At 40.3% G+C, this 66,742-nt stretch overlaps 1 protein-coding gene across 17 annotated transcripts; it reads left to right on the forward strand.

Annotated features, from left to right (window-relative positions):
* Window positions 1-13,193: 13,193 nt before the first annotated feature.
* On the forward strand, window positions 13,194-49,326 carry FMR1 (fragile X messenger ribonucleoprotein 1). 17 transcript variants are annotated; one of them, XM_061177725.1, is made up of 17 exons: window positions 13,195-13,498; window positions 22,939-22,991; window positions 26,481-26,574; window positions 29,184-29,255; window positions 29,528-29,676; window positions 30,753-30,846; window positions 30,932-31,048; window positions 33,342-33,512; window positions 33,610-33,688; window positions 37,058-37,167; window positions 37,738-37,872; window positions 38,379-38,441; window positions 40,755-40,841; window positions 43,360-43,555; window positions 45,141-45,287; window positions 45,779-45,861; window positions 47,932-49,326. In XM_061177725.1, the coding sequence occupies exons 1-17, from the start codon at window positions 13,448-13,450 to the stop codon at window positions 48,091-48,093; spliced, it is 1,863 nt and encodes a 620-aa protein (XP_061033708.1). In that variant the 5' UTR covers window positions 13,195-13,447; the 3' UTR covers window positions 48,094-49,326. The 17 variants fall into 17 exon arrangements, with proteins under 17 accessions (XP_061033720.1, XP_061033724.1, XP_061033708.1 ...); XM_061177729.1 differs by having other exon boundaries at window positions 47,983-49,326; XM_061177731.1 differs by having other exon boundaries at window positions 45,180-45,287; window positions 47,983-49,326.
* The last annotated feature ends 17,416 nt before the right edge of the window (window positions 49,327-66,742 follow it).

Below are 66,742 nucleotides of genomic sequence, written 5' to 3' on the forward strand. Positions count from 1 at the left end.
CCTATGTTCTGCTCTTGAATCTCCTCAAATGCTCTTGCTATTTTCTATTCAAGTTGTCCTGTTTCCTCCAGCAGGTCTTTTACTGGGATGTGTCCTGATGGATCTTCCTCTCTGGCTGCTAGGCCCCTGGGCTGGTAGTTATTTTATTGTTGTTGTCCCCTCTCTGGGGCTCAGTTCTAGATTCTAGAGAGCCTTAAATTGAAGCAGTCCTCCGGGTGGAGGCAGGTGAGAAAGACGCAGCCTCCCAGGTCAAGAATTCGGAAGCAGACAGATTGCCAGTGCCCTGCGAGCAGCCACTGAAGATTTCTGCCTTTGGCTCTGACCACCAAGCTTCTCCCAGGATGCACAGTGTCCTCCCCCTCAGCCCACGGCTCCTGGACGCTGGTCTCTAGGCATTTCTGCAGCCCGTGGAGGGGAAAGTCCTATACCAGTTCTCTCCACTGGAGCTCCCACAGAGCCCAAATCTTCACTTGCACCCAAGAGCTGGTGGTCTCAGCATCTGTTTACCTCAAGAGAAGTAGAGAGACATATGATCCAGCAATCTCACTCCTGGGCATATATCTGGAGAAAACCATAATTCGAAAAGATGCATGCACCCCAATGTTCACTGCAGCACTATTTACAATAGCCAAGACATGGAAGCAACCTAAATGTCCATGGAAGAGGAATGGATAAAGAAGATGGGGTACGTATATACAATGGAATATTACTCAGCCATTAAAAAGAATGAAATAATGCCATTTGCAGCAACATGGGTGGACCTAGGGGTTATCATTTTAAGTGAAGTAAGTCAGACAAAAACAAATATCATATGATATCACTTATACGTGGAGTCTAAAAAAATGATACAAATGAACTTATTTACAAAACAGAAACAGACTCACAGACTTAGAAGACAAACTTATGATTACCAAAGGGGGAAGGTGGCGGGGAGGGATAAATTAGGAGTTTGGGATTAGCAGATACACACTACTGTATATAAAATAGATAATCAACAAGGACCTACTACATAGCACAGGGAACTCTAAAAACACTCTGTAATAACCTACATGGGGAAAGAAACTGAAAAAGAATGGATATATGTATATGTATAACTGAATCACTTTGCTGTACACCTGAAACTAACACAACATTGTAAATCAACTATACTCCCATATAAAATAAAAATTAAATTTAAAAAAAAAAAGAGAGAAGTAGAGAGATAGGAATTGGGACCTATATTCCAAAGTCTCCCTCTCCACTCCCAGGACTTTGTAACTCCACTAATATTAGGGAATGTGTTATTTCAAGCTATAAACTGACTTTCAATTTGAAAACTCTGTCCAATTTTCTGCTAGGTTTAGTGCAAGCATTTTCAGAAATTCATTATGGTAAAGAAGCCTCTGATTTTAAAAACTACAAGATTTGTAACATTTTTGGTGCTCTTCACAGTCTTATCACAAGTCCTGTCAGTGATCAGGTTTACACCAGCCCCAAACCCTAGTGCTGAAGAATTAATTTCTCCTGAATAATTAATTGGTCAGTTTCCATGAATAATAATAGTGTGCTTAAAATGTAGCTTGTTATTTTCTTTCTTACAAGACAAGATCACCATTTACTTGGAGAAAGTAGCATTTTCAAATACACATCTTTCAAGCCAAACTGATTTTCATTTCCTTTTTTAATCATATTGTATTTTGGTCAGCATCCATAAATCAGATTTCATGTACTAAAAGAACCCAGCAAATAGCAATCAGTTCTACAGTAAGGCCTTACAAACTGCATTCTCATATAAACTGTGATTCTCAGGTCACATCAACCTAGATGTAAAAAGAGAATCACAATGGCAGTTGCATATTAGCGTTTCTCTGACCAGGCTCCTGTACAATTATGAGAAAATGGTGGCCTCTTCAGCTTCTCAAAAATACTTCTGGTGAGTACCCTGGCTGTGCCTCCTGTGTTCTCTTAGAACTAGCCTTCTTGGCTCCTGAGGCATTTTATATTTCCTTCTCCTGTACTTATATCTCCTATCACTAAAACTATGCTACCACTGCCAACTGGAAACATTACTGCTAATATCTCTGCCTTCCCATTAGGCCAGTGATGCTCGGGCCCATTGCTAAAGGTCCTGTGACAAGCGAACTGAAGACGTGACTCCCATCACTGCTAAAACAGCCAGTGTTATGTCCATCGCTTGAAAAAATCTTGGGCTCAATGCAGTTGACAGCTTTCATCCTCAGTAGTCCAGCTTTATGAGCTCTTTTACTGCTTCTCTTATATCTAGAATTCTGGCATGATGCCCAGGGTGCTAGAGCCAGGAAACAATCTGAGTTACTAATACCGCACTAAGAATCAGTCCTGTCCCATGGTGGCCTCAGTCCTTGGACCACATTTGCTTGATCTCTCTACTCCAACTCTTTAAGTTTTTCCTAATAGGCTTCGCATCTCTCATGAAAAACAGACTAACGGTGGGCCTTCCTCCCATCAGTTTTCTGGACGTGCCTCAATTCCAGCTGTGAAAATACCTTAGACTCATACCAGTGCATCTGGATCCCACTCATTGAATAATTACAGCTGCTACTAATGAAATGTAAATACTTTGTCATGTAACAATTTTTTCCTCCAACGTTCCCTTAATTTTTCAATGAGTTTTTTTTTTTAATTTATTTTATTTATTTTTACTTTTGGCTGCGTTGGGTCTTCGTTGCGGTGCGCGGGCTTCTCACTGCAGTGGCTCCTCCTACTGCGAAGCACGGCGCGCGGGCTTCAGGAGTTACTAGTGGCGCACGGGCTTAGTTGCTCCGCGGCATGTGGGATCTGCCCGGGCCAGGGCTCGAACCTGTGTCCCCTGCATCGGCAGGCGGATTCTTAACCACTGCGCCACCAGGGAAGCCCTCAATGAGTTTTTAATGTTGGGATAATTTTCAATTCACAGAAAAGTTACCAAGCTAATACAGAGTTCTCATATACCCTAGGGTGCCAAGTTCCCCTAGGGTATCACAGTACCTTGTTACATTTGTCACAAGTAACAAACCAACTTCTGCACGTAATTATTAACTCAACTACAAACTTTATTCAGATTCCACTAGTTTTCCCACTCTACCTCCCTTTTTCTCTCCCAGGAGCCAATCCAGAATACCACATGGCATTTTGTCATCATGTCTTTTTAATCTCCTTTTGTCTGTTAACATCCCTCAGTCTTTCCTTGTCCCTTTAATTTTTAAATGGTTGAAATATTTTCATGTCAGTTCTACGAAGAGTCTGAGCCCTGCTCTGCCTAGATACTAAAGGTTATGGAAAATATTTCTTCCCATTAATTCTGAAAAGGCAGGTCTGTCAAAAAGAAAGGAGCAAGAAAGCTCTAGAGTGTTGCTTTATAATATAACAATCACAGATTATATTTCTGAGGTTGGGCTTTCCTCTACTCCTTCAAAACAGGCAACCTTTTCATGGAGGCCAGGAACAAAAATCTCTACACTTTACACACACCCTCTGCTTGGTTGACTAGTTTGCAACTGTGAGCCAGGGTTTCCCCAGCTATTACTGTTCCACCGTCAACACTGTGGACGCCAAGTGCGGCACTCGCTGCTAGCTACATACCCAACACCACTCACATCTTCCTCTTCCAAAAGAAACCCAGTTTTGTTTACCGCAGCAATGTGTCTGGCTAAAAAAATGGCAAGCTTCAGGCTTCCTTGCAGCTCTGTGTGGCCAGGCAACATCATGCTGGCCAATGAGATGTAAGCAGAAGTGTACTAGATGGGGTTTCTGAGAAAGCTATTATTTTTCTTATTTTTTAAAAAAAGGAAAAAAACGAGCAGCTGGCATATGCCTCGTGCCCTCTATTCTTCTCTCTTTTCCCTGCATAAAATGTGATCTCAAGGCCTGGAGGAGGAGCAGTCAACTTGCAAGCATGGGGACATCAAGGACAGTAAGGGGGAAGCAGAAAGAGCTCCTGTATCAGTTCCACACGGCCTGTCTCCAGACTTTTTATTACATGTGATAATAAATAAAATAAAAATAAAACCCTTTAATTAGGTCAATATTTGTCAGGTTTAAGTGATATGTAATCTAATGTAATCATACTGATAAACAAAGCCACACTTGCAACACGCACTGACCCAGTACTGCAGTAGACAGTGACCCTCAGTCACCACTTTAAATCATCTCTGAGAAATCAAGAGGATGAGAAAAATACCAGGAGATTTGAGACAGACAATATTCCACATTTCAAAAAGGACATATGAACCTCCAAACTTAGTCAGTTCCCGGCAGGACTCTAAACACGACTCTTACTAAACAAATTCACACTTCTGAAGGACTTTGCTTACTGCCTTTCAGGTGAAAGTTCACTTGACTTTGGCAGCTCATCGAGCCCAAATGAATGATCAAACCAAGGTCCACTGTAGCTCAGAAACATTTCTCTGCCCTAGTATTAAAAGCCCTTCTTGGAGTGCTCTGTTGATGTCAGGAGGATAAGCCAGTCGTGTATGCTGCTCTGCAGAGTGAGGCGGAGTTTGTTAGTCTGTGGCTGGCGATGGCAAAAGCAAGCAGAGACCCACAATCCAGTCTTAACATCGTTGATACAACACGTTGTCTGTCGACACTGGTTAAACTCTTTACACAGATTATCTCATTTGATGCTCACAATGCCCCAATGAGCTGCATTCTATTTATTATCCCCATTTTACAAAAGGAAACTGAACAGAGATCAAGTAACTTGCCCAAGAAGACTGGCTAACAAAGAGCCTCTTCTTTGGAATTCAGAAAACTTGAGCAATCTGTCCTTTGATTGGTTCCCTGTGTGCAGCACTGGGACACTGCTACAACCCCCCCACCCCATGAAGATTGCCTTCTTCTCCTGCTACTGGTCACTGGCACTGAACTCACACAGAATCAACCTTCCCCCCACAACTCATGTAACGTATGTATATGACAAATGGCAATCAGCAAAGCTCTAGTCCTCAGTATTTCAACATTAAGACTAATCCTTCCTTTCATTCTTTGAACAGGGTAGGTGTCAGCATCACTCTTTCATTGGAGCCAAACTTACTCCTGCTTTTCCTAGCGGTTACCTATTAGACTGATTTCTTGGTTTTGTACCTCAGATTCCATATAGGTTAGGTGCTCCATCAGTTAGAAGTGCATATGGCTGCAGGTTATAGAAAAGCCACCTTAGGAAAGCTTAATCGAATAGAGGTTTCTTTTTCTCACACAAGAAGTCTGGTGGTAGGTGGCTGCTGGCAATGGTTCACTGATACCACTGTGATTCTCTTGGCTAGCCCCTCATGGTTTCCCTAGGTTTCCCTAGGCATCACATCCACAATCAAGGCAGGCATTACAGAGGAGGAGGCAACATCAGCCAAATTTGTCCCCCTTTCTCAAAAAAGCAAAAGCTTCCCCAGAAACTTCCCAAAAAACTTATGTTTACATCTTATTTGCAAAGAAATATGTCATGTGGCCACTCTAGCTGCAGGGGGGCTGGAAACGTGCACATTTAGGTTTTCCAGCCTCTAGGGTAGAGGCAGGCAGGGGAGAATGAGGCTGGGAATGGAAGTAGAGTTAACCAACCCAGTGTCTGCCACAGATCGCATGCTTATTGTTCTTAAAGGATAAAGAGAAAATAATGTGATTATCTCATAATGAAGTAGATACTTGAACTGACCTTGAGCATTAGTACTTCCACTTGTGCAGGCTTATTGATGATGTTTCGGCTATGAACACGAGTCCAGACACTGAACCCCAAGCTACAAGAGAAATTCTAACCCAAACGTTTAACATCAAGCTCTGAAGTGCAGAGAGTTTAGAAGTTATCACTCCCAGCCTTACAACCAGAAAAACATTGAGCCAACAGAAAAGCAATGACTTTTCTTAGACCCAGAGAACGGAGGTCACAGGGCAAACTGCCAGCCCCAAATGTGGAGAGAGGTGAATACAGATAATCACAACAGAGATCTGATTACCTGAGGCAGAAGCCACTGGAGCCAATTATTGGTAGGAATACTTAAATGCTGGTTCTGATCAATTGCTTGAGGCTGAGTGTGGACTAGCTGAAGAGTTGAAAACTCCTGGGGGATGAATCTTGGGGGAAGGCCTACATTTTCATGGGTTTTGCCTCCAGGTACCACCCCCCCTCCAGGTTCTCAGAGTGAAGTTCAGAGAAAAATTCCCTGTTGTGTGCAGGAGGATGGAAAGCACAACCATTTTGAAATACACCCAGTGTTCTCCATAACAAAGGCCTGCCCTCCAAGGGAAATTACCTTACCAGAGCCCTTTCCTAACCTGGGGGAGGAGCTATGAGCCAGTGTAGTCCCCTCTAACCTTTCTGTGTCACCTAAAGGGAGAAAAAAAAAAGCTAAGAAGTGCTTCTGAAGATCATAGCCCAGGGACTCATGAGAAACCACACAAGCAAGAAGAATGAAGCAAAATATTTACAGTGTTGAAAGAGGGGGGAAAAACTAGTATCCTGGATCCAGTGAAATTATCCTTCAAAGGTGATGAAGAAATAAAGACCTTTTCAGCCAAAGATTGAGAGAAATGTTTAAAAAAAAAGTTACAAGTTCTTCAGACAGAAGGAAAATGACACAGGTCAGAAACTCAAATCTCCATAAAGAAGGAAGAGTTTTGGGAAGGGATAAATGAAGATAAAATAAACTTTTATTTTTTCTTAATCTTAATTGATCTAAGAGACCTATCTTTTCAAATCACTAATAGCAACAATGCATTGGTGATTATGGTATATGGATAAGTGAAATTAAATGGCAGGAGAGACAGAAGTGAATGGGAATACTCTTTAATAAGGTACCTGCACTACACATAAAGCAGTATAGTGTTATTTGAAAGTAAACTTAAATTAGCTGTAAATATATATTGCAAATTCTAGGGAAACCACTAAAATTTTTTAAAAGAAGTATAACTGATATCCTAAGAGAGGAGAAAACATACAATCATATAAATTGCTCAATTAAAGCCAGAGAAGACAGAAAAAGAGAGGAAGATTAAAAAAGAACAAGTGCAGTGAATAGAAGAGTTACAAAATGGTATATTAATGCAACTATATGAATAATCACTTTAAATGTGAATGGTCTAAATACATGAGTTAAAAGATGGAGACTAACAAAGTAGATTTAAAAAGAAGATACAACTATACATTGTTTAAAAAAAACTCACTTTAAATATAATGACACAGCTAGGGGGACTTCCCTGGTGGTCCAGTGGTTAAGAATCCGCCTTCCAATGCAGGGGACACGGGTTTGAGCCCTGGTCGGGGAACTAAGATCCCACATGCCACGGGGCAACTAAGCCCACGTGCCGCAACTACTGAGCATGCATGCCACAACTAGAGAGCCCATGAGCCACAACTACTGAACCCATGCGCTCTGGAGCCCACGCGCCACAACTAGAGAGAAGCCCGTGCACCGCAACAAAGAGCCCATGCGCCACAACGAAAAGATCCCGCGTGCTGCAACTAACACCCAACACAGCCAAAAATAAATAAATAAATAAATTAAAAAAAGACACAACTAGATTAAAAGTAAAGGGGTGAAGAGATATATACCATGCTAACACGAATCAAAGGAAAGCTGGATTATCTATGTTAATTTCAGATAAAGCAGGCTTCAGAGCAAGGAACATTATCAGAGATAAAGAAGAGCATTACATTATGATAAAGAAGTCAATTCTCCAAGAAGACATAAAATTTCTTAATGTATATGCAGCCAACAAGAGTGTCAACATATGTGAGGCAAAAGCTGACAGATCTACAAGGAGAAATAGATCCACTGTTATATTAGGAGATTTCAACACCCTTCTGTCAGTAACTGATAGATTGAGCAGGCAGAAAATCAGTAAGGATATAGTTGAACTGAACAGATCCATCAATCTACTTGATCTAATTGACAGCTATAGACTATTTCAGCCAACAATAGGATACACATTCTTCTCAAGTTCACATGGAACATTCACCAAGAATGGTCCAAAAACATACCATAACAAATTTGAAATAGCAGAAGTCATACAATGTCTTCTCTCAGACCACAATGGAATTAAACTAGAAATCAACAACAGAAAGATAACTGTGAAATCTCCAAATATTTGGAGATTAAACAACACACCTCTAAATAACACATGGGTAAAAGGAGAAGTTTCAAGAGAAATTTTGAAATATTTTGAGCTAAATTAAAAAAATACAATTTATCAAAATTTATGGGATACAGCAAAAGCAGTGGTTAGAGGGAGATTTATATACCAGCAATGAACAATTGGAATTTGAAATTAAAAATACAACACCACTTACAGGAGCACCAAAAAAAATGAGATACTTAGGCATAAATCTTACAAAATATGTACAGTATCTATATGAGGAACACTACAAAACCTTGAAGACAGAAATCAAAGAAGATCTAAGAATGATTAGACATCCATATGCATTTTATTTTATGCACATAAAAAATAAAATAAATAAGTCTAGACACAGACCTTATACATTTCACAAAAATTAACTCAAAATGGATCACAGACGTAAATGTAAAACACAAAACTATAAACTTCTAGAAGATGACAAGGGAGAAGATCTAGGTGAACTTAGGTTTGGTGATGACTTTTGGGGTACAATACCAAAAGCACGATCCATGAAAGAAAAAAATTGATTAAGTTGGACTTTTTAATTAAAAACCTCTACTCTGTGAAAGACTGTTAAGTGAATGAAAAGACAAGCCGCAGACTGGGAGAAAATATCTGCAAAACACAATCTGATAAAGAGCTGGTATCCAAAATATACAAAGGACTATTAATACTCACCAATAAGAAAACAACCTAATTTTAAAATGGGCAAAAGATCTGAACAGAGACCTTCTCAAAGAATATATACAGATGGCAATAAGCATATGAAAAGATGCTCAGCATCATAAGTCATTAGGGAATTGCGAATTAAAACAACAATGAGATTCCACTGCACACCTATTAGAACGGCCAAAATCCAGAACACTGACAGCACCAAAAGTTGGGTTGGGCTGGCAAGGATGTGGAGCAACAGGAACTCTCACTCACCGTTGGTGGGAATGCAAAATGGTTCAGCCACTGTGGAAGACAGTTTGGCGGTTTCTTAGAAAACTAAACATACTCTTACCACGGGATCCAGCAATCACACTCCTAGGTATTTACCCATATGAGTTGAACACTTATGTCCATACAAAAACCTGCACATGGATGCTTATAGCAGCTCTATTCATAATTGCCAAAACTTGGAAGCAATCAAGATGTCTTTCCGTAGGCAAATGGATAAATAAGCTGTGATACATCCAGACAATAGAATATTATTCTTCCCTAACAAGAAATGAGCTATCAAACCATGAAAAGACATGGAGGAACCTTAAATGCTATCGCTAAGTGAAAGAAACCAATGTGAAAAGGCCCCATACTGGATGATTCCAACTCTATGACATTCTGGAAAAGACAAATCTATGGAGACAGTAAAAAGATCAGTGGTTGCCTAGGGTTAGGGGGTCGAGCTGATGAATAAATAGGTGGAGCCCAGGGAATTTTTAGGGTGGTGGAACTATTCTATATGATACTATAATGGGGGGTGCATGACATTATGCATTTGTCAAAACCCATACACTATACAACACAAAGAGTGAACCTTAATGTAAACTAATGTATGGACTTTGGCTAATAAAATATATCAATTTGGCTCATCAATGATAGCAAATAAACCACAGTAATGCAAGATTTGAACAATAGAGGAAACTGGGAGGGAGATATCAGGGAACTGATATGCGAACTCTCTACTATCTGCTTGATATTCCTGTAAATCTAAAACTGTTCTAAAACATCAAGACTATTATTTAATTTTTTTTCTAATATCTAGTTCAAAGGAGACGTCAAAGTGAAGTGAGATTGTCAGAGAATGTGTCATGAAAGAAGTGAGGCTTTAGCTGGCTCCAAGCGGGTACATAGGATTTCTAGAGTTGGAAAGGGCAAAGGGCATTTTAGTTGGGATTGAGGCATGAAAAAGATTCAAAGGGCTCAAATTTCGAAGGAGCAGGAAATAATACAGAATAAATCAATGCAAAGACAACAGGCAACAATTTAATGGAAGCTAGGGGCCAAGGCAAGTCTAGAGGTTCTGAAGCATCATTCCAATATCAGATAAATATAAGCACAAGAACAGATTTGACCCAAGCTGCATCCTCAACACATATTCATTCATTTATTCATTCATTTCATAAATCAGTAGGCACCTGCTATGTTCCAAACACTGTGGTAGGCACTGGGGACAAGCAGTGAATAAAAGAAACAAAAATCTCTGTTCTCACTGAGCTTATATTCTAGTGATAGGAGACAGACAGAACTTACCTGATGTTTTCAAGAAACAGCAAAGAAGCCAGTATGGCTGGAATGGAGTGAAGGGAGGAGGTAGAAGGTGAGATCAAGGAGATAACAGAGGCCGGTGGGTGAAGGGCACTGAGGCCAGAATTAATAAGGACTTTGGCCTTTACCCTGAGGCATTTAGGGTACAATTGGAAGGTTTTGAATAGCAGAGTGACTTGATTGACACCTGAATAGAGTCTGTCTCTGTGTTGAGAATAGACAGAGGATAAGAGTGGCTGCAGGGAAACCAGTGAAATTGTTACAATAATCCAGGTAAAAGAGGATAGGGACTTGGACCATGGTTTTAGCAGCACAAGTGGTGAGAAATAGATTGTGGACTCTGAAAGGATTTGTTGATGGATTCAACGTGTGAGAGAAAGAGAAGGCCAAAATGACCCAGTTTTAGGCCTGAGCAACCACCCTGAAGAAGGGGTTGCCAGTGAGAGAGAGAGAGAAGAATGTGGGAGGAACAAGCTCATGAGCGCTGCTGAGCCTGTGTCTGAATTCAGCTGAGCTGAGACTCAGAGTTAAGTGGGCAAGACTAAATCATAGCACATACAGGTAGTGAGGATAGGCATGCATTCATTCATCCAACATTTCCTAAAATCAACCACTTTGAATGTGCCAGGGACACAAAGATAAATAAGACGTCTCTCCTGCCCATAAGGAACTAACAGTCCAACGAGGAAAACAGAAATATAAATAAGTGATGCTAGTACATTAAGCATCATGGGTGAGGTATTCAACATTTACCGAGTCCCTGCTATATGCCAAGCAGTATGGTGAGGAAGCAGGAGGTGTGTACAAAGTTCTTTAAGAGTACAAAAGAAATTCTTGCAAAGGTTTGTAAAGACATTCACAAGGATTTTCACCACAGTGTGACATCAGGGAGTTGGCATAACCTAGACGCCCATCACTAGGGAAATCACAGCAATGTGGATATAGCTCAAGAACGCAGTGCTGAGTGAAAACAGTGGGAAATAGAGATTTACAGTCCAGTACCATCTTTGTAAATGTAAAAGGCATACACAAAACACCGCATGTCTTAAATGATCAAGGATCTATATCAAACATATTGCAGCTCGTGTCTAGAAGAAGAATGAGAGTGGGTATTGAGAAAGACGAGGACAAATAATTTAAACAATGTAAAATAATATAAATAAGAGAGGGGCCTTGCAGGGACTGATGATGACAATGTGCTGAGAATTGAGGAGCAAAGTTAACTCTCTGCACCTGAGATACAAATAACAAGCTAATGGGAATCCAGCCAATAACCCTAACGAGAAGACTATTTCAGGGGGCCAAGAAGCATGGGGAGACATGAAGGCATGAAAGTGCATCAGCGGTTCAGGGAACACCACCAGGTTTAGTGCAGCTTGTAGTGGTTATGAAGAGCTGGTAATATTTGAATATTTGAACAACACCCTACACATGGAAGGTATAACCATTCTAATCAATCTGTCCCCCTTTACTACATTGGGGTTAAAGCTCATGCTCTGCTCTGCTTCTATGCAGCCAACTGGTGAGATTCTCTTTCAGCCTCATTGGAATCTTTGCATCTTGTGACTACTCCAGAAACCCTAGTTCAATAGATCATCCCTGTTTACCATGGCCTCAAGGAATGTGGCCCTTGATCTGAGGCTTTCATGCTGGAGTTCCACCAGCAGCAATGCTGCTGCTCTGGCTAGGAGTGGGGTGGGAAGGGAACTGGAGGCCCAAGGATGCCTCACATTCTGGGGCACCTGCCTGGGGCGGTTCAACCCGCCCCCACCAACTCGGTGCTGCCAGTTAACTCTCACTGGTCACATTCCAGCTGGAGTCATTTCCCAGCTCTGACCGATGTCTCACTAGCACTCAGCACGGTGTCTGGCATACGGTAGGGGCTCAATAAACTTCTCAGTTGAATACAAGCCTTCCAAAGGAAACCTAGGTCAAGGTGGATACAAGCAGGATGCAGAAGCAGGAATGAGAAAGAACTGGGGTTTGCTGTACTATGGAGGGTAAAGGGAAAGAGCTGCAAGAAAACAGGTGCACGGGCCCTTGTAGACAGGTCGCCTCTGGTGCAGGGTGGGCATACAGTAGGCGTGAAGTAGTAGGGAAATAAACTGTAAAGAAATTAACAAGTGTTTAACACATTTTCTTTTTTACGTATGTCGAGTAAAAGTATGAAACTGAATCGAGGGAAGGGAAGTATGTGGGTCAGTGCTGGGTCTGTGGAAGGACTAACACTTCCAGAGGTCCTGACACACTCCACTGCCCCTCCGAGGACACAGGATGCATCCACAGGACGGCCCAAAATCTCTTGGGGAAGGGAGGGCGTTACTCTCACCTTCAGCCTCTAAGGGTCACACAAGCCTGAGTCACCGCGGCTGCCACTGTCACTAGTTCAAAGTCTTCTTCAATCTAATTCTTCACCTTCATTCTTGTCCCCCACTCCACCTCCAGCTCAATTAGGCTCTGCCCCACTTAAAAAAAACAAAAAACAAAACACCTCCAACCCAAGCCAGCCCGGACGTGGATAAGTGAACACACTAGTTTGCTACGGGAGGCCCTTTCCCACGCCTCGGCTTGTCCCCGCTAAAGGAATGGGCGCTCTGGTCCTCGCCAGGCGACGCGAAGCGGCGCGACCTCGGCCACCGGCGCGACCCGTCTCCGCCCTTCCCGCCTTCCCGCCCGCCTCCGAGCCCGCGCACGCCGAGCCCGCGCGCCTTACGTTGGGCCCGGCCCCCCGGCCCGTCCCCAGCAGCGCGCAGGCGCGCGCTCCTGGGTCCGCCAGGGGAAGGAGGGCGGGGCCGAGGGGCCGAACCCTTTGGGGAAGAGGCGGCGTCGGTCATGTGACGCGGTTTCACTGTTTACACGCGGAGCGGCTGGAGCTTTCGGCCTCAGTCAGGCGCTCCGCTCCGTTTCGGTTTCACTTCCGGTGAGGGGCCGCCTCGGAGCGGGCGGTGAGCCGACGGCGAGCGCAGGCGGCGGCGGTGACTGCGGCGCCGCTGCCGGGGGGCGTGCAGCAGCGCGGCGGCAGCGGCGGCTGGGCCTCGAGCGCCCGCAGCCCACCTCTCAGGGGCGGGCTCCCGGAGCGATCAGGGCGGACGAGAAGATGGAGGAGCTGGTGGTGGAAGTGCGGGGCTCCAATGGCGCTTTCTACAAGGTACTTGACTCCAGGGCAGGCCCCATCTTCGCCCTTCTTTCCCTCCCTTTTCTTTTTAGCCTCGGCCGGAGGCAGGCCTGGGGCCCTCTTCCCGAACGCCGCGCCCGGGGCCAGGGCGCGCTCGGCGGGATGTTGTTTGGGAGGGAGGGAAGGACCGGACTTCGGGCCTGTAGGAAGCCCCTTGAGCCCCACTGCCTCTCCTGTATGAGGCCCCGGCGCCTGTCGGAATGAGAAGCGGGCAAGGAAAAGAGGGTGCCCTTTCGGGGGCCGAGCCCCGGCAGGGAGAGCTGGGGATGGGCGAGGGCCGACGGCAGGTAGGAGATCCGGGCGGGAAGGGCCGGTATCCGCGCGAAGTGACGGTGACGGCTTATTTCTGTTTTCTTAAATATCCTCTCCCAGTGGGATCCAGGCCTGACGTGTGGGTAGTTGCCGAGGAGCGGGGGGCGCTTCCGTCAAGCCGCCTCCTGCCTTGCAAAGAGGGTTTGCGATCTCCTTTGGCTTCTCTTTTCCTGTCCAGCATTGGGACTTCGGAGAGCTCCACTGTTCTGGGCGAGCGGTGTGAAGAAAGAGTAGTAAGAAGCTGTAGTCGGTACCAAATCACAATGGCAACTGATTATTAGTGACCTTTCTTTGTGGATTTCAGAAAAGATTTTAGATTCAAAAGTTTCAGGAAGACCCAGACATATCCGAGTAATGGTTTAAAGAAGTTGGTAATCTTGAATATTGGTGGCCCCTCCTCCCTTGTTATAAATGTGGGCAAATTCAGGAATACAGATGCTTCAGCGTCTAAAAACATTGGCAACTCTGCTACTTAAGAAAAAAAATTAACCCTCCAAAGGCCTGGATATATGCCATGAAACTTCAGGAAATTAACTAAGAGTATATCATTATTGGGGAATTTTTTTAAGTGAGTGGAAATAATTGTTCTGTGCTCCAAGGGTTTGACTATCTCCTCTGTGTAATGTTGCAGTGAACTGTATTGTTGAGGTTTTAAATAGGCATGCATGGTTTTGCTGCGGGCTTTTCTTTTTTTAAGTTACACCATTGCAGATCTTACTAATATCTTACATTTTCAAAAGGAGGCTTAAAAATATTTTCATATGTCGGTAGTGCGTCTCTTGGTCCATACTTGCTGTAGATCTAGCAGTCTATAAGTTCTCATTTCCTCTTGAATGTCTCTCTATAACTTCTGTAAGTAATGTCCCACCTTACTACAGTATCTTGGCAACAGAAGGTGCATATAGAAGGAAGCAAGGGAATTAAATATTGCCGTTGTCCAAATGCAATTCTTAAATCTATATAAGATTACATAAACGTTTCAAACGAGGTATATAGGAAAATAAACATTGACTTAACTATATATGTGTTTACCAATTTTATGGAGATATTTGGAGATCAATATATTTAATGAGTGAGTAAAGTATGTAAACTGGTCCATACTTTTAGCAAAATGATAAAACCTTTAGCTGTAAAAGGAGGAAAAAATAACCCAGCATTTATGTTCTTAACAGTCTCACCAATATAAAATTGTTTCAGTTGACTCTGCAGTCAAAATTCTGGTTGCATTTTTTTCAGTGATCCATAATTCTGCTGGTTAGTTTGTGTAGAATCGTTCTGCTTCCTAGATTGGTAGTTTTGCTCACTAGATTTGGGGCACTAACTATAGTAAATATGAGCAGGGGCTAATGATTGAGCGGTATTCTAATAGATCTGTGATATTAGCTTAGATTAGATGTCACTCTTACTGTCTTTTAGTGGAGTTTGCTTGCTACAGAGGGCAAGTAGTACATCGTGGTCTTGAAGGATGTATTGTTCTGTTCGAGCAACCTGTGATTTGCTTCTGTGATTTTGCTTGCAAACTGATTGGAATATAAGAAAAGCCCTCTATCTCTGCTCTTAATCCCCCCCTATTTTTGTTTTTTAACGAAGTTGTTTAATTTGAAGGTGAATAAAAGGAATGGGTTGTCCCTTAGTTCCTTGAGGGGAAATATTAAACATGAACAAACGTGTGCAGAGAAATTGCTGTTATGTTTATTTAATTAAGGTTTTGTTTTTAAGAAAACCTCAAATGGTCTGTATTGGTAGAATAATAGTTTCTATAACGAAAAAGGTTTAAATTCTTATAAGGCTCAACATTGATGTGAGTTATAAAAGTAAAGCACAAGTAAACTGAGTTATTTGTCCAGTGGGATGGGCAGAAAAGATGGGAAATAAAGGTGAATAAAAAATGAACTATTATGGAGAAATGTTACATTTATGAAAAAATTAGGAACCTGGGTTCATCAGATTGATTGAAAAGGCTTAAAGAACTAAACAACTCAAACAGCTTCGGTATACTTGAATTCAGACTTTGATTTGCCTAACAGAACCACCATATTGTAAGGTACAGTTCTCCATCTTCTGAGCACATGGTCCAAATTTGCAGTATAAACTGGATAGAGTATATGCTGGGAGCAGTTGGGTTTTTTCCTCTAAAAAATTAACTCAAACTTAGGATTCAGAATTACCTAAACCATGAAACCTAAACCCTAAGATTGTAACACCTCATTTCTATTTTTCCCTCTGGTGTTTATTCTTAAAAACTCGAAAGTTGGATTTAGTAACTGTCAGAGCCACTACTTTTGTGCTTAGGTATTTCTTTGACTTAGAAAAAGTCATGTAATGAAAATTTTCTTCACATTTTCTCTGAAGTCTTCTGTACTTCAAGGAAGTAAATTGTTCAGGTCAACCACATGTTTTTTTCTTCCCAGTCTAAATAACCTTTTTAGTGTTTAGTATCTTTATGGAAGCATCAGTACTCCCCTTTTGAGTTGAGCATTTTCCAACTTCATACTCACACACTCTGAAGACCTCCAAATTATTAATTAAATGTAAAATTCAGTGGTATAATAATTGGCTTTCTGATTCCTGCCCACTATGGGAATGTGCTTCCTGAGATGACTACAGTCATGATTTTAACTGTTAACAGGTGCTGAGAGCTCTTGAGGTGCCAGGCAGGGTTCTAGGTGCTTTACCTCTCTTAATTTGTTTAATCACCTCCCACAACCCTGAGGTACCATTGTTATTCCCATTTTGTAGATGAGGACATAGATGTGGACATAGATGTACAGAGAGATGAGGTAAGTGAGTTATTACTAAGTGTCAGAGCTAGTAAGGGTCAGGTCTGGGCTTTGAGATCAGGTAATCTGACTTCCTGAAATGATGACATTCAGCTTAAAGAAACAAATTGAATTTGACTTCTCTCCCAGTTTTGTAAGTTTCATTGTCACTTTGTATTTGTTACTGCAACAATGCCTTGGCATTATTCTGTAAGTATAGTTGCAAGGATGTTACCATTTTTTACCATTGATACAAAGACATCACAAAATATTCAGCTTATGTATTAGCTTCCTTTTTATTAACTCTTGCACCTTGACACATTACACTGTAATTCTTCATATGAATGCCTATTAATGAAAGATAAAGTTAGAAATCTTTAATCCTCCTATGAAGTTTGCTTTTGTTACATTGGGAACACATAAGAACTGAAGCATTCAAAAGTTAGAATACATACAGGAAAATTAATAACTCATTTAATACTATTCTCTCTGTACCTGTGTGTTGTCTTTGCGTCAAGGTGAACCAGAAAGGGTGCATTTTTCTCAGAATTTGTGGTAAATGCCCAAGTGAAGGCAAGTATTCCTAGACATGCACTGTGGTTGGAAGAATTGTTGATGAGGTTTATTGTACTTTTCCCTTCTCGTTGTTCATTCTCATACGTTGTTAGTTCCCACATTCAAAGGGTGGCAAAGCAATAACTCGCTTTATATGTGAAGCCTTGGGTTTGAATCGTATTTTATCACATTTCATATGTCCTTATTGTCTATCTCCTACAGATTTTCTTTAGGAGGGATATTTTGCAATGCTTTTAAGTTTTCTCTAATGAGAATTATCATTGCACTACATGTGCTGTCTTCAGTGATAATGTAGTAGTTGTGTTCATTGGTGGTCAGGGGCTTACATTGAAATTTCTCTGTACAATCTAAGGTGTGAGGTGTAGTGGGAGAGTAAGAGTTCACCCAAATAGGGACGGACTTTCTTTTAGTTTCAGCAATCCCGGTGATGTAATGTTTGACTTAGATATCTCTAGTCATTACACACTTTGGTTAGTATGATTTTATGATTGCCTCTTTGGCCCAGTTGCCAGGTGGGGGATCCCATGATGATTTTTTGATTTTCTGTTTATTCCCCCTGATAAGGAACCTGTGTCTGTCTTTTTTTTTCCCCCCATTTATTTATTTATTTTTGGTGTGTTGGGTCTTTGTTGCTGCACACGGGCTTTCTCTACTCTTCATTGCTGTGTGTGGGCTTCTCATTGAGGTGGCTTCTCTTGTTGGGGAGCACGGGCTCTAGGCGTGTGGGCTTCAGTAGTTGTGGCGCATGGGCTCAGCAGTTGTGGTTCGTGGGCTCTAGAGTGCAGGCTCAGTAGTTGTGGTGCACGGGCTTAGTTGCTCCGCGGCATGTGGGATCTTCCCGGACCAGGGATCGAACCTGTGTCCCCTGCATTGACAGGCGGATTCTTAACCACTGCGCCACCAGGGAAGTCCCACTATGTCTGTCTTTAACTGCACTTTAGCACCTTTCTCAAACCCCAAAGATTTTCATTACTTTTTTTTTCTTCTGAAAGTCTAAATAACCTTTTAGTATTTAGTATCTTTGAGAAAACAGCCTTTTCTCTTTCCTAATTTTTAAATCTTTTTTTAAGTGTTCTTTTGTTGAGATGTAACTTTCTCAGATGCAAGAGTGTTTATGGTTCTGCATCTTTTATAAAATATGCCCCTCTCTGCTTTACCTCTCATTTATTTAGTGCCAACTGTGTGCCAGCCATCGTGCTAGGCACTAGACATGTGTGATTTCATTATTCACAACAGCTTTAGGAGGCAAGTCCAGTTCCCCTGTATCCATTCCTTACTTACACAGACAAGGCATCTGAGGCCCAGAGACCGTTTCTTGGAGAGTCCCACAGCTGTTATGTCTTAGATCCAAGATTTTGAACCTACCTCTCATTCACAGCAAAACTCTTAACCACTAAGTTTACTGACCCTTATAAGAGCCCTAGCTCTCATCCAGTCCTATGCAGCTCCCTTCTTGTATTCATTCAAACCCATTCAGTTGCCTTCTTTGGTAACCAACCCCTCAGGAATCCCCTGAACCTATCTTCTCATCAGCTTTGCTTGATGTGGATAGGTAGAGAGCACAACAAAACATAGTTTTCCCAGTTGTTGGTGGGTGAGGTGTTAGTGCTCTGGGGTGGCCAGGGAAGGGAAGGGTATGAGTGCTGGGGTAAGGCAGGGGCAGGGCCGAAAAGGAGGGTTATTGGAGAAAGTATGATGAGAAGCAGAACGATGGGACCTTTGTTGGAATTTTAGCAAAAGGCCTCAGGAGTCAGAGGAGACCTTTGTCCTTGGCGAGAGTGCGAGCCAGAGGCAACCTATGAGTTTCTTTTATTCCCCTTATTACAGCAGCAACAAGAAGGTATTCCATGCCTTCTGTATTCACATAATATGCAAACAGTGGCTAAAAATGACTGGTTTGGGAACAGTCACGCCAACATCCATATACAGGTAAGCCTCATTAACTCGAGGCGGTGGCCGCCGTAAGCTGTGATGACTACTCAAACCATTTTTGACACTCTACATCCGGAATTGCTTTTAGTGTCTTTGAAAGCTTGGAAGCTTTTTTTTTGTTTTTGGTTTTTTGTTTTTTTGGTTTTTAATAGTCACAACAGTTGCAGATCTTCCTCCTTTGAAGGGACGTTTAATTTTAGGAAATAGGCAAATGTGGTGACTGAGTGTGATTAAACTGTACAATAACTTTTTGGCAAATAGAAAAAAATTAAAATAGAGCAATGAAGTAATGAGACTAACTTTTAGAGTGCTTTCAAGGTGGATTTGAAAACAGTCCCCAACATTTGTAAATGTTTTAAATCAGTGCTATCCAGTGGAACTTTCTGTGATGATGGAAGTGGTCTCTACCTGCGCTGTCCTCTACAGTAGGTACTGAGCCCTGTGTGGCTTTTGAGCACTTGAAATGTGGCAAGTATGACTCAGAGACTGATTTTTAATTTTATTTAATTGTACTTAATTAAATAGAAATATGTACATATGACCAGCAGCTTCTATGGTGAGCAACAGCACGGTTTTAGACAAGGGCAGTAGTATTGGAAAGGGACCTGATTTAGTGAGAACAGTTCTTCACCCAGCTGTAACAAGGTTCTCTTAGCTGACTAAAGGACTTAACATTTTCAGCATATAATATACAGTAAAGAACTAATACTAGTTACTGCCAAGACATGCAAACGTAAAATTTTAGACAAGGATGAAGACAGAGCAAAGACATTTTTCGGTAAATAAGGGATTAGCTCCTAATAGGAGTCCCACCCTCAAAAAGCAGATTGTTAATTTGGTATTCGCCATCATGTAAACACAAGGGAGAAGTTGGGGTGGGGGGGGCATCTGTCTTTCCTTTCTCCGTAATTTGTGGGACTTACTTTATAAAACTAAACGTCGAATTCCTCCAACTTTAACTCAAAATCAAGCCTTTCTGTTGCTGAAGTAATAGGCAAACCTCTGATAGCACTGGGGGCATGCACCCTTATAAAATCTAGTATATTCTAAAATATCATGGTCAGTATTAAACTAGAGTTCTTGTAATACTCTGTAGAGAATGGGTGTGATTTAAATATGGTTAAGGAAAAATAAGCAAGATCAAAATGATAGGAAGAAAATGTGGATTTCCCCCCCACTTTAAACCAGCAACTATAAAGATACACACACATGCTTAATTTAGAAATAATAATTTAGGCATTTTGAGTACCGCAGAACACCTAGATTCCATTATAGTCCACCTTGATCTTACAAGGAAACTGTCTTCTAGCATAGCTTTGCGTTTATTCTTTTAAGCAAAATTGCGGAAGTTTAGTGTCTCTGTTTAGCTTCCATGTACAGTCAACCCTTGAACATTGGGGTTAGGGGTGCCAACCCGCCACACAGTTTGCTTCAGAAACAAAGGAATTGATAAATGACTCACCCAAAGGCAGGAAGATGAAACAGTTTGGATAGAATCAGGACTCAAACTCTAGTTCTTCGATTCCACATACTGTGATCTCTAATTGAACACAAACTTTTCCCCACACTTAGTTAATTTAAAGGTCTGTAAAATGAAAATATAGTTACTATATTAATTGGGAAAAAATCCAAGTATAAGTGGATCCTCACAGTTCAAACCCATGTTGTTCAAGGGTCAACTGTAAATGTTTTCCAGGACCCTGCTTTAACTGCCATTGTTTTTCTTAGGAGCAGCTATTTAATACTTGACTGATATGTTTTAATTTGATATTTTGGGAAGTTTCAGTTTTTTAAAAATGCTTTAATCTCTGGCCTTTGAAGATGTATTTGTTTACCAAGAGATTTGCATTGCATCATGTGTTTGCTTAACACATTTATTGGGCACCTACTATATACCAGAAATTATGCCAGTTACTGAGGATACAGAAGTTAAAGAATGGTCTTAATCCGAACTAGTTATCTTCCCAATATCTGAAGTCATGAGGATTTACTACTGTATTTTCTTCTAAGAGTTTTATAGTTCTAGCTCTTACATTTAGGTCTCTGATGCATTTTTAGTTGATTTCTGTATATGGTATAAGGTTAGGCCAAAATTTTTTCTTTTGCATGTGAATATCCAGTTGTCCCAGCACCATTTGTTGAAAACAGTGTTCTTTTTCCCCACTGAATTGTCTTGGCTTCCTTGTCCACAAAGGATTTACTTCTACCACACCCCAAGCTGTTTCCCCAGGTCTAAGCCTTTGTTCCTGCTGCCCATTAGGCCTGCTGTGCCTCCCCATCCTCCACTCCCTAAGTTGGATAGGAACCTCATCCTCTTCTGTTTGTTTGTCTTTCCTGATCAACATACTACCACCCCACCGCACACATACCTTTCCTCCGAGGCTAGGATAGGAACCCCTTAGGCAATGATCCATGATAATAACTATTCATTGAACCCTTAATAGGTACTCTGAAGTTCAACAGTAAATAAAAGACCTATATCGCCCACCCTCAGGAAGCTTACTGTTGGTAGGAAAATGGGCAAAAGACTGTAGTGGGATAAGTTTATAGTGAGGATACTCATAAGATGCTATAAGAATGTAGAGGATGGAATTTAACTTAGTGTTCTGGGTTTTCCCGTAGCAGCTGACATCTGAACTGAAATGTAAAAGACCAGTAGGAGATAGCTAGGTGAAAAGAGGGGAAGGACAGTAGGAAAGAAGGAACAGCAGCATGTACAGAGAGGCCCAAGTAGTTTAGCACTGCTGGATCACAGCCTACAAGGATGTGAAAGATGAAGCTTGGAGAGGTGAGCAGTGGGGCCAGGTCACAAAGGGCCTTTTTCAGGCAGAGGAGTTTGACCATAATCCTGCAGACAGGGAGAAACCACGAAAGGACAGAAACATGTACAGAACACATTGGAGTAAGAAGCTTAAATCTCTAAAGCCATTTTAAAATGAATTAAGATATAAAGCCCCTTGGGTTTCTTTATGCTTTATCCTACTCCTCTAATTGTCAAAACAAAAACAAAACCTCCTTTCCTGCACCTATTAAAAACTTAATTTTATAGAATTACGGACAGCATGCTGATTAAAGAATTCTTGATAATTAGTTAGCTATTACTTTCGTTATGTCATTTTATAGAATTACGGACAGCATGCTGATTAAAGAATTCTTGATAATTAGTTAGCTATTACTTTTGTTATGTCCTTCTGCAGTTTATTAGCAATTGCGTCATCAGATTTAAAAGATTTAAACCTCTGTACTTTATGTTACTATTTTTTTTTGCCAAGTGCCTGCGAGATTGAGAATTTAATTAAACTCTGGTAATTGGACTTTTTAGTGGTATTAGCAGCACATTGTTTTTAAAGAGAACTTAGTGTACTTGTGCATATATAGATTTGAGATTATATTTAGTTATTTACTATTGTATTCTCCTAAAATTGTATTAAGGAGAAAAAGATAGGTTACAACAGATCTACACTGACTGGTATATAGCTCTGGAACAAGTTTCTTAGTTTCCAGTACTTCTAGCCTGAAGTATACCTTCAGCTTTGCATTGTAATTTTCAATTTACTTGTCTGTCTTTGCCCTATGAGATGCTGAACTCTGGAGCAATTCTTTGTGTTTTATTTTAACTAATGAGTATTCCTAGGGCCTAGCACATAGTAGGTATCTAAATATAGATGTGATTCATGAATGAGTGATCCTCACAAACTGACACACTTTCACTTGAAGCTTCATTCTGTTGTTAAACATAAAATGTTTGGTATCTCTGTAAAGTGTAACTGAAAACAAAAACGATGTTTAAGCTTAGAAGTTAATTTAACTGTGGTGGGTTTTTTTTTCTTACAGGCATTTGTAAAAGATGTTCATGAAGATTCAATAACAGTGGCATTTGAAAACAAGTAAGTGTCTTGATATAATTTTAATATTCAGATTCTTTAATACTTTATGCTAATTTTTCCTTTTACTCCTCATTTTAAAAAATTCAAGTGTAGTTTGAGTGTTTTTCAGGAATGGATCTTCATGTTACTGACCAGGAAGTTCATGAACAACTCAGTATTAAACCAATGGAATGACTGTTCCTGCTAATGACCTCAGAGATCCCTTTTGTATAATCTTGATCCTTACATCTCAGTCCCCTTGAATGTGAAGAAAGAAACCAGATTCTTCTGTATTAGTAACTGAGGGTTTGAATAGGAATATTTGTAAATGTTAAAAGATGAAAATGAATGGATTCACGGGTACTGGGAAAGTCGATGTGAGTTTTGTAATGTTAAATCTAAAATTGATGGTTTTAGTCATCTGGTATATTTTATTGGAAATAATTGTGTTTGCCCATTTACATTTTTATCTGTTTCATATATTTATAATCATTAATAGCAGTAACTGATCTTTTCTGCTTTCTTCTGCTAGGTGAGTAAATAAAAATACTTAGAGGCCTAGGAACATTAGCTATACAAAGGCATCAGTAGTATAGATGTTAACATTTTATTGGGGGAGACAGGTCTCTTGACTAAATTTTTTAATGCTAATAACGGCTATTTTCAGAGTAGCCATTCAAGATTCTAAAGTACGTATAAACTCCTTAACCAGAGTATAGATGTGGTCATGATCTTAGGATTGTACTGAACTCTGAAGTCTGGTCAACAATTATAATGTTTGGCTTTTATTTACCAACGGAAATTAATAGTGTATCAAAAGCAGATTGCAAATCTACAGAGAGAAGAAATAAATTAGTGGTTGCTTAGTGGCTGGTAGGGGATGGAGAGCCATAGCTAAAGAGTATGGGATTTCTTTCTGAAGTGATGAAAACTTTCTAAAATCGACTGGTAATGGTTGCACATATCTGTGAATATACTTAAACCCATTGACTTGTACATACACTTCAGTGGATGCTTATATGGTTATGTGAATTATATCTCAATAAATCTGTTAACATAATCTGACCCAGACATGCTATAATTAGAATGTTAGCAGAATCTTTTAGCTGCCAACAGGGCAAAGTACAGTTGATCCTTGAACAACATGAGTTTGAACTGCGTAGGACCACTTATATGTGGATTTTTTCCAGTAGTAAATACTACAGTAGTGCACGATCCAGGGTTGGTTAAATCCGTGATGCAAACCACAGATATGGAGGAACTGTGGCTACGGAGAGCTGACTATAAGTTATCCGTGCATTTTTGACTGCACAGAGGGTCAGCATCCCTAACCTCCGAGTTATTCAAGGGCCAACTGTAGTTTTCTCGGATGCCTAAAACGCATTTAGGGAGACAGATAAAAGGATTTAGAGTATCCAGCCCAATTCTCAGCTCTAGACAAATAGTCTTGGTCCCAAATACAAGTTTGGATAATAGAATACCTTTCTCTGAATACATAGAGCCAAAAGTTCCAGAATCTGCCTCTGCATGATTATCCATGCATTATACACTAGACAACAGCATCACACCTCTAACAGAGGAATCTTTGATAACTTGGAGAGTAATTTTTTTCTTGTACTTATACTCTTATCTGCTTGCTTCCATCACTAGGTAAACACTGTTTCCCATAAAGGGAGAGTTATCTTTATTTGCTACTCTTTTAGTTTCTCCTATAGTCCTTAATCTAAGGTATTAAGCAAACACTTATTTCCTCTATGCATTCAAGAATGTATCTGTATTTGTTTATACAGTGATAGATCAGTTCTCATTTGTTTTCAATCAGATTTCTACTATAAACTTAAAATTATTCTTTCTATGGACCTCCTAATTGTCTCCTGTACCGTAGCTGTGTACAAGTTTCTCTTCTAGCTGTCATCCTGGGAATTTGAAATAGATCAACTTTTTCCTTGTGTTTGTGTAGTATGTATGAGATTCAAGACTGGGTTTGAGCATGTCACCAGGATTTGATAGGTCCCTATCGAAGTAGTACTTTCCTTGCGTTTCCTTTTTGTTTTTGTGTTTTTTTTAAAACAAACAAAAAACAAACCTGATGTTTTGTAAAACTTCAGACTATATTTACCCTTTCTTTCCTTTCAATCATAAAGAAACTCCTATAATACCACATTATTTTAGATGCTTTCTTTTTGCCTTCCATATTTCGCATTTTTTGAATAAGGAATTTGATTTTTATCTCTATACTTAAGACAAAATAATTCTTTGGAATGAAGAAACTTTATTATTATATGCTTTACAAATCAAATTTAGCAATGAATCTTTAACATGTTAAGTAACTGATTTCAGTAAGTATATTAAAAAGTTTTTCTGAAGTAAAGACTTTTTTTTTTTTTTTTTGGCCGCGTTGCACAGCTTGCGGGATCTTAGTTCCCTGACCAGGGATTGAACCCAGGGCCCTGGCAGTGAGAGCACCGAGTCCTAACCACTGGACCACAAGGGAATTCCCTAAAGACAATTTTTTTTAAGTTTCAGAGTTTTCAAGGGTATATAATAATGCAGAAAAGGGGTTCAGTGTAATATAGGCCCTAATCATATTTCCACAAATGCTGACTTACCTACCCTGCTATCTTATATAATAGCTCTTCTTTGAAAAAAAAAAAAAAAAAAGCACTTTTCTCAATAGGATTTTACTTAGAGAGCCCTTTAGCAGAAAACCCAGAAATGACTGCTCTAGCAGTTGAATCCTCCAGTGTTTTTGCAAAGTTTATCTTTTAATATTCTATATCATTGTAGATATAAAAGAATAATTTGGTGTTTTTCAAAATTGTTCCACATAACTTTAAATTAAAATACATAGGCAACTTACTGAACTCCTCTAGGCTGTCTCCATCGGGTTTCTGTGGTTTAGGAGACCCCACCAGGCCAGTGCGTGCTGGTACGTCATACTGATCAGCAGCCAGCTATCCATGGCAAGAACTGACCACCTCGTGGGATCTAAAATTTAAAGGGGGAAAAGTGAGTTGTGAATTGCTAATGTGCTGACTGCCCCATTTTGCTTGGGAATTAGAGGGCATTTAGGACCAGTTTCTGTGGTCATCGGAATGTGGTTACAAGTCCTTTGCAAGTGGAAGTATGGTGATGACATTACTAACACTTACTGATACTAACGTATTTAAGCATCAAAGGAAATTGCTGTTGTGGCCCTAAGTTTAGAACTCTTAGAGGTTGAAATTATTGGAAGAAAGACTTGTTTGGAAAATTGTAATGTTGATCTATTGTGTTTAGAGAAATATTCCAAATAGAACTACAAGGCTGCTGTGCTGCATGCAGAGTTTGTTGAAATGTGTCTATATTGCCATTATGCCCCACTCAGCAAAACACTGACAGTTTTAAAGCATTTGCTTCTTTAAACTAGAAAACCAAAGGGTCACACTTAACCAAAAGTTGATGGCAGCATGGTCATTGTTTCCATTAAACCAAAAAGCATGTTAAATAATTGCATTTGCTTATTTGCAGCTGGCAGCCAGAGAGGCAGATTCCATTCCATGATGTGAGATTCCCACCACCTGTAGGTTATAATAAAGATATAAATGAAAGCGATGAAGTTGAGGTAAGTTTCCCCTGCCATCAAGTTATTAAGCACTGAAGAAGGGGGAGCATTTAATTTGCCTGTGCCTTTTGTATCCCTTGTCTTTAACACTTTTCAGTCTGCATTGAGAATTATAGCTCTGATGCATATGTGCTTTTGATTGCGCCATCTTAATAATGATTGGAAATAATACATTATTGATGCTTAAGTGTGGCTGCCTGAGCAGCACTCAGCGTGCAGCTTTGAAAGTCACCACTGATTTCCTTTGCCCACTAGTATTTCTTTTCCCCCTTCCCTCATTCTCTGAATCTTTTGTTTGATCCAATATATTGTTAGTTTACAACTGTGTCCCCATTTTAAGTAAAATGGGTTAGGAAAAAATCATTCCTTAACGATAGAGCAGCAGCATCCTAGGCTTTCTTTAAGTAGCAGAAAATCCTCCTGGGATGTTTGTAAAAACTCATCTGCGAATTTTAGTATATACACACACAGGTAAAACATCTTTTCACAGGAGATGCTATGAACCAACTGTGTATGTGCCATTGATGTCTGACCAAAAAGTGCTATGGAGATGCAGCACATTGACAAAAACATTGTATTTGTGATTTCTCTTAGCCACTGAAAATTGTTGTGGCACTTAAGGCACTTGGAGTCTGCTTTATGTTGTAGTTGGTCTATATAGTATCCTTTTCTTCCTCCCCCTTCATGTACTCCATTTTAAGCTGCTTCTCCACGATGCCTTGTTAACAGTTGCAATTTCATGAGCATTTGTGGTATGATGGAAGCAGCTAAGGATCCATTTGTACAGGTCAGGTAAGGTGTACTAGGTCCTTGAATTCTTACTTCCTGTGCTAGGTACAGATGGTCAGCGAAACAGAAGAGGCCCCAGCCTTGACAAGGTCACATTCTAGTGAGGATAGCTAATATTATGGCAGTTGTAAGTCCTAGGAAGAAAAAAAGAGGATGAAAGGTGATGTAGGGGCAGGAGTGCTATTTTAGAGAGTGCTCAGAGAAGGTCTCTGGATGTCCAGGCCTGTGTTCTTTTCTCTACAGCTTTATAGTGGAAATAGAATAAAGTGCTATTTATTTACCAAAAATGTACTCAGTACTTACTAGGTGAAAGGAACTGGGCTTGGTTTTGTGACGGATCCCAGTAGGGAGCACAAACAGTGTCTGTACTTGAGGACCTTTAGCTGTTCACTTCCCCAGGAGACTACGAGCTTCCTGAAGTCAAGGACCAGGACTTTTGGTCTGTCTATATCAGAAGGCCTCATTATAGTGTTGGGATGGATAAAGGGGACAGTTTTTTCTTTTTTTCCCTCTCAACTGAGTCACATGCCAGGTGGTAACCAGTGAGATGCTGTTGCTACAGTGACCTCACTAACTGAGGTTGTCGCTCTAGCTAGAGCAGAGCTGAAAGGAATTGATGGTCGCAAGAGAGAAATGTAGGTTAAATCAAGTTGTACTGAGTCACTGTATTGTATAACCATTAACTTAGGTCTTTTGGTCTGTCTGTACCACGAATGCTCATAATAGTGATGAACAGAGGGGACTTTTTTCCCAACTTAGTCACACAACAGATGGGTACCAATGAACCACAGTTGCCAGGATGACCTCATTGTGTTACATAACAATTAACAAATAACTGAGGTTATTTCTCTGGCTAGAGCAGAGGTGAGAGGAAGTGTTGGGGGCAAGAGGGAAAGGAGGTTGAGTTAAGTTGTATTTCATCACTGTGTTGTGTTAACAATTAACTTCAGTAGTGAAACGGAGACGAGAGTTGGAGCCTTGAGTTGCTGGTCTTCTCTCCTATCCTCTCCTCCCCATCCTCCTTGTCCTCCCTGTCCTCCCTGTGTTGTCTTTCTACTTCTGAGTATTTCTGTCTCTCTCTCCATGTGTCTCTTTTCCTATTAACCTTGATTTGCTAGTGTCTTCACAAAAGGTTCCATGCTGCACATCATAAGTGAACTGTGAAGTGGTCGCCAGAGAGATCAGTTTAGAAGAACTGATCCACAGTGTGTGAGAGCAGGAACGTGGTATCCAGAGGATTGCCAGCGTGGAGTTGTCCATTTTAGTGGAGAGGGGACAGGAGACCAGAGAGTGACCAAGGATCTGTCCGTTTAGTTCCCAGGATACATGAATGCCAGGTGGTATCTTTAGTGGGCTGAGTAGTCAGAGGCCTTACCCATTCAGTGACCATGCAGCCAGGAAGTAGGCCAGGGTCAGTAACTTCCAATTTGTTATTTGCTTATTAGAGTAAAACAAAAAAAAAATCTGTCTTTACATTTTTTAGATACATTTTCATAGCTCACAAAGTACCCAAGGAAAGTATGCCCAGGTTTATGAATGGTCAGCTTTTCTTGAGCATTCATATTCAGATTACTGATTATTACTGAGGCAGCATAGAGAAATAGGAAAGCACTTTTTACAGGACTCTCCCAGGTAATCAGGTAGTTTCTGAGTGTGTGTCTATGTCTAGAAGTAGGGGTGCAATCTGGCTTAAAGTCTACAGCTTATGGGTTTGAAAGACACCTAAGGTCATTTTAAGAAATTTTCCTTGATGTCTGATAATTTATAGATTTCTGAATGATGTTAATCATGAAATATTCTATGTTGTAATTTTTGTGTAGGTTTATTCCAGAGCAAATGAAAAAGAGCCTTGCTGTTGGTGGTTAGCTAAAGTGAGGATGATAAAGGGTGAGGTAGGAAAATGCCTATTTAAATTTTTTTTCTTATGCTATTTCCCTTTTCTAAAGCCAGGTATACTACATTTCAGTCTGGATTTCTATTTGAAAGTAATATCTAACGTGAGCATTTTATTTAAATGTTTACATGTTCAGTTTATTTCATGTGTTTGTTAGTTGATCAAATAGTTTTTTTCCTCTAGAGAATTCAAAAACAACTGAATAGGTATAGCTTCTTGTTCTTACTTTAAACGCTGTGACCAGGAATGACTTTCATTTATTTCTCACAGTTTTATGTGATAGAATATGCAGCATGTGATGCTACATACAATGAAATTGTCACAATTGAACGTTTACGATCAGTTAATCCCAACAAACCTGCCACAAAAGATACTTTCCATAAAATCAAACTGGACGTGCCAGAAGACTTACGACAAATGTAAGTTGGTATGCAAGAAAGGCTGAGAACTTAGAGGTGCTATGCAATTAATTTAGAAGAATATAAGTTTTCAAATAATAGAAATCAATTTTTAAATTCAGTGAACTTTGGCAAAAATGGTTTGCAAAAGTAGTGAAAAAAACATATTTAGCTTTTTCCAGTTATATAATCAAGCCAACATTCCACTTGTTTAAACTTACTTGGTTACATACATGGCTAATGTACATTTGTTTTCTAAAATACACATTGTTCATAGAATTTTAAGATTTTGAAACTGGTTAATACAGATATTCTGTCCTAAGTCACAAATCAATTTCTAGGCAATGGAGATTTGTCCAGGTTTTTTCCCTTTTAGTTAGTATTTTCAGATAAATATGTAACAAGTAGAGCTTAAAGAAGCTTCAAAAGGTCATCTCTCTTATAATCCTTGATCTGAAGTAATGCTTAAAGACGTTTTAGAGAAGAAATTCCTTTTTAAAGATTTCATCAAGGGCGTATATTAAGTTTGATTTGGACATGTCACACTTTAGATAAACAGTAACTTGTATTTCACAATACATAGAAATCCTGCTTCTTGATTATAGAGATTGCATATGTATGTTTGTGCCTTCTGATTCTTATACATTTCCTTCTCTCCCTTAAATTGGTCAGCACTTCTTCTTTAGAAAAGAAACAGCAAAACAAAATTGGGTATCCTGTAGCTATCCCCAAAAGTGTTCAACAGTTGACTCAAGAAAATTAGTGACCTACCGTATGTAACTGAAATCAGGAAGCCTGCAGAGGAGAGTGGTTCCCCTAAAGATGTCACCTCTGGTCATCTAAGACCACCAGTAATCCCCTAAGAACATAACTGGTTTTTTCCTTTCTCTGTAATCTCATATGCTTGATTGGCCTGAGTATATCAGAGATGTACAGCAAAGGAACTAAACTGTTAAATGGATATAGCATATTTTGCATAAATCAAGTTTAATATGAATCTACAATTCTACTAAGTGCAAATGTCTCTGCATATATTTGTACCAGTAGTTGGTAATCAGTCATCTGAACTTCACAGTGGATATTGGTTTTATTTCTAGGTGTGCCAAAGAATCGGCACATAAGGACTTTAAAAAGGCAGTTGGTGCCTTTTCTGTAACTTACGATGCAGAAAACTATCAGCTTGTCATTTTGGTGAGTGTGTTTGAGTTGTCTATTTTGGTGTATTTCATTTAGGGCATTTGCTTTGATAATAATGGTGTTGATTTATATCCTTCAGTCTATCAATGAAGTCACCTCAAAGCGCGCACACATGCTGATTGACATGCACTTTCGGAGTCTGCGCACTAAGCTGTCTCTGATACTGAGAAATGAAGAAGCCAGTAAGCAGCTAGAGGTATGTGGCTTTCCCTAGGGATGGTTGTAAGATTATCTAGAAATAACTGTGTGTTTACAAAACTTGAATATGGGCAGCTTGTCCTTTATTTATTGTTTCTTAGCAATTCCTTATATTCTATATTTTGAAAAATTAAATTGTACAATGCATAATCATACTAAAATTTTTATGCCTGAGGTTTCAGAATTAAGCAGCAGTTTATGTATGCTAAGGAACTTCTGGCCAACTCACTTTTTACTAGAAGTTCATCAAAGCTGCTAATAAAATGAAGCAATGCTTCTTCCATATAACATGTTATCATTAAAGTACTAGAGAGTATTTAAATATCTAATCATATTCCTTTCATTATGTATGTTTATCTCTGTTTAAAAGGGTATAGAACTTCTTCATTCTAATTGGTTGTCACTCTTTAAAACTCCTGTCTTCAGATTCCTGCCAGAGGCTATTTCCCTAACTTACTATTTCGTCTCTTAAGGTGCATTTTATCTACTTTTATTAATCCTCCAATAATTTCCATCACCATACATTTATTTTCATTGATAACTATTTAGTACTTCCATCCATTACCATAGAAACTAAATGGATTTTAGTTTATTGTGCCAACTCAAGTATATTATTGTCAGATTCCAGAGTTCCTCATCATTATTCATTTCGTTAGAGGGAAAACACCATGCAGTTGAAATAGTAAAGAAAAAAAGGAGTTCCAAACTGCATTTTAAGAGAAAAGGTGACTACTACTAAAGGCTGTATTCTTGTAAAACCCTGTGAAACGTGCCACCTTCCAACTTAATATGTGATCGCTGAACTCTTAGCAGGAGAGGAGACATTCATATCTCCTTTTGCTACTTTGTTTTCCTTACGGCCATATGGAGGTCTATTTAATTGGTTTTTACTCTCATTCTTTCTTGATGTCCCTGTGTTCACAAGTTTGTGGTTTCTTTAGTGATTCTCTCATAGCTTTTAGGCCAGAACAGCCTCCTTACTTTCATTGTGAGTATTGTGGAAATATACTCATTTACCTCTTCTTAAACATCTAATTCTTCTTAAATGATCTGTTATCATACCTTTGGCTTATCATTTATCAGTGAATTATCAATTGAAAAGAATGAACCAGGTGAATGAACCAGGACTCAAAAAACATGACCTCTTGAAAAGTCCTAGGAATATTTGATACATTTTGTTGCTCTAATCTACAAAAAAGGATTTTATACTTTTAAAATTGTTTATAGTAGTTACACTCATTCATTCAAATTATCAGGTATGTTGAATAATGAGAAACTAGCATGCATGCCTATCTTTTCTCACTACTAATATTAAAGAGATCCACATATTCAGATACGAAATTTCCATTTTTCAACATGAGCCACTAATATGTTTGGTTTTCATTAATGGCATGCTAGAACTAAACATTAAATTTTGATAATACTATCTAAAGAGAGTGATTATCCACAAGTTTGAGGTGTCAGTATAACCTAGTTCAGTCATCACTGAATATTTTGAAAGAATTCATCTTACTTGTGGATCCAGATCACAAGGTCTTACAGACTCTGATCTCATTTTAGGTTGCAGGAACATATGTAAGATAAGCTGTAAATCTCTGATACTCTGTGATCATTCAATTTAATTACTATACCAAAATTTTTATGATTCCTTTACTCAGGTTAGGGGTGGGGGTGGGAGGGTGTCCTTGTAATGTCATTACTTCATCAGAGGACTATCTAGACCCACAGTATCTAGTGATAAGTTATGTAAATGGCACTGTTTCTAGAAAAAAAAATGTATACACACACACACACCGATATCCTTTAATAAAATGAAATGAAACACAACATTGTAAAGCAACCATACTCCAATAAAAATGAATTAAAAAATGAAATGAATACAATTTTCTGTAAAGATGGTATTTAATTTTTTTTTTTTACTTAATTAATATTGAGTCTGTCAGACCCAGTGAGCTGGTTTTTATTTGGGAACATTTGATCTGCTTCTTAAGTATTACATTGATGTCATTGGTTAACTAAGGCAGCCTTGCAAATAGGTTTTCAAAAGTTACCTTGGAAAATTGTCAACAAGCCCTTTCCTGTTAACAAAAATATATCAAATGGCATAGACCTTTAGTGACCTAAAAAGTACTTACGCTGTGCGAAATATTTTCTTAAACCTGTTAGTTTCCAAGTGAAACTGATTTATAGGTCCCTGATGTACAGGGTCAAGATAATTTACATGGCTGACCTAAATACAGTTGTCTTAATAGTCGATAAAGCATACTAATCAGATGTGTGTTTCTCTTCAGAGTTCAAGGCAACTTGCCTCAAGGTTTCACGAACAGTTTATCGTACGAGAAGATCTGATGGGTCTAGCTATTGGTACTCATGGTGCTAATATTCAGCAAGCTAGAAAGGTACCTGGGGTCACGGCTATCGATCTAGATGAAGATACCTGCACATTTCATATTTATGGGGAGGTAAATATTTTACTAAATAGTGTTTTTCTAAAATAAAAAATAGTATTTCAGCTGGCTCATCTTTTGTTGATTTAAATCTTTTCCCCATTTTTATCAGGATCAGGATGCAGTGAAAAAGGCTCGAAGCTTTCTGGAATTTGCTGAAGATGTCATACAAGTTCCAAGGAACTTAGTAGGTGAGTCGGCAATTGCTTTTGACACACACTACAAAAACAAAAGTTAGGTAAACAGTTTATTTATACCGATAGAATTCCATTTTCACTCACTTGGGGAGTCATTTAGCTGAAGCTTAATCTTTGAAATAGTCTATTACTACAGTGTACAAAAAATATTTGGTAAATACACTCAAAGATTACATTTTCAGAAGGTGTGCAAAGGATACTGCTCTGCTAGTTCAAACCTACTGGTTCCTGGAAGGATAAATTTTGCACAGCCTCTTCACTATATGTATTTATATCTTAAATATGTTTTTTTCAAAATTAATGACATTTGGGGGCTTTGTATAATTTGGAGTAGACTGGTATTTGATCTCTCTAATGGGGCTATAAAATGATAGCACTCTTCATTATCTCAGCGTTGAAGATCTGAGTATAGGTTACTTAAATCTAATAAGTTCCAAAGCTAGAAGTAATTCCGAATGTCTCTAGGGCTTTCTGCAACATCAACTGTAATTCTTCATTTTGACTTGAGTTGTTTCATGATCATCACCAATCATGAGTACCAGCAAATACATAGGAACTCTTCACCAGTGCTCTTAAAAGGTGCAGTTATCTTTAGTAGAACATACCAACAAAGTGCAGTTTTATCAAGAATACTACGTATGTTTTAAATTTATAAATAAAATTGGGACACACTGCCTATACATTTAAAAAAATTTTTATAACTTGATATCATGACTGATTATAAAAGGTAATGCATGCCCTTTGGAATATTTAAAGAAGGAGAAGATAAGGACTTCCTATGCATTTTTTTCACATACTTTCAGTTCTACTTAGCCTGCTCTTTTTGTCAGCATAGAATTATAAACATCTTCCTATGCCATTAAAAAACACTTGGAATAGTATTTTTCTCCCAAAGACAATTAGTTTGAAGATGAAGTATAAAAGACTAGTGAAATAATGCAGAATTATTTTCTCAACTATATACTACAGACAACTGAAGAGCATGTGTGTATGGGAAATGTGTGATTAGCACCATCCTGGTTACCTCAGGATAAGTGGGGCTGTGAATGATATTTATTTTCCTCTTATTTACAGTTTGTCAAGCAATTGCATACATTTTATAGTTAGAAGAGTTATTTTAAATTTAGAAATTCTTAGAAAATATAACCATTAGACAGTTTTTTCAAAAATTACTGAATAAAAACTTATGTGTCAGATTCACGAAAGTTCATTTTGGAGATGGCTTGATGATAGGGAAAGGTCTTGGGTGTAGGTGTTGGATCCAGATTTCAGCTCTACTTCACTTTTTGGTCGCTATTTGGCCTTGGGCAACTGACTTAGCCTCCTTGAGTCTACTTTCCTCACCTCTGAAACAAATGTGATCATAGTGTCTACTGTATAGGATTCCTATTTAAGGAAGATATAGATAGATGGTTATAGATAAAGATATAATTACATAAGCTCTGGATATAGTAGGGGACTCTGTAAATGTTAGTTCTCTTTCCTTCCCCTATTCAAAACAATTCCAGTTAGGTAGAGCAGAATTATAGTAAGTTGTCAGTTGGGAATTGGAAATAACTATGCAATGTAGAATTGGATTATTTGCTATTAAAAGTAGATTCTACCTGTGGTCTTACCTGAAGAGAAGAGGATCCCAGCAGTGACCTTTCACCAGAAAGCCTGATTTTCATTTTGTTCCTACCTAGTAAAATAAGACAGTTCTGTTTTAGAGGCTGTCTCCTCCAGCACTGGGAATGTTGGGAGTTTTCAGAAAGCGTTTTTGTATAAAATTTGGCAAGGCAGATCTATAGGGAGATGTCTAGTCAGTATTGTATGAGTTTTCAAGTCCCACAATATGACTTATGATCTCTCTTATTTCCCACAAACTCTCTTTGGTACGTACACTGATTTATCTTTCTTTTCTAAAAATTTGCTTGTTCTTCACCCACTTTGACAGTGAATTGGTCTAATAAGTGTTATAGACATAAAGGAAAAAACCGTGGGAAGACTCTCTCCTCCCTCCACCCCTTTTCATTTGAAGGGAAGAAGAGCTGAAATAATTGACAGAAAGACCTAAATCAGGAGTCCTGATTTAGTGGTGTCAGTTCTTTTCCCTGGCCACTGACCAGTCAAAAGAGGTTATGGGGGTGAGTGAGGCTGGCACACACAGCAAGAGTGCCAAGGCTATGCTGATTAGAAGAACCACAGGGTCGTGCTTTGACAGGGCTTTCCCTGCATTCTTATTTAGGATTGGCTCAGCAAATTTTCGATTCCAGTTTTTTTCCCCCATCCCTACCTCAGGTGAAATGGTGGGGCAGGCACATGATGGGCGTGGCCAGTGCTGGGTGCTTTAAGAACCTTGGGAGAGCCCTTGGAATCAGATGTAATTCACATGTAGATTTGTAGAATCAGTTGTTCTTAATATTTGTAATGTCTTGCTTTACACTAATGCATAATGATGGCTGTGAAAGCAGTCATTTCCCAGTTAAGTATATGATTAAATTTTATAAAATGAGAGAGAGAATTCATGAGAGAGAGTGCCCATTCATTACTGGTATTTGAAGTCTTTGGAGTTTTAACAGATGATACTGATAAAACTTAATCTTGAACTGGTTTTAAGCTTTTTCATTGTGGTTTTAAGTTAAAAGTGTGATTTCTTAATCTTTTACTCTGACTAATCCCTTTACCTTTTAACATACTAATATAATTTGTGAGTAATGCACAAGAGTAGTAGTCCGCTAACACATTGGCCTGAAGTATGTGTACTTTTAGATGTACGTATAGCTGCTTAAGCCACTTTTAAACTTAGAGTACCTTTTATAAATATGCCATATAAAATTCTAAAAATATTTGCCATGGGCAAAGAAGCAGATTTAAATCAGGTACAGATAGAATCGAAATTGTCAAAGAAAGAAGCGAATGTATTTTCTATTATCTGTCCTTTTCCTTAATTCCTTTTATAGAACTTTGCAGAAAGAATGATACACGCCACTATACCTGAACATTTAAAATATGCCCTTTTATGCCAAATAAGAGCCTATCTTTGAACTGCCTTAAAAATTCAAAATTACCCGTATCAGTTCACAAGTATTATCAGTTCACAAGTATTAATCAACTCTAATACCTGACCAAAGGAGTTTGAACAATGATGACCTCATAAAATGGAAAGCCAGTTTGACTCTGTCTTTTTGAAAAGAGTCTCTGTTTTGGTTTTGAGATAGATAGACAGACAGACAGATACGGAGGAAGAAAGAAAGAAAGAATTGAAATTATATGAAATTTTATACGTATATATAAAATGTGATAGTTTATGGTGGGGTGTGCTTACTGGTTTGAGGTATGTGTTTTTAAAACCAAACATGAATTATTCATTTCTTACCTTAGGCAAAGTAATAGGAAAAAATGGAAAACTGATTCAGGAGATTGTGGACAAGTCAGGAGTTGTGAGGGTGAGAATTGAAGCTGAAAATGAGAAAAATGTTCCACAAGAAGAGGTATGTTTCTAGTGCGTATGTTTCTGGTTTTTCTAATAAAAGTAAAAGTCTTTTATTGTCTTATTTGACATAGTAACTTAGAGGCCTCCAATATGCACATAATGTGAATGTAAAAATTCTATCAGGCATGCCAGTTAATTGCAGTTGTAGATAACGGCCTCTGTTTATTCTCTAATGCTGTGATTGTGGATTAGTCACTTTAACCCCTTTAAGCCTTATTTCTTGATCTTCAACATGAGTAATCACAAATGTAAAAAAAAAAATGTCTGAAGCACTCTTCACATATTACTTAATGTTCCTGACAGAGACAAAATTGGGACACTAGTTAGGTTTTCTGGCTTTCATCCTTTGGCTTTTTCACTTTGTATGTCTGCTTATTTTGTGTGCTTTACATTCTTTAAAGTATTTGGGGTGGGGGGTTAAGGGTGTGCTCTTCTGTACAATGGTACTGTTTAAAATAAAATCCTTTCAAATTGCCATAATTTTCATATATTTCATAGTCTTTTGTCAAATAAAGTCTTAAAAATTGGTCCTTTTTTTTCTCTTTTGTGTTTTGTGTTTTTCACCAAGGAAATTATGCCACCAAATTCCCTACCTTCCAGTAACTCAAGGGTTGGACCTACTCCTTCAGAAGAAAAAAAGCATATAGATGTAAAGGAAAACAGCACTCATTTTTCTCAGCCTAACAGCACAAAAGTCCAGAGGGTAAGAAATAATTGTCACTTTGAATTATACTAAAAGTAATTTCTTCAACCCAAATGTCACAGTTGGTGTTTTGGGTATTTTCTGTGGTTAGGCTCATAAGGCTACTCATGCTGTATTTGTTTCAAATCTGATTGCCAGCTTATGAGATATTACAAACCAAAGTGATAACTACTTTTCAGTTTATTCACAGTGACAAATCTTATGCTGTAAACATAAAATACAGGGTTGCATTTAGTGGTCACATTTTTCTTTTGAGGGTGGACTTTTATGTTTTCATGCTGTAGCTCTTGAAATTTTACAGGTTGTAGTAGCTCAAAATGTACCCTCTGTTAGATACATAAGTTACTACTTAAAACCATATTATTAAAACTGACTTTCAACATTTGAACTAACCTAATTGTTTAGAAATGGATTTAGAAGTCCTACAGTGAAAGTCCTGCGTTCAGGCTTCTGTGTATCGTTTGTTATAGTTAATGACATCACTTGCATTCCTTATACTGCTTTAGGTGTTAGTGGTTTCATCAACTGTAGCAGGGGAATCCCAGAAACCTGAACTCAAGGCTTGGCAGGTAGGAAAACATTCCTTGAAAATACATTTTAATTTTATATTTGAATGTTTATTCCCCTGGTTAAGAAAGACTACAAATGATCGTCAGAGTTGGGGGATGTGGAGGAGTGTCTGTGGGTTCGTGGACCCATTGCCCTGGGAAAAAGCTCATATTCCTTCCTGCTGCTTATAAGGCCTTTCTTTCACAGTCCCCTGACCAATATCATCTCTTACCACTCCTCTCCCTTGTACTTGAGAGAGGCTTGAGCCATACCTGAAGTACCTAGAGTTCTTGAAACACTACTCTGCTCTCTGTTGCTTCTAGACGTATGCACATGTTTCCTCTGCCTGGAGCACTCTTTTTCCTCCAAGCTGCCACCTTGCTTTGACCTTACTCCTTGTGCAGCTTTCCTTGTATACTTTCCATAGGTCCCCTCCCCCTGACGGGCTCAAGAGCCTTTCCCCCTTTCATGCTCCGATGTGTTCACCCCTATCGTAGCGCTTACTACATATTTACTAGTTATCTAGTCACATTGTTAGTTCCTTGAGGGCAGACACCCGCCCTCAACCTGGCCTGTGAGAACTGTTTATGGGGAAAATATTATGACTCACAAGAGATTAAAAGCAAAAATGCCATTTTGTAAAGAGAAATATAACCGCAAGTGAATTGGATATTCCTCTCTGCTGGGCAGGCCAGTTCTCATCCCAGAACAGGAAATCACTTTTTCCTGGTGTCTGCTCTTGCCTTTCTTTGTCGTAATTTAACCATTCTGGTCCACTAGTAATGTGCTTAAATTAGAGTGGCACTTGGGTACATCAACAGTTTGGAAATGTTGAAAGAGAATTTTTTTTCATTATTTGCTCCACAGTTGATCAACTAAATCTGTGACATAGGGTTTTCAAGCTTATTTTGGTCATATGTGATCCAGGGGGAAGGGCGTAGCATTTCATCATAGGGCATTTTGGAAAATAATATGGTTAACTGCTTTGTAACAAAGTTGGGAAAAAAAACTCAACCGTCATAAATGTTTTTGAGAAAAAGAGATCTGAGTCATAGGCCTGATTGTTTCCATAGTTCATATATTATTCAATCAAAAAAAAATCCATATGAAACCCATGGGTTTTCAGTGGCACCTGATTCTTTAGGTGGTTGTTGTTGCTAGGAAGCAGTGCCTTGCTTACCAGATGGATGTCAGTCTGCAAGCAGTATTTCCTAATTGTCTAGTTTTGTACCCTATCAACAGCCATGTTCATGTGGAAGGAAAAAGAAAAAACCTATTCCAACCCCACATGCATGTAAGACGCTGTGTACTGAGCTCAAGCAAACAAAAGCAGCCCAGCAGTACCCACACCTATCAAATGAATGCTTTTTTTAAAAGAGTGATACTTGCTAAGCTTCTTGGCTTCTCACACCTAGAAACTTCACCTAGAGAATTCTAATGTATCTACATCAAAGCTACTGTGTGCTTTTCTTTAGTCACTTGTGAATATCAGTCACCATGTGAATTTCATCAGTAGCAGAATATTGAATTATTCTCAACTTTGAATGTCATAATTGCCAGCTATTAGTTTGCACAACTGGCCTAGGCTTCCCTGTAACTGTGACAAGAAATAGTTTTCTTCTCATTTGTACTGATGGGCTAGAAGTATACATTTTTAGTCTACTCCTTTTTTAAAATCTATCGTTATATTAAAGTAGTACCATAGGGAGATCAAACTTTCCTGATGATTCAGTCCTTTACTATGTTCAGAGCGCATGATGGAAGTATATTGAAATGCTAAATTTTATGCTCATGGATGTGCCTAGTTTTTTTTTTTCCCTCACAGAATAATTACTAAGTGCATTTTAATTTCTTATTCTTCTTGTTTGTGTTTTGTTTGTACTCTGTTGACTCGGTTAGCAAAGTTGATTTAGTTTCTACTTTTGTACCCTGGTATCTAATTTTGAATTATTTTTTAAAGAATTTGATCTAGATAAAATCTGTAGTAAATGAATTAGAGTATTTTAAAGTATTCGTTTTGTTTATGCTTCTCATGTTAAAGCTTATATAATTTTGAGTTACATAATTTATGAGTTTACCAACATTTAATAGTAGTGTTTATATCATAGTAACCTGATGCATTTAAGGGTTGCTATATTGATCTGTCCTTATACACAGTAGATGTGTAAAATATACCAACTACTTTTGTTTTTAGGTATTGGTTTATATTTTCAACAAACTTTCATGTACCTACTGTTTGTCAGACCCTGTGCTAGGGATTTAGTCATTATTTGCATTTTTCAGATTAATTCATCATTAATTTTATAGGATTATTGTTGCCATTTCTTTTTCAGGGTATGGTACCATTTGTTTTTGTGGGAACAAAAGACAGCATCGCTAATGCCACTGTTCTTCTGGATTATCACCTGAACTATTTAAAGGTGAGAACAGGAAGAACTTTAATGTCGAAACCTTTTGCACTAAAATATAAAAACTCCATAGTAAATCTTAAAGCAGTTAAGTTTCATTCTAGCCTGTACATGATAATGAAAGACCTGTAAAAGATAATAGAAAAAAATTTTCATTTCGTTTAGCTTATTATATTCCTTCTGAAAACACAAGTCAGTTTTCCATCATTATAAATTTAAGGACCAGTATCCCAGGTCTCAAGAAACTCCCCTATTTCCCATTATTCTTCTGTTAAACCCTTATACTCACTTTAGACAATCCTGTCAAAAATACATTTCATCCCATTGATCCTTTCTAGCCCTTGTGAGTTTTTTCCAGGACAAATTTCATGTCTGTAACACCTGCCTTTGTTGTCCCTTTTATGTCATTTATCAAGGAAATCCCAGAGTTTCATGAAGTCCTCTGTTTAAATGTTTACCCTTTGTAATTTTCTCTATACTCTGTTATTACAAAATAGAAACAATTTGTGTCTTCTTATAAATGCACATTTTAGTTAGTATTTGTACGGTTATGCCTCCTCTAGCTTACAAACTGGAAAGCAGGAACCAGGAGGCTGCAAGGCGTAGCAGAAAGAGCACTGGATTGGCAATCCAGTGATTTGCTTGTAGTCTCTCTTCTGCCATGAACTAGCTCTGTGTCTATAGGCAAATCACCTCCCTAGACTAGGTGCTTTTTAAAATTTCTTTTGGCCAAATGTTCTGTAATTCGATAAAATAGAATTTCACCCATGTCACTTTTATAATTTCTTCTTTGTATCCATATGTATCAAAAATATATTGTAACTGGTACTAAATAGTATTTTTAAAGTAACCCGTTTCTATTTTATTTATGATGCTATATTAATAAGAATTTTTTTGCTGATTTCTTAAAGAAATAAAATTAAATAATTTATAGTTATATGTAAACAAGGAAGAAAAATACAATAGCTAGGTACTTCTTATCATTCTTATGGTGGTCAGTTAATAATTGCAAGTGGGGAGGTTTCATCCAGCAAGGTTTGCATGGATAGGATACCCCATTGATTTGCTTATTCACTTTTGCTTTAAAGTGTGTTTTATGTGTAATCTGTTGTATGTGTTTTTCTTCATATTCTTAGCTTAAATAATTTTGAAGACCTGGAGAGTTAGGGTTGCATTGTATCAGTCCCTTGTTCTTTTGACTAATGTTCTTCCTTAGATCTTTTGATTTATTCTTCACAATTGAGTATCTTTTTTGGTTATCAGCAGCTGTCCTGTTGTTGCCATTCTTTCCATCACCAGATCTTCCCTCGAGTGGGCTTGGCATCTCTCACCAAAAGGTGACTGCTTTGCCCCAGTGGGATAACCTGGACTACCATTCTGTTTTGCAAGATACACCCATTCCATGAGCTCTAACTGTACTTTTGGAGTAAGCCACTCACTCAGCTGCAGTCTCTTCTTTGTTCAAGTCCTCTGTAAAACAAATTCTGGTTCAGAGCACAGATGAAGCTCATCTAGATTCTTACCTGCCCTTTTCCTGAGGCTGCCATAACCAAGATTTTAGGAACCTAGCTTTACGGAGGCTTCCCCAGTGACTGTTCATGTGGGCAGCCCCTATGACGGCCTCTGCTTGACTGAGACACCCAGTGCTACTCTAGTTGTGGATCCAGTTCCCTGTAGCTAGTAAATAGATGCTTATGGGTAGATTGGAAGAAGAAGGGTTAGAATTGAGACTTCATCTGGATTTGACAGAACCCAACATATTGGAAGCATTGTGTGTGAGGGTCTGTTAGTGGACCCCAGGTGTATATTTTGATCAACTGACTATACTGTTCGTCATACTTGTTCTAGCAGAGTTGTAGTCTTTAAGAGGTTTTCAAGGCATGATATAAGATATCCAACTTGTTTTTGTCAACTATTAAATAGTTCCCCTATATAAGGAATATAAACCTTTTCAGTTCATCGAAGATAATTGTTTCTTAATTGTATAGTCACGTCCAAAGACCTGCCGTAGTATATGTTCTTTGAAAGCAGAAGATGGCCCAGACTCAATGTTTTGTTAATTAAGATATTAACTGACAAATCTATTTCAATTAAGATTATTTACAATGTGTGATTTTTAAGGTTAGCTGGTTAAACCTTAAATGTCATTTATCTGTATTCATACGTTTTAGAGTTGTTTTATTCAATATCCTATTACCAAGAAGTCCCAAAACTAGCATATTTGTGCCTTAGCAGATCTGTCGGATAGTAGTGCCAAATTAAATAACTTTAAATTCTATCAGTATAATTTTAATGCTCAGTATTTTTGTTATATCTCTAATTCTGGACATCAATAATATGTTATCTATAGTAATTTTATTTTTAAGGAGACCATTCAATTTCCTGATAATTCTGTGTAACAGTGTTTACTATAAATTTAGAACTGAAATTGAAATATTTCCAGTATACTTTTTATCTGATGAAAAGGAGAAAGGTATTATTAAGTAAAATGTCAAACTATTTTTACTGTTATCTTGTATATTTTAAATAGGAAGTAGACCAGTTGCGTTTGGAGAGATTACAAATTGATGAGCAATTGCGACAGATTGGAGCTAGTTCTAGACCACCACCAAATCGTACAGATAAGGAAAAAGGCTATGTGACTGATGATGGTCAAGGAATGGGTCGAGGTAGTAGACCTTACAGAAATAGGGGGCACGGCAGACGCGGTCCTGGATATACTTCAGGTACAAACTAAGCATTTTACTCAGTAACTTTATCTGTTCCTAGACTTAATAGCTGCTAATCTCTAATACTCATTAGAACCCCATTATAACAGTTTCTCACTACATGGTTTCCAATTCACAGTGGGTCAAATTGTGTTGCAAGAGACATAGAGTAAAAACCTGATAATAACACATAGAGTTCACAGGGCAGGTGTGAGTTCTGTCCACATTCTGACTGGGGATAAATCTGCTTAAGCCCTTGTATGTTGATGACTTTCCTAAGGCCTTTCCTGATTTTATTACTGTATAGCCAAAACTTTTTTCATTTGTGTACTGTGGCTCATTTTTTGTCAGGCATGTGCTGGTCATACTTGCTGGATGGACTGTGTAAATCAGGGGTCTGCATCCTGTGGCTCGTAAGGTGATTTTGAGTGGCATGGCCAAAGTCAGCCCTAGGCACAGTCAAGAAGTAGGCGAAGTTTCTCTTTGCCGTCTCAGCTCTTCTTTCAGTGCTTCTTTCTTCTCTCCCAGTACCTTTCATTGAACGCTGTCCCACTGCCAGTGCCTACTGTCTTTCTTGCTCAACTGTGTATCTACTATGTAACTTGCTAATGATGGTATAAGGTATAATCCATCTCACAAATATTTGCATTTCAAAAAGGAACTCTTTAAGATGGAAAAGCCTTCAAGATCCACAGGAATGAAGCTATAATGGTGAAGCTATAATTGGTCATTAGCTCCAACAGAGGAAGAGAGAGAGGTAGTAGAGCTGATATTCTGGAGTGGGGGAGAGAGACACCTACTCCTAAGGCCAACCTTGAACCTAACCCCTAATCCCTCTCCCAGCAGTCTGTTCTTTATGCTGTTGAAGTCCCCCCTCACCGTGGAGCTCTTTTCCCCACTCCCATCCCTTATATCATTAACCCAGCTCCTCAGGCATAACAAGTTTATTACAATAAATCCTTTATAATGGTCAATTATTCCAGTGGGAGTGGGAGGGAAGGTTGTGGACCAAGCATCAGGCAAGCATATCCCCATTCAGCTAGGTCCAATCCCTGATCACACAAGAGACCCTTCCCTGAGATAGTAGCCATGGTGGCCACCTTTGCCACCCTCTCTGAGGTGACCAAAATGTATGCATTCCCCTCTGTCCCTGGGCCAAACCCTGTTAAAAGGAACCCTCTTTATAGAGGTTTTGTTGATCAAGGTATTGCATTTAACTGTTGTAGACAACTTTTCCTCCAGAGAGCACAGATGTTTAAAGGAGCACAGCTGTTAAATGATGTGGCATACTCAGGTTTGAACTTAGATGGCTAATAAAATATCTTTTATTATTTTTTTTAATGAGAACCAAAAATGTTTAAAACAAAAATTACCTCAAATATTGTGGAAACCTTCATTTTGAATTTAAGATAATTTGTTTTACAAAATGGAAGGTGATAATACTCTTTGGTGGGCTTATAAATTGGGAAGAGTAATGGATTACCCCTGAAACATCTCTGGAAGCTTCTGTTAACCTAACTTTTTTTTTTAAGTCGGACAACGGTATATAACTTTTAACTCTCGATAGGAACTAATTCTGAAGCATCAAATGCTTCTGAAACAGAATCTGACCACAGAGATGAACTCAGTGATTGGTCATTAGCTCCAACAGAGGAAGAGAGGGAGAACTTCCTGCGCAGAGGAGACGGGCGACGGCGTGGAGGTGGAGGAAGAGGACAGGGAGGAAGAGGACGCGGAGGCGGCTTCAAAGGTACAGAGGTTTTCATCTGTTAAGAAATGAAGGTGAACTGTAACAGCTGTCTGAAGTTCTGTGAAGAACCTTGCTGTTTCAATGATGTATTACCAAGACCCCCATTTCTCTGGTTTTGTACTGGTCACCATGGGAAAGGCTCATGTAATTGGCAATATTAGACAGCCTTCCCTCTGGTTCACATAGAATAAATATATGAATAAACACTGATAACTAGTTTCACTTCTTTGGGTATTCTAAACATCACATCTGATCATTAGCTCAGGTTGACCTGTAACAGTGGATGCAGAATTGTGATGCCTTAGAAATATTTTCCGTTCCTTGGTAGCATGCTAGATTATTAGCCAGTGTGTAACTGGAATCACTACGTTGTTGATTCTATGTTAGATTCTGTGGTGGATCTAAGTAAATTGAGGATGTGGGAACAAAGAACTTCCAATAAGCATGTCAGAATCAGTGACCATTCGAACCTTTTAAAAACATCCCTATAGGAAACGATGATCACTCCCGAACAGATAATCGTCCGCGTAATCCAAGAGAGGCTAAAGGAAGAACAGCAGATGGATCCCTCCAGGTAAACCTGTGTGCCTCTTTTCATCTAAATTGCTTGAGTTACAGTAGTTTGAGATTTATAAGTTTATTTTACTTGATTTTTAAACATGTTCAAAGGTTGTGAATTTGGTATATTGAAATATTTTCCTTTCAACATTACATTTGTGGGCAGTCTTAGTCCTTTGTGACAAGTATACAAAGAAGATTTCTCTAGAGAATATGCAGTCTCAGTATTTCTGAAGACTTTGCAGCCACAGTGTGACTTCAATACCACATTGGTGGTCCAACCCCCCCCGCCCCCCCACCAACTGCCCAAGAAAAGAAACATCCAGGAATGTACCCAGAGAGACTTGCGTCAGCCCTGTGGGTCCCTCCTCCCGTGAGTTGCAGGGATAGAGTGTCCTCTTTGAGTGGAGAGTAAGGGGAAAAAGGTGTCTGGCTCAAGGGTAATGATCATGATACACAGGGCACTGCATGACACTCAGCTGGTACATGCTGAATCAGTCAGCTGCTTATTTACAGCCAGCCTCTATTCTGAGAACCCCATCTCCAGTGGTAATCACCTGTGCCGAACCCATTGTTAAGTAATTTTAAAATTACCCCTGAGCGTGTCCAGGCAGACACCTTTGCTGAGTGCTTTGTGTGTGTTTTATCTTACTTAATCTTTCAGCAGCCCCCTGAGGTGTAAAAAGTTTTATTATTCTGTTTTATAGGTGAGTAAACTGATGTTTAGAAAGATTGAATCACATAGTTGGCGTACGGTAGAGTGATATTTGAATACTGGTATCTGACTCCCAGAACCCATGTTCTCTTCTGCTGCTTCTTTAATTCTGAAGACTTAATCCAAGTAGTTAGGGTTCCTTCATGACTATGGACTATTGGTTTGGGACCAATACCCAAGATTAGTGAGAGATGATTTTTAAGAGCAGAAACTCCATGATGGAATATTTCTTAGAATTCATAACGGTTGTAAGTAGGTGTTAACTGTTGGCTGGTTCTTAAGGACCAGCATAGAAAAGACCTTAGACGTAGATAGAGATCGATGAAATAATGCACACACATGTGCCTTACAGAGATGTAAGGCGTTTATGTACCAGTTTTATAATTCCGCTCTTCACAACCCAACAGTTAAAACAGTCACCCAGGACCAACACTTAAACGCACTTTGAAATTACAGCAAACCATTTTGGGATTATATGTCACATTTGTACTTGAAGCAGGTCAATATTTGTAATTGTTTTAGGCCCATTTGTCAATATTATCTTCCTTTTGTACAGCATCTAGAAGTCTGTTAGCAGTGTTTAAGTGTTCAGTGTTGGCACTTAAAATATTACATAAATCTCAGAATATTATTTTTTAAATTGTATTCATCTCTACACTCTTCCTGGGATTCCAGTTCTTCCACACATTAGTGTCTTCAAATTTCCCTGTACCATTCTTATTCTTCAGAGTTCAAGTTGTATGATCATCTGACTTGCCTCATTGAAGGCAAGTAAGTAGCCTTACTGAAGCTACTAGAAACCAACGCTCGTATTTTTTTTATTGTAAGACAGTGGGAGCCCTCAGTGTAAGGAAACTTAATTATACTCATGATAGACATAAAGATGTCAACTAAAGGCTAGTTAAGAAGTGAGTTAGTTAAGTTGTTACTCTGGTAACATCAGAATAGGAAGACAGTAATTTGTGTCTCTCCTCCTGGGTTTCACAGTCTTTGAAGAATAACCCATTTTTTTGAACTCTAGTATTATAGACATGTATATTTTGCAATCAGTAATAGTAATTCGTTTTAACTATTTGTTTCTCACTGTTTTGTTCTACTTAGAAGAAGACACAGTAGGATTGTGAGTTTTTATCTAACTTTGGACACAGTGAGATGACCAGTGTGTTCCAGTTAAAGAAGAAGAGTGTTTTTAAATCATAAACCAAATAAAGATCCTACCTGACCATAATTTCTTGCACTTCTTCTATTCTCACCCCCATATCCCCCTTTTAAGATGTGGAATTTACCCTTCGGGCTTAAATTTCTCGTCAGGCCAATTACAGATTACAGTAGGATATGGTCTGTGTATATAACAACTGTAACTTGTTTTAGATCAGAGTTGACTGCAATAATGAAAGGAGTGTCCACACTAAAACATTACAGAATACCTCCAGTGAAGGTAACCGGCTGCGCACGGGTAAAGATCGTAACCAGAAGAAGGAAAAGCCAGACAGCGTGGATGGTCAGCAACCACTTGTGAATGGAGTACCCTAAACGGCATAAGTCTGGAGTTATATCCCCTATACCATTTCCGTAATTCTTATTCCATATTAGAAACTTTGTTAGGCCAAAGACAAATAGTAGGCAAGGTGGCACAGGGCATGAAATGAACACCAATTCTGTTAAGAATTTTATTTTTTGTCATATTGGCCATAAGCAACAGCTTTCAGATTTGCACAAAGAAAGAGATCTTAAAATTTTGAAACATTACTTTTAAGTAATTAAGTATACTTAGCACTTCAGGACAGGATTTTCGTTTGGTTTATTTTTTAAATACCAAGCAGTGGTATTCTTTCTTAATTTGGACCGTTACCCTGCGTTGGGTGATAACTCACTGGTACATTTCAGTTTTTCTGAATAAATAGCATTTATGGTAATCATATTACACTTCTGTTTTCAGTCTCATACGGAAGGCCAATGACATTTCATGTCCTGTGTCAGTTTATGTTTTGGTCCACTTTTCCAGTATTTTAGTGGACCCTGAGATATGTGTGATGTGACGTTTGTCATTTTCATTAGCAAAAAAAAAGTTGTATGATCTGTGCCTTTTTTATATCTTGGCAGGTAGGAATATTATATTTGGATGCAGAGTTCAGGGAAGATAAGTTGGAAACACTAAATGTTAAAAGATGTAGCAAACCCTGTCAAACATTAGTACTTTATAGAAGAATGCATGCTTTCCATATTTTTTTTTCTTACATAAACATCAGGTTAGGCAGTATAAAGATTAGGACTTGTTTTTGTTTTTGTTTTGTTGCACTGAAGTTTGACAAATAGTGTTATTGAGAGGGATGTGTAATTTTTCTATATAGACAGGAGAAGAAATAACTGTCTTTTCATTTGAGAGAGGCTAAAACATTTTCAGCTAGGAACAAATCTTCCTGGTCAAAAGTTAGTAGGATATGCCTGCTCTTTGGCCTGATGACCAGTTTTAAATTCGAGCTGTTTTTATTTTGTCCTCCCCAAGTTTTGTGAAGTTTTTCATATTTTAATTTCAAGCTTATTTGGGGGAGATAGGAAGGTCATTTCCATGTGTGCATAATAATCCTGTGAAGTACAGGTACTTTGTCTAAGAAACAATGGAAACAGGTTAAATGTTTTGTAAACTTTGAAATATTAGGTCCAAATGTATAAGCAGAATTGGAAAGCAGACTAGGATTGGTTAACAAATGATACTTTTTTTCTTTAGTTTTTTGACGTGTTGGATTTTGGGTTTGAGTCTCTTTTTTTTTTTTTTTTTTTTTTTTTTTTTGTTACGAACGAGATTTACAGAGGAAAAATATGTGAAGGACCTTCACTCTAAGATGTTATATTTTTCTTAAAAAATAACTCCAAGTAGGGGTACCACTGAATCTGTACAGAGCCGTACAAACCGAAGTTCTGCCTCTGATGTATTCTGTGAGTTTGTTTCTTTGAATTTTCATTTTACGGTTACTTTTCCTTGCATACAAATAAGCATATAAAAATGGCAACAAACTGCACATGATTTCAAGAATATTAAAAAGTCTTTTAAAAGTATTGCCAAACATTAATGTTGATTTCTAGTTATTTATTCTGGGAATGTATAGTATTTGAAAACAGAAATTGGTACCTTGCACACATCATCTGTAAGCTGTTTGGTTTAAAATACTGTAGATAATTAACCAAGGTAGAATGACCTTGTAATGTAACTGCTCTTGGGCAATATTCTCTGTACATATTAGCAACAACAGATTGGATTTTATGTTGACATTTGTTTGGTTATAGTGCAATATATTTTGTATGCAAGCAGTTTCAATAAAGTTTGATCTTCCTCTGCTAAATTGACGTTGATGCAATCCTTACAAATGATTGCTTTTAAAAATTTTAAGATAGGAAAAGAAATCTATAAAGCGTTCTGTTACAAAATGTAACTGTATTACCATTGGAAATTTCACATGTCATAGGAAGTTAGCCGTTATCTACCAACTTTCAAGAACTTGTTCTTGTTTAATAAGGTGAAAAAAGTCAACAAAATGGTACAGAAGCACATTGTGCCATTACAATATGCACTAAGTCTCTTTTTTACAAAGGCTGAATTCAGCAGGGCGCTAACTTGCTTAAATGTGAATTACTAACTTCTAAAACTGTAATTTGAGTCACATGTTTTCAAACGGAGTTGGAGTTTATTCATATTACAATATTTGTGTGCTAAACGTGTATGTTTTTCAGTTCAAAGTCATGATGTTTTTAAAATCTTATTAAAGTTTCAAAAATCTGAAGATTGTTTATCTAGATGTAAATTTTTATTAAAAAGTTGCACTTATGAAAAAGCAAAAAATTAGTCTGACAGATGTTTGCTCCTGGTCTTAAATTTCTAAATATAACAAAAATTAACGATGGGGGGAGGTATTAATCATGCAAAGCATACATTATGCCTTGCAAATAATCTTTTATGTGCCCTTAAAAAGCAGAAAGGTAGATATTTGAAAATAATTCTACATATTCCCAGTTAGAGGATTTGAACACATTAATTGCATAGGATGCTACTAAACCGTGTTAAACACATACTCCTGTCTGAGCACACATAAACTTACCTTGCCATTTGGAAAATATTAAATATGTCTATTTTGAAAAATGTTTTTTGATGTCAGTATCTCAGTGATAAAATACATGACAGGTTTGTAGGTAGAATGTGTCTGAATTGGCTATTGTGATCAACTTCACGGAACTCTGGCACAGCCTAGAAAAGTGGATAGAAATGGAGAGGTGATCCAGTGATGCAGCACAGTCTCTCTACATAAGTGGTTTTTTTGAGGAAAATCCATCTTTGTTTTCTGCTTTTCTAGTTTTTCATTCTGGTACTTTTCTGGATTTCTGTTACCCGTTCTGCCTAGTTCTGGACTCTTGCACAGTCCATTAGAGGTGGTTAAGTAGCAGCCATCCTCAAGTAACTTTGTTGGGTTTTCCTGGTTTCGCATTTCAGTGCTTGCTACACGTGAACAACCTATTGGCGGCAGCAGGCTTGAGACTTGGCTCACTCAGAGGCATTTCTCCCATCTGACCATGATCTTCCCGTTCCTGGTGGTTAGGAATATAGTGCCTTTTAGAGTCAATATAGTGATTTGATCACTTTTGAGCCAGTTTGGTTCATGGCCATAAATAGCATCTTTCCCTCATGACCCTCTGATGCCTCTGATAAGCAGTTATTCTGAAATAGCCATTACCAGATGCTAGTCTTGATTGCTCAGAAGGCTTAATGTGTACCAGTATTTAAATTTTGATCATCTTTCCCTCTGTGTGTTTATCTAGGGCTGTTTAAAAATTTTATTTGGGGCTATTTAGAGATTTTCTTTCCATTTCTCTCAGAACTTTCCATGAAGAAACGGAGAAATCTGTATTTTATGCTGATGAGTTTTATGTTAATGGGAGAGGCATTAAAAATCTTTGCAAGTTGCACTTGCTAAATGATTAAAGATAGGCTTCAAAACTAAGTGCCTAAAGGTCTTCCCACCAATTTCTATATACCATACACTTGATTACAGGAGTAGGTCCAGAACTGGAAGGAAGATGTAAGTGTCAACAGAAGATGGTTACATGCAGTCCTGAGAACTGGGGTATATCATCATTATTCAGTATCATACAGAACATAGATGGCTTATGGTAAGAGGAGAAAAAAAATTCCAGTGTTATTTTTGGTAAATACTAAGGCATCTTTGTCAGATTTCCTTGGAGATCAAAACCTGTAAGGTATTAACATCAAAGAACAGAGTACTAGTGCTCAAGGAATATATATCATTAAAAGTTGCAAGTGCAGCATGGATACTACGTGATAAAAAGGAACCTAAGGAGTTATGCTGTGAAGAGGGAGGAATCAGGAGGTAGATCCCACACTTGACCAGGGCGTAGACTAGCTCGGTGGTTGCTGGAAGAGTCATGTCACCTCTCCAGGTTCCGATTTCTTCATGGGTTAAATAAGTGGTTGCTAAGGTATCCTAACTCCAAAGTCGTATATGCATTAAGAAGGTATTCATGTTTTATATGGAGAAAACTACAGAGTAATTGTTAACGAAGCACCCACCTGATTTCATCTGGTTCTCATTAAATATTTAGTGAACATTCACTACATAGCAGGCACTTCACAGGCTTCTTGGGGATACAGAGATAATATTTCAGGCCTTCAAGAAGCTCAGTGTCGAGTGGGAGAGCTCAGTGAGTCAGTGGGCAGTTCCAGCACATGGTACAGTAAGTACTAAGATGCCCAGGGTGAGGTGGGAGCACATAGAAACAACCCAAATCGGGGTGGCGTGGAGTCGGTAAAGGGCTTCTCGGGTGAAGTGAAATCTTACCTAAGACGGAGGACAGGTTGGAGAGGTTAGCCAGGAGAAAAAGGGCTGGGGCCATTGATCTAAGCATGAAAAAGTCAGTTTGGGAAGCTTCCCGAAGCTTCGGTGTGGCTAGGCCACAGGATTTGAGGTAGAGAGTGAGAGAGGTGAGAGGAGAGATACGGCCAAGGAAGGCCTACGGTGCCATGTTAGAGGTTTGACTTTCGGGAGCCTTTGAAGGGTTTTAAACGAGATCAGATTTACACTTGAATAAGTGTGGAGGGACAGACAGGATTGCCCACCACTCCAGGAGCCTCTGTCAAGTTGCCTCGTGACCACCTAGCAGGAGGGACTGAGCCCACATCCAACTTCCTGGACGTTCCTCTGCCCCACAGTCCAAATCCAGCTTCCCAAAGGTCACAGGTGCTAGCAGGCTGTGTTCCCAGACAGCGCCCCGGACAGCTGGCATTTAAGCCCTGGTTTGATCCTCTGCCTGCAAGGCCACCACCATCAGCGTTGCCCTGCGGAAAGGTAGACTCCCAGGGAAGATACACCTTCCCCTGGAGCCCAGCCCCGGGGATGCAGCCCGCAGGGCCCCAGCCTTTGCATGTGTCTCTGTGGGAGAGAATGGGCGTCCACGTGCGTCTTCTTCCTGACCCTTACTGGTAATTTTCCCTCATTAAAACCTTTCCCTCTTGCATGCTGGTGTGCTGTTTGCCTTCACCCACCGAGTCACACAGATCGTGCCCCACATGAGGCAAACTCCACTTATTCCAGCTCTGGCCTTTGGGAAACTGCAGAAGGGATCAACTAAGCCATATGAGGGCTGCACAACACCCCTCCTAGGGCTAGCGGTGGGAGGCCTAGCTGAGCTGAAATCACTGGTGAACATGTTGTTTCGGCCTTGGTCTAGGGCCATACCATGTGCCACAGAGGCTCTGGAAAGTCCTCCACGTGAGGCAGATAGAGACTGTTCCATCCCTTGGTACTCCCTACAAGTCAGTCAGCCCTGTGAGCCCTAAGGGAAAAGAAGTTGACAGAAAAGAGCCCTTGGTCTCAAGTGCCATTGGAACAGTAGATGCAACCTAACCTCAGACATGAAACCTGGCACTGTGCAGTGTACCACCCAGGGGCTTATTAGGCAGAGGGTGAGGGATTGAGGTCCAGACCGAGGGTCTTCAAAACACAGGGAACTGGACTCCCAACAATAGTCACAGCAGTCCCATGAGGCTTGAACGGCTTACATGATGAAGAAGCTACACCCATGAGGTAAGTGGCACTGAATGGCCAGCATTTGAGGTTTACCACCAGATTTCCTTTTGCCAAATGAATTGGCTAGTCCAGCCAATGGGGAGAGAGCACATGTGCCTGCCCTGGGCTTGCATCGGATGCTCGGGGAAATCAGACACGTAGCCGCAAAGAGGAGACTTCCCTACTGAGGCCACAGCTGCTTTGAGGCACGTTGGCACTATAGACCGACGGTGTGAAAATCCTGGGCGTCAGGGATAACTTGCGAGCAAATGACCTTAATTCAGAGAACGCTGGAGAAGCCAATGGGATCTTACATGAGCAGGACATCCCTAACTTTGCTCCTTCTACCAGGGAATGAGGGATGGGATAATCCTTCGGTGCTGATTTAGGCCCCACCCAAAAGAGGAAGAGGAGATAAGGGGCCCTGTAAGTTGCCCCAGGACCCGGCAAAAATGAAAAGGCCGGAGGCGAACACTCCAGGCTTCCTTCTGAGGCTCCCTCAGGCAGCACTGTTATGGCTCTGGGCCTTGAACAAAGGGATTGCTAAGGAAGGAGAGAGATGGGAAAAACCAAGAGGGTGGTCAGCTGATAAACAACCCGACTCACTCTAAAGAGGTTGCAGAGAGAAGATAGGGGTGCAGGAAACAAAAATGACTGATTTGTGAGCGGGCATCAAGGAGACCCCTATGGAGAGCTGACGCAAGGAGATCCTGGGTGATGAAGGCCGTTAGTTTTCCCCACTACCTGGACAGCAAGTCTCCAAAGCCTCCTCCTGTGTGCTTGGAGAAGGGTGCAGGGGAGGAAGTGAAGCAGTTAAGCACATATTAGTGCTGCTAGAATGAGACTCCCCAGCCCCACAGGCCTCTGTGCTACCCAGGAGACTGATTTTCTAGCCCGAGTGCGAGAGGGCCCTTCAATCCAGATTTGAGTCCCTTCAAAAGCAAACTCAGCCTGGGGGCCAGTCCTCTGCCCTCTTCAGAGGGATTGCTGAGTTTGTGCCCTAGTCCACGTCTTCCGGAACATAGGTGCGGGGAGAATTCTGCAGACCTACCAGCCACTGGAGTCCAAGGAGCTGTCGTTCTTGGGCCCGATGGGTCCACAGTAAGTTTCTCTGGCAGGATTTGAGACTGGTTTTACTTACACCCAGAGACTTGGCACAATTGCTGCAGATGCCGTTGGCCCCTTTGATGGGACCGTGCTCATGGTCCCTTTGTCAGACTGCAGGATTGGTACAGACATGCTGGGTTCCCTCAACCCAGCATAGTACCCTGATCTGCTGGGTGGGTGTGGGCATCGCCATCGCTCCTGGTGACTACAGAGCCTCTTGTATTTTCAAAGCCTGCCAGGATTGTGCAGCTGAAACAGTATCAAGTACCAGTAGGTGAGAAAGACAACCCGCAAGGCTTATTCCATTGCCAGGAGGGAGTGGTAGTGCATACTACCTTCCAACTCCCAGCCTGTGTAGCCAGTGAGTAAATCCAGTGTCTGTGTCCCCTGATTGCAGATCACTGCGGCTTTAATAGTGGTCACCATGTCACTCAAAGCACTTGATATACCAATAGGTGACTGAACTGACTGCATCCATTACTGGCACTCAGTATGTGGCCGGCAGCTGCACTGTCCGGGCCTTCAGCCACTAGCCACGTGTAGCTGCTGAGCAATCAAAGGCTAGTCTGAATTGAGATGTGCAATTCTCAGTGTATTTAGAATGCACAATGGATTTTGAAGACTTAGTTTGAGAAAAAGAATGAAAAATACCTATTTTTTATATTTAAGTGCTGAAATGTTAATATTTTGGATCTATTGGGTTAACTGAGCCATGTTAGTAAAATCAGTTACACCTGTCTCTTTTTACCTTTTTTTTTAATATAGTGATTACTAGGAAATTTAAAATTACACGTGTGGCTCACATTATACTACTCTTGGACAGAATTGCCCTAGACATTGCTCATGTTCCTTGCTCTAGATTTCTCCAGGAAGAAAAAAAAAAATTATTTTGTTTTCACTTGGCAGAGCAGGAAGCTCATTTTTACTGTCCTACCTCAGGCATGTTGAACTTCCCCAGCAATACTGCAATATATCAATAATACGTTGGGAAAGCCCATTCCATTCCATTGATGACAGTTTCCATAGTGGCCCCCAGAGGAAACTTTTCACCATAATGCATGCTCTCTAAGCGCAAGTGGCAGGGCCTTGAATGAAGATAGAAATCAGAGCCAGGCCACTGGAGTGCATAAGTTGGGGGCTATCTGAGCAGCAGCCCAAAGAGATCTTCCACAACCTAATAAGGAAAAACTGCTGACCTTTCAGACACTTAACTACACAGAAGGAGCCCTTATCGCCTGTTTGGCCTCTTCGGGTATTCGAGGCAGCACATCCTGCACATAGAAATGTTACTCAAGAATCTGTAAGTCACCAGACTGGTAGCCAAATTCGACTGGGAACCCCAGCAGTAAGCAGCCACAGAAGCAATGAAACAATACCGGCTCCGCCCCGCCCCCAACTCATTCTGATCCCTTGGAGTTTTAATTATCTGTGACCAGTCTCGCATCTGATGTCTCTTGAAAAGAAGACTCTGCCAGTATTGGGGGTGGGTCATCTCACCACTACTGGATGGTACATGCGTTTTGAATGACAATTATTGGCCCTGTTGGGGACAGATTATCTCACTGAAGGGAAAAGTGTGACTCTCAGATCCAACATTCCCAACCTGCTAGTGGGGTTGTTACTGAAATCAGTTCCATCAGATGGATGTCTCAGTGATGGTCCAGTTGGGAAAACAGAAATCACACCAGTGATTTTAACAGAGAATTTAATACAGGGATTAGTTAAACAGATCTTAAAGGACTGAAAATGCAAAACAGGAGCATTAAGTTTCCACAGAGGTGGGTTCTGCAGGAAGCATTTACCATCCTGAGGCCTGGGGGGACAAAGGGAGGAGGCTGGGATGGTGAGAACCCAAAGGCTCAAAAACGAGGGCCACAGAGTTAAAACCCAGATCTCAAGCAAAGGGGCACGATCGGTCAGTACAGGTACCTTGATAACATGCAGGCAGACCCCCATGTGGCTGGGCTTAGAGCACTGAGGAGACGTGATAATGCTGGTTCTGAGAGGGGTGGGGAGGGGGTCGGAATCTGGAAACTGGATTCAGCAGCTGCTACTGGAGCAAACGCTTCCTGCCAGAGTGAAGAACCATGGTCTTCCAGTCTCCTTCTAGAGCCTCTTATTGGCAGACCCTAACAGGCAGCACTGGCAAAGGAGAAATGTGGTGTGCAGAATCCCAGCCCCAGCCTCATAGAGTAGCGTGTAGAAGGATGGTTTGGAACTGAGATACAATAGCTTAATAATTGACAAAGTGCAACAAGCCGAAAAAAATGCGGAATGGAAATGGTACATCCAACTGGGGGTCAAGCCAACTGCAAGAACACGTGGCTGCCCAGCCAGTAGGTACTGAGATGGCCCTATTGCCTGCTTTGCCTGAGCTACTGGCTCGAGTGGGCCTCAACTTTGAGACTTGGTACCAAACAAGGAAGCCTGTTTCACTGATAGGTGAGCAAGTTCAGTGGAATACTGCTAAGCCATTTGTTATGTGATGATAAATGCTGACAACCCCTGGCACTGGCTGCTCTGCACATTGGGTGGAAGTGCAGTGCTTTTTTGGTAATAAAGCATTCCACTCCTCAATGAATGAAATATCCCTTTACATAGACTCAGGGGCTGCTGCCAATGGCCTCACTCTTTAGTCAGGTCGCTAAGCCACGCAGGGCTATTAAAGTCATACCCTATAGAAACAAATACAACTCACCCACAAGCTCAGTTAATAAGTCACATATGCACTTGTCTCCTAGAAAAGAGCACATCCTGAGAAAAGCAAAGCATCTGCAATGAGAAACTCATCTGGGCCTGTGAGCCATCATAGCCTTATTGACCTACGGGATCCACATCCAGACCCACCACAGTAACAAAAGCACCATGAAGGGTTGTCATTTGACATACAAAGAAGCTACTGGCACCCCCAGAGCCTGCATTTGGTGGCAGCTACACAAGCATGTAATTCAGGGTTAGCTTGGTCATACCGCAAAAGACAGGACTGGCTCACACTGGCAGATATACTTCACAGCCCCCCTGCCCCTCCATAGTCTGGACGCACTCTCTAGGTATAGGGTTGCCACCCACCTCCTCCAATCACATAGCACACATAGAGTGAAGGCTCTGACGGACTACCTTTGCCACATGCCAGAGAAGGTCAATAGAGATTTCAGACCATGATGCAGATCTGACATCTATGAAGGAAAAGGAAGTAAGGAGAATTGGGTAAGAATGATCTTAGACTATAATGCAGTTCCAAGTATCGCAGGCAGATGGGGAGTTCTTGAGCCGAATCTGCATTAGTACCTCCACCGTGCTCAATTACTGACTGCAAGTAGTCTATAGGAAATACGGCCTTGGCACAAACACAGTGGTGGATCCTGCAGGGCATCACCATGGGGCTGTCAGGCAATCGTGCTCTCCACAACGGACTGGAGTGGCACACTTGCCTGGCTGCCATACTACATAATAATAATTTCCCTCCTTTTTTGGACCTGCACTGACCATGCTGAGTATCTAAGAAGATTTTACTGCCTGAATCACAGAAATGTAGATAAACACAAATTTGGAATGGCATCTGGTGTCCTTTCCCACTGGGCAGACAACTCTGACGTTGGGTTTGCCACACACCTCCTCCAAAAGTTGGGGGATACTTCTGTGATTTTTATGCTGATGAACAAAGTCGCCTTTGTCCTGAAGCCATCTTCCTTAATCTGAACAGACTGCCTTGGGTAAAGGAATTGTTAGCCCAGGTCTCTGTGCAGCTTTTCATTCCAGGATAGAAAATCAGGTCTGGTTCATTCCTGAGGGTAGCTCACGGGCCCCAACTGGTGAGGCACGGACAGATCCAAGCCTGTGAAGCAAGGAGAGCACTGAGGAGTGAATAACTTCTCTGTTTTCCTAATCCAGATATGGACAGACTGTACCTGCCTGGGGCAGTGACCATAGTGCCAACTATCACAAAGCTAGATATGTCACCCCCAACTTCAATTGTCTGTGAGGGATCTTATCAGCATCCCACTATCAAACAATGCCTCAGGTATCACTTCTACCAGGCAGTGGCCTCAGTCACTGTTTGCCTTTGCCTTCTACCCTCATGTGTCCATATCCTGTGATGTCCATGCTAAATGGATGCAGAGGGTCCAACTCGGACCCAACTCAAAGCAACATTATGTGCTTCCCACCCACTTCCAGGACTAGATCTTCTGTGTGCTAAGACAGCCTCCCTTGCCTCCACTGCCTCCCACTTGGACACAGGGTGACCCTCTTCGTGCAGGGAGCGACACAACTCTTCGGTAATCAAAGATCCAGTGGGCACAGGCTATATATGCCCAGCCTCTGGTGCAATCAGTAGGCTGTCCTTGGGGGCATCATGGACGCAGTTCATCACCATTTTACATGCATTTTCCCCCATCAAGAGGTGTTTCTAAGGCTCACCTGGGAGATTACCAAAGAGATAGCTGGGAGTTTCACTACCAAAGATATTCTTGCCTCCTTACCTCTGATTGTGTTGGATATCTGCGTAGCTTTGGGTTATTTACTGACTAGGCAGTGTGTACTGTGGCCAACTTCTGGCTGAATACCTCACTGCAAGCTGTAGGAGCTGGCCACAGGGCTCTAAACCACTCCCCATCTAAGCCCTGGGATCTTTTTCTCATGGCTTGGTCTGGAGTCCATGACTAGAGGTTTCAGAAAACTCTAGTTTTCATGATGAACTTTGTACTCTTATTTAGGACCCTCCTTGTTTCACAACGTCTTCTTTGCCATCCTCACCAACTTCAGAAACCCCACTGAAAAAGCCAATCAATTTCCGTCCCCAAACGTCTCACTGTGGGATACTGACAGAACTCAAAACCACCTACCTCATCTTACTAACACTTGGGCTTGTAAACTATCCCAATTAAACCTATTATTGTGCCCATTCTCCATGATATAGTGGTGTTTTCTTTAACTCACCTTCCAAAGATAGATTAAAGGGGTCAGGACTGGAGGCAGGGAGGCTAGGATGTTGGAATAATGAACCAGTGCGATGGCAGTGAGAATGGAGAAAGGTGGGATTACTATGATATTTAGGACATAGAATCAGTGGGACTTAGTGATTATTACTTGTGGGGGAAAAAGAGAGTGAAGAAACTAGCATTATGATTCACAGATTTTTGGCTTGAGTTATAGCTTTCTTTTTTTTTAATTTTATTTATTTAATTTTGGTTGCATTGGGTCTCTGTTGCTGCGCACGGGCTTTCTCTAGTTGTGGCGAGCGGGGCCTACTCTTCGTTGCGGTGCACGGGTTTCTCATTGCAGTGGCTTGTCTTCTTGCGGAGCACGGGCTCTAGGTGCGCGGGCTTCAGTAGTTGTGGCATGTGGGCTCAGTAGTTGTGGCTCCTGGGCTCTAGAGCGCAGGCTCAGTAGTTGTGGCGCACAGGCTTAGTTGCTTCGCGGCACATGGGATCTTCCCGGACCAGGGCTCGAACCCGTGTCCCCTGCATTGGCAGGCGGATTCTTAACCACTGTGCCACCAGGGAAACCCCTATAGCTTTCTTTTAGAGGAAGGGAGATTTATTCATTCAACTAATGTTTATTAAACATATACCATGAGTCAGGCAGACTTTGGCATTTGATGCTGGAGATACACAAGAAAAAGACATTGGCAGACAGAAAAATTAGCATGAAAGGTAATTACAGGGACAGATAGATATGTGCTTCCTCATATGATGCACAAGGGCACAACACACTTCAGTAGTGTTCCAGCTAAAAAAATTAATAAGCTGAATCTAATCATGTGGAAACATCAGACAAGCTTACAAAATGGACATTTTACAGAATAAATGGCTTGTGCTCGTCACAACTATCAAGGTCATGAAAGACAAATACTGAGGAACTGTTTGCAATCAAATGATACTAAGAAGACATGACAGTTAAATGCAATATGTGATCAGGGATTGGCTCTTGAACCAGAAAATCTTGTTGTCTTTTGTTATAAGGGACATTATTGGGAAATTTGGCTATGAATAAAGTAGATTACATAGTAGGACAATGCTAATTTCCCAGTTTTGAGAATTGTACTATGATTACGTAAGAAAATGTTCTTTTTTTTTAAGAACTTTTTTTTAAATAAATTTATTTTATTTATTTATTTTTGGCTGCACTGGGTCTTTGTTGCTGCGCACAGGCTTTCTCTACTTACAGCGAGCGGGGGCTACTCTTCGTTGTGGTGCGCGGGCTTCTCATTGGGGTGGCTTCGCTTGTTGCGAAGCACAGGCTCTAGGTGTGCGGGCTTCAGTAGTTGTGGCACGTGGGCTCAGTAGTTGTGGCTCACGGGCTCTACAGCGCAGGCTCAGTAGTTGTGGCGCACGGGTTTAGTTGCTCCACGGCATGTGGGATCTTCCCGGACCAGGGCTCGAACCCATGTTCCCTGCATTGGCAGGTGGATTCTTAACAACTGCGCCACCAGGGAAGCCCAAGAGAATGTTCTTTAAAAAAAAAAACAACCAAAAAACACATGAAGTGTTCAGGAGCAAAGGGCTGAGATACGAGCTGGAAGAAGTTTTGAGCAGCAGCATAGTTGCTAAGCAGGCTTAGGCTCTGGGCTTACACTCCCTGAGTCCTAATCTCAGCACAGCTCTTTACTACTTATGAGCCTTTGGGCAAGTTTTTTAAACTCTATACATTAAATTTCCTCATCCATAAAAAACGGATGATGTTAATAATAGTACCTACCTTATGGAAATGGTATGAGAGTGAAATTAGTGAGTGTATGTAAAGCATTTAGACCCGTGTCTGGCATGTATGTATAACCAATGTTGGCTGTATTTAAGCTATTCTGCTCCTGTCCTGGGAATACAGAGAGAAATGGGACATGGTTCCCTTGTTCAAGGAGCCACAGTCTAATGGAAGAAATAAGAAGGTTAACAGATAATAATAATAAACGCTTGTGATGAGTGTCCTGCTAGGGATCTGAGCTGAGGGCAGCTGAGCCTGGGGCAATGAATTCTGCAGGAGGAAGTCAGGAGAAGTTTCATGGAGAGATGTGGTTAGAATTGGATTGCAAGGGGTGAACAGGAGCTTGCCAAAATACTCTTTTCCCACTTTTGCCAGGACAGGGGCATCAGAAGTGCCAAAGCACAGGGTTCTGGAAAGGGCATTGGGTACTACAGTGTAGCGTAGGCGATGCAGTAGTGGTTTGCAGAAGGGCCAGACTCACCTGCCAGGTGTGTGTGGGAGGAGGGGCAGCACTGGACTGCCAGCCAATGAACATATAGGTTCAGACCCCAGCTTAAATATCACCTGCAGCCTCAAAAAGGTCACACAATCTCTCTGAACCTCAGTTTCCCCTAAAAATGGAGCTATTGACACTTACCTCAGGCCTGTAAGGAGGATGCATGTAATGTGCTTAGCAGGATGCCCAGCACATGGCTCATCCTCAGTAAAGGAGAGCTGTTTGTAATGATGCTGCTGTTAGACGTTTCTAGGCGTCACCAAATTTCCTGGTTCTCGCTTCCTTCCGGGCACGTGCTTCTCTCGAGTGCTGCGTGGCCCTGTAACTTCCTTTGGCCATTGAGGTGGAAAGAGAATGGCTATGTGTCCTTTCTGGGCCAAAGCGTTGAAGACCAGGGCCCTGTGATTCTCGGCGCTCGCTTCCCTGCCACGGCAATTTGGAAGCTCAAGTGGAGATGGTGGCATGACAAGGCAGTGGCACCTCTGTCAGGCCAGGTCTCAGTGATGACAATGAGCAGAGTGCCCCTGCCAACCTGTGGCGGGCAGGTAGTGTAAGCAAGCAATAAACTTTTGTTGTTTTAAGGCACCAAGATTGGCATTTTATTCTCTTTAGCCACCCTCAGAAACCCTGAAGGATTGGGGACTTTTCTAGACACTTTGGTGTCCCATGCCAATTCCAGATAGGGGACAACAAATTCTCCACTCTCCCGCCTTGTTGATGAGGTGGTAAAATTGGATGAGAGGTTTGGAAGCATGTTTGCGTGACAGACGAAATTCAACTCAATGTAAACAAAGAAAAGCCACCAGAAAGATGTCCTGCAAGAGTGAGTGGAGGAGGCGGTAAACATGGATCAGATCTTTCTCTGAATCAACTGTGACTTCTATTTTTCCCATTCAAGCACCAGAGGATTCATGATGTTATAACCTAACTGTCGTGGTCCGAGCGCAGGTTGGAAAAGCATTTCCAGACACAAGGCAGAATGTAAGGAAGATAGAGCTTATTAAAGGGAAGGGTGGCTGCAAGAACAATGGGCCGACTTGCTGGTAGCCAGGGAAAGTCGACAATGAGCATGGGTTGCTTGTCTGTTTTTATAGGCAGGGAACCTCTAAGTCGTCTGCTGACTGGGCAGAGTAGGTATACTTTCAGTGTGCTGAGCGGGAGAAAAACGGGGCAAATGTCTTTCCCTATATGGGATAGTAAAGGGACAGGGCATGCTGCTTGGGAGGGCTCTGGGACATGGCAATGGTCACATTGTGACAGAACGATAGGAGTCCTGTAGCCCTTTGTTCTGGCAATACTGGCCCTTTGAGTTTATCTTGTTCTTTGTCCTCGGAGCACACTAACCACACTAACCTCACAGGAAAGTATAAGAAGGGGCTCTAACCTGGTCTGAGGGTCAGGAAAGGTCTCCTGAAGAAGTACGGACAAAGATGACGTGAGATACACACACACACACACACACACACACACACACACACACACACATTGGAATATTATTCAGCCATAAGAAAAAAGGGAATCTGCCATTTGTGACAACATGGATGGAACTTGAGGGCATTATGCTAAGTGAAATAAGACAAATACTGTGTGGTATCACTTATATGTGGAATCTTAAAAAAAAAAAAAGTGAAAGTCAGAAACAGAAACAGAGGGTAGAAAAGTGGTTGCCAGGGGCTGGTGGGTAGGGGAAACAGGGAGAGGTTGGTAAACTTTCAGTTGTAAGATGAATGCGGTCTGAGGTTCTAATGTATAGCATGGTGACTATAGTTGATAACACTGTATTGTATAATTGAAATTTGCTAAGAGTAGAACTTAAATGTTCTCACACAAAAAAAGTGACAGTTGTGAGGTAATAGATGTCTTAATTAACTAGATGGTGCGAATCTTTTCACAATGTATGTATGTATCAAATCAGCACGTGTACACTTTAAATATCTTACAATTTGATTTGTCAATTATACCACCAAAAAGCTGGAAAAAAAGAAGTTGGCTTACTAGAACAATGAAATCACCTATTAAAAACCTAGTTATGACACCACCTAGGAGAAAGCACCCTATAAGTTTGTGGTGCTGTCTTGCAGGATGTGTTGTGCACTCTGAACCAAGACCAGGAATCAACATAAGGCACTGTTTGTCCCAGAACCAGAATACATGGGGCTAAGGACTAAGGGAGTGATGGTGAGAATGATGCCTAACGACATGCTTATACAGATGTTTGCACTTTGCTTCTCATTCTCTGATTTCTGCTATTTTAGAAGCTTATTATTCAAGAGAGAAATATCTCTTTCAGGGAACACAACAATGGTTCCACTGAATTAGAAGCTGAAACTGCCACCTTATGCCACTAGGCAGGTCCACCAAAAAAAAGAATTACTATGTCGGCTAAGGTGATTGATCCTAACCATCATTAAGTACTATATATTAATACATTATAGGAATGAACAACAATTTGTTTCCATTTCCCTACTGAGACCCTTTATGTTGCTTTCATTATAACAATGAATGCCCTTGTACATGTTGTTTTGTACACATGGGTGACAGGATAGATACCTAAAATTGGAATTTGTGTGTCACAGAATATGTGAATATTTAACCTTTCAAGTTGTGGTCAAATTGCTGTCTTAAGTGGTTGTATCCATTTGCACATCCACCAGCAATGATTGAGTTCCCATTTCTGTACATTCTTGTGAATATTTATTAATTTTTGCCAATCCGATGAGCATAAATTATCTCATTGTTGATTAATTTGCATTCCCCTGATTACCTGATGTTGAACACCTTTTCATGTCTGCCTGTAGTGATATTTAAAAAAGTGTCAATTCTCAATTTTCCACAAGAATGGTAGTTACATTCTGAGCAGTGGTACGTACCATCTTGTGAAGCAGTCCTTGTATTCATGCCCATGCAACAGATTTTCCTCCCTAATTAGCTCTAGGTTGACTAGTATCAAATTTAGTTCCCTTGAAAATATAGGATGAAAGAGGAAAGCCAGGGCAGGATTTAAATCTACATCTGATAATCTACAAAGTGGATGGCTTTTTGTGCCCTGCCCCCCAATCTCGAATTAGTGTTTTGTAAACCAGGAAGTACTCGGACTTAATCTTAGAGATTTTGTCCCCCTGACTTTTTGTTAGTAATGTGTATTTCTAGCGGCATAATGTGGGTTGCTCACGAGTATTGCATTGTTGCCATAAACTGCCATGCCTTGCCTGTTGACAGCAACCCCAAACGCTACAGTCAAGTGCGAGTCACAGCAAGCCAGAGCTGGAAAGAATCTTCACAATCAGGATGTCCACAGCCCATAATTTGCAGAAGGGAAAACTAAGGCTCAGAGAGCACAACCCATGAGGTGGTAGAGAGCTGAGTTTCCAACCCGTGTGCTCTAGCTTAATCCCTGAGCCCACAGGGCGGCTGCGTGGTACCTGGTCATACGATCATTTTCCACGGGTTCTATGACATGAACAAGTTTGCTGTTGGGAGGCGATTGTTCATGGGTCTCTCGAGTGTCTGAATGTCTAGGGGAGCTTTTGTCCTTTGTCTCTGACCCAGTAGTCTTGCATCTTCTGCCAGCATTTACGAAACTGTGGCAGGCTGCCTTGTTACTCAGAAGTACGGTAAAATCTCAGACACTTTCCTGTTCCTCACAGTTGAAGGCAGTAATTTCAAAAGCTGTTAATACAGGCGTCCTCTGGTCAAATTAATTTTGGAAAAGCTGAGGCCCTCCCCCCCCCAAAAAAAGATTAAGAAAAGATAAAAGGAAAGGAAAACAGCTTCTTTTCCTGCCAGCTCCTTTAATAAACTAAAGAGCATTATGAATTGCTCCTAGATGTGGCGGTAGAGTGGAGTGCGCTAAATTTCCAGAATTATTTACATAGGAAAACTTCCTTCCTCCTTCCCCTTATGGAATGCTTATTAACATTGGAAAGAACAATAAGAACAATACAATATGATTAGTAGAAAACCATTTGGAAAACCAGAGTAAAATGTAGTAAGAAAGAAGATGGAAATGCAGTTGAAGGGGGTCGTTTCACATCCCTTGAAAACTAGACGGAGGTAGATGAACAAGTGTTCCAGCATCATCTACAAAGTGCTTTTGCAGATGTGCCCACACAAAGCGAGTTAATGGGATTTTGCCCAAGGGTCAGATTTTAGAGTCAAAAGGGGACTCTGAGACAACGCTGTCTTATTTTACACGTGTTGCACTAAGGCACAGCAGAAGGAAGGCACTTAGGGCCACCCAATTCACTGGTGACAAATGATGGGAATCAAATCTAAGTGTTCTGAGTCACTTTTTTGTGTTCCTCACACACTCTTTGTCCTCATACTGTCCTATTGTTTCATTTATTTGTGACTCAACGTTAAGGTCTCTGAAGGCAAATACCATCTTGTTCCACTTAAGAGCTCCTACCACAGTGTAGCAACCTACTGAACATCTACCATATTCACGATCGTCACTCTTCACGTCCAGTGCTGCCCATCACAACTTTCTGCCGTGATGGAGATGCTCCTTTTTCGCCCTGTCAGATATGGTCGCCTGAGCCATGTGTGGCTACTGAGCACTTGATATGGGGTTACTGGGACTGAGGAAGAAGCGATTTCTTAATTCCATTTAATTTTAAATAACGAAAATTTACATTTAAAAAGCCATATTTATCTGGCGGTGCTGCAGTGATTGCCTGTGGTGACTGTAGAGGCTACAGTGGTGTCAGAGGACTGAATTTGAGGAGGAATTAGCAGCCATGGCTGGAGTATGATTCCAGTCCCGCTACTGGCTCGGGCCTTGGGGGCCCCGTTCATTCATTCG

The sequence above is a fragment of the Eubalaena glacialis genome, chromosome X (genome assembly GCF_028564815.1).
Source record: "Eubalaena glacialis isolate mEubGla1 chromosome X, mEubGla1.1.hap2.+ XY, whole genome shotgun sequence".
Classification (NCBI taxonomy): Eukaryota; Metazoa; Chordata; class Mammalia; order Artiodactyla; family Balaenidae; genus Eubalaena; species Eubalaena glacialis.

Coding starts and splice junctions, on each gene's coding strand:
- FMR1 (XM_061177724.1), top strand. CDS start 13,448: ATGGAGGAGCTGGTGGTGGAAGTGCGGGGCTCCAATGGCGCTTTCTAC. Junction 38,442..40,754: donor CTGAACTCAAGGCTTGGCAG/GTAGGAAAACAT, acceptor TTTCTTTTTCAG/GGTATGGTACCATTTGTTTT. Junction 45,862..47,931: donor CAGCAGATGGATCCCTCCAG/GTAAACCTGTGT, acceptor AACTTGTTTTAG/ATCAGAGTTGACTGCAATAA.